The sequence below is a fragment of the Perissodus microlepis genome, chromosome 1 (genome assembly GCF_051167445.1).
Source record: "Perissodus microlepis isolate ML-2025 ecotype Zambia chromosome 1, ASM5116744v1, whole genome shotgun sequence".
In the NCBI taxonomy this organism is placed as follows: Eukaryota; Metazoa; Chordata; class Actinopteri; order Cichliformes; family Cichlidae; genus Perissodus; species Perissodus microlepis.
Genome location: NC_140461.1, coordinates 28,717,761 through 28,789,849, shown reverse-complemented (window position 1 = coordinate 28,789,849; position 72,089 = coordinate 28,717,761). Strand labels below are relative to the sequence as shown.

Genomic DNA, 72,089 nt, shown 5'->3' with positions numbered 1-72,089 from the left:
ACCTCCACAACCTCTATACTTAGGGAATCCCACAATAGACAAGGAGCAAAAAACATACACCAGTCCAGCATTATTAACGGCCTTGGTTCTTGCAAAAGTATCAGAACTACCCATTACCAGAGATATTTATTCTCTTCAGGTGCGGCCATTGCTCAGGAGGTAGTGCGGGTTGACTACCAGTCAGAAGGTTGGTGGCTAGACTGCCCCGGCTAACTGTGACTGTCAAGGATACTTTGACGGTTTCCTGTCAACCTCAAATTGCCCCTAATGCGACTGTGTGCATGAATGTGAGGCAAAGCCTGGGTACAGCAAAAAGTGCTAATATGATTAGGTGAATGAGGCTTGTAGTAAAAAGCATTGTGCAGCAAGTCCTATATACTCATCATCCTTCAGTCCTATTATTCAACACAGGGTACAAAAAGGAAAAACGTTCTTATACATTATTGAAAAAATAGTCCCGAAATTATTCATCCGTGCAAAGACAGACATTAGGTGCTGTCCAGAAAATATACGCTTAAGTCATATAAAGTTTGTGTAAACATCCATTTATAGCTCAAAATGAGTAAATACAGACTCTGAATCTGGGAATGATGGATTTCCATATTGTGCAATTCCACCACTGACAGCAGAATGGCAGTGCATCTTCAGTCAAATTTATTAGAGTCGAGTGTCTTAATTCTTTTAAAATGGTTTAAGCTTAACAAGGCCTTTGCAGCGCTTATGAAATTCTGCTGGTGTGTAGGGAGGGAGGGGAGAATAAAGAAGTCTTAATGCATTTGCATTTACTACCCAGACAACACAGCCGCATGCACTCTCACGCAGACACAAACTGCAGCCGCACACGTCTTCTATTAAAGCGCCCCGTTCGCTCCTGCAGCTCTTGATAAGAAAGCTAAGTCTGGGATTTAGAGCTTTAGCTTATCGTCATCTTCATGAAGCTTTCTCTGCAAAGTGCAGTAAGCATGGGCCAGCAATCTGCATAGAATTTACAGGGCATGATGGGAGAGGGGGAGAGGAGGGAGGTGATTAGGAGGAGGGAGGTGGTTGGGGGAGAATGGCGACAATAAACACATTCATCTGAAAACCAGTCTGTTCGGAAACAGGTGGATTTACATTCCTCAGAAATCAAAGCTGTCTTGGTGGGTAAAACCTGGCCTACTGCTGTGGTATTTATGAACTAGTGAGCACAGCGTGTGTGTGTGTGTGTGTGTGTGCGTGTGTGTGCGTGCATTGAAAGAGTCAGAGAAAGGGAATACAGATTCATACTGCACACAATACACGGTTAATTCCTCAACTCACATTCAGAGAGAGAGAGAGAAGGAGAGAGAGAGCTCAGTTCTGTAACAGGCGACTTTTCATTTACTCCGAGGAGGAAAAAAACGCAAAAAGATGAGATTATGGAGAGAAAGCTCATTTCCTGCTAAACTTGGACTCTGGTTTCCCAAATAAAATTGCTTTTATTCTTCACAACATGTGTTCCCAGAGATTAAGGCCCTGTAATCTTGCAAGGGCTTAATAAGACTCAGTATGCGGAGTGCAGGCTAAAACAGAAAATGTGGAACGAGCCTCGCTTAGCTCTGTTCTACCCAATGACTTTAATCCTGTTTATTAAATTATAAAGAACCTTAAAGGATAAAGATAAAGAATATTGAGTCGTGGATTTAAATGATTCGGGGTTATTTTCTTCCCCTCCTGTCTTAGCGCGAGTTATTTGATAGCACTGGATCATGTTTAAAGATGGCAGCAGGCGAGAGCTGTGGCAGACTTTGTTTTTACAAATGGAGCTCTCTCTCTCTCTCTCCTAAGTGCAAACCTGCATTAAGTACGGACTCAGCCTCGGCCGGGCTCTGATTCTTGGGTATTAATGTGTAAAGCGTTTCCCACATGGTAGTAATCCTGAGTGTCACTGATCCCTGAGACAACTTTCAAATGGTGACATGAGGAAAAAATTAAATTTAGAGCGCGAGCTGAGGGGGTTTTGTGCTCCCGCTCATCCAGCAAGCACCAGTCCAGATCCTTAAAATCCTGCAATCTAGAACAACACGGTGTCCACCGACTCCTTTTACTCAGCATGCAAGTGGACGTGTTTACAGTATCACTCCAGGATGTATGTAAAAACTGTCAGAGCCAGATATAAGGAGATTACCAATAAGCTCTGAGAGTTAATGGCCAAGAGAGGGAGTCTGTGCGAGCTATGTGGACTTGTGAACTTGTCACTGAGAAGTTCTGCTGAGCTATTGGGCTAAGAGGATTGCAGGCCACTAATCCAAATCAAAAGACATACCATGTGAATTATTACATTCTGAGACAGATTATTTTACCCCCAGATTAAGCGCTGATGCCCGCCAAATCTTCTCGTCTTGCCTGATGAGGAATGGAATACGCACATTTTGGAAAATCAGCCTCCGTTTCTAAGTGTTTTTGTTGGTTTATATGAGGACGTCACATCTAGAGCGATTGCTTTGATCCCGGTAATATCTCCGTGATACAACTTATCCACGTCATGGGAGGAATGTTGCACTTCAGTATCTTTCTGCATATGAACAAAGTCTGTAAGCAGTGGACAGGATTTTTTTTCAGTCTTTTTTTTCTTTAGTATGGCAAGTTGCCTGCCCGTTACCTTGACCAATCAGGTTTGAACAGGATTTGGTTGCATGTAGGTAAACAGTCCACGTAGGGTGATCGCAGTGGAGGAAATGCAATATCAAAACAACTGGCTATTGTCTGAGGATGATTTAGCACTATTTTTCAGGCTACAGTCCCAAACTTTTATTCATGATTGTTCCTTGTGTCGTTTCATTGTTGTCTTTGAGAGATTCTACTGTGAGGCTGAATCAGTCGAGTACAGTGTAACGGCTTTTGGAAGGCAAAAGGCTCTTTGCAACTATAAATTTCAGAAATCTTTTAACATTCCTTTCAATGTTTGCAACAATAGTGTTTATGAGTGAAAGAAAATGATGTACCATTGGTGTATGTATGTAGCACTTCGGTCAAATAAAACCAGCTGTGGCCGTTCACAAGCAGTTCTCTGCTACGCAGCCATTTAATCCTCTACTTGATGAAGTGAATAATGCTTTGTGTGAAGCTAAAAAATTAAGCTGCTCTTTTCTGCCTCTAAAAACTTTGGAAATGTGAGATATCCCTCCCCCCTCCCCAGCGGCGACGGCATCTAGTTATATGGATGATGCAGCATACAAAAGAGTGAAAGAGAGTGACTGCATGTGAAAGATGGTATTTTTGGCACTCTGTGGAGAGGGAAGTAATCCCCTGGATGATTCACTCTGTCTCTCACTTTGTAGACAAGAGGAGTCGGCTGGAGATTGAAAAAACACAGTGGAGGGGGGGGAAAAGACAGAAGCAGGCAGACGGAGGCAGAGTGTTCTCGCCAAATAGTCGGGTATTTTCTGTCGAGTACGACTGTGCCATACAGAGCTGGCTAACTAGATCCCGTCCTTTTGTTCCCAGGCAACCCCTTGTCAGTAGCATCCTACAATGTGGATGAGAGCGCCTACAGACAAGCACTCTGTGAGCGATTAGCTGCTGAGAGGATTTACTGTACTTTAGCTGCACAGTGTAAGGTCCTCTGTGTGTGTACCTTCCATAATCCAGCCTCTATTTACAGGATATCAGGTCAACTACTTGGTGATGTCTGTTCATTTGCTTTCGATCAGAGAGCACTGCAGAAGCATATTTCATGCCACACATTTAGCCACAAACACACACAGAGCTCTCTGCTGCAAAGAGGTGGAAATTGAGTGGCAGTTCAATTCTTTTCCTTTTTCCTCACCCTGAGCCATCATACTTAATTTAACAAGATCAGCAAGAAGAAAAAAAGTGGGGGGGATTTTTGAAGATGCCAAAAGGGAATTAGAGGAAAGTATGATTCCTGACCCAAGACTTGAGTAATACAGCCTGATAAATGAATGTCATATTGAACGTGATCTTTTTGTATATCTAATCCATGAGATGCGAAGGGAGGCTGTGTTATTGTGGCTTTAAGCAAAGTGGTTTTAGCATACCATTGTCATCTCTAGGGCAAAGTTGTGCACACAGCTGGGTAAACTAAACCTATCAAATCATTTCCTGTGCTTTGTGGCTTGGTTACAAGAAGAAAATCAAAAACACATAAAATGCACTACCACTGGGAACTTAAACCAAAGTAAGATAAAAGGCTCTTAAAGGAGCCCGCTATTAAATGACTAACTTGGTAATAACTGGACATCTTTTGCTGAAATGCATCATAAAGTCTAATGAATATTCAAAGACCAACTCCTTGCTTATTTTAACTGCTTTAACGCCTGCTTTTTGGAAAATAATGTGGGTTATATACCCACATTTTTTTAAAGCTTATCTTATTCAGAGATTTTACTATAAAACATCCATAGCACATTCCTCCTGCCCTCAGTATGTGCACCTAAACAGAGACTGCCCCAGTTTTTATTATCTTTGAAAGATATATGCCTTCTTCTGATACTCTCTTCTGATAAAAACTGGTTTTACTCTTCACGTCTTTCATTATAATGCTGTCACAGCTAAACCACGGACCACAGTTTCATGATGACGCTAAATTACCACATTATCAACTAAACTTGTCTCAGCATCAGAGAGACTGAAGATACAGTTTTATCGTAGGACTGCTGTAGTGGAATTCAGTTCATTGTATTAGGTGTGTCCAATAAACCAAGATCTACAAAGACTACAAACAGCAACTATTGCAAACATCTGGTGTTGCAGAGTTTTCCTAACATCATTTGCATCCTCTGTTTCAGCACTGGCAGTTAGATCAGGTAAAGCAGTCCCGCTTATATAAACACACACATGCACACACGCCCTCTCATCGACATGCAAAGACTTGCTTGATAAAATATCTATTGCAGTTTTTTCTTCTGTAAGAGGAACCTGCAACGTTCTTGCCTTAATCTACTGAAGTGCTTGTAAGTGCACGTGTGCTGTGTAAGTGAAGGCCAGTGTTGTTTTCCAGACCCCAGTCCTATGGGATGTTCAGTTATGACGTCACACTTATTTGATCAGTGACAAATGCAAACACGGTGCTTTGAATGCAAAATGAAAAAGGTGGTGCTGGTCTCCTATTTGCATAGATAGCAGGTGACAGATGGCTGCTGGTAGATTCTCACATAAACGGCCACTAAATACAGCGGGATATAGCTGACACTGTTACAGGAACAGACGGGAAGTATTGCAAATAAACATTTCACAGCTACATGCTCTCTCTCTCACACACACACACACACACAGACATGAGCAAACAGTGGGAAACCCAGGCTTTGAAAGCACACTGAGAAGTGCAATGTCTCCAACAGTGTATGCAGACCACACAATAACCCCACTAACAGTCATTCGTGTCTGCCATTGCTGTTAGTGGTTCAATAATCTGTCTCTGGTTTCCATGGCTCCCACCCATGTTTGTCAATCATCTACCATTTCCTTAGTGGGAGCTAGCTGGCACAATTTCATCCTGACAGACAGCTCAGTGTGTGTGTCTGTGTGTGTGTGTGTGTGCTTGTATTTAGTGTGTGGGTGAGCACACAGAGGTGAAAGATAAGTTTGTTTTTTCAGACAGGATTTTGACTTCAAACTTACAGAAGAAAATTTCCATATCCAAATGGGAATTTTATAAACATATTGGGGGAAAAGAGAGAGTGTTCACACTGAATCTTACTAAATAATTAAGGTGTTTCGGTATCATAATTAGTGCATTTCCTAGAAAGAGATGCGCCATTTAATAAATAGCTTTAATTCTCATGGAGATAAGACTGAGTGTAGTAGTGAGCATATGCTGTCATCGTGAAATCATGAAGAGTAAAAGCTTTCTAAAGTGACAGGAAACATATATTTAGCAAAATACAGTAGTACGCTCACTTCCTTAACTGTTAGACCATGAATATCTAACCAGCCAATCACATGGCAGCAACTCAACATGTTAAAGCATGTAGGCGTGTTCAGTGTGAGCTGCTGAAGTTCAAACTGGGCATCAGAAAAATGAAGAAACAAGAAAACGACTTTGAACATGACAGGGTTGTTGGTGCCAGACAGACCAGTGTAAGTAATTCAGAAACTACTACCTACTGATTTACTGATCTATTACACAACCATCTCAAAGATTTTCAGAGAAAACAAACTAGGTCCACAATTTGGACGTCCAACCATGACCCAACCTGGACGTCATAATGAAGTTGAACATTTGGACTTCGGATTGGGTAATTTTTTTTAGACGAAATGTGGACATCTATGACAGGTCCAGGAAATTTACACGATTAATAAACGTAGGACTGCTGCACGGTGCCTTTTTTTATTTACAAATATCAACATTGTTGTTATCAACATGATACCTGTGAATACAGATTATTTATAAACAAACATGATTTATTATGTGTTAGTCTGATTTATTCAGTACATGAGGGTGTCCAGGAACAGACGGGAAGTATGTTTTAGAGCCCACAACATCTTGGAGATGTCCACTGATCACTCTGCATTCCTTCACACATAACTGTTATCATCTAATCCCATTTCAGAGGGTGGCATACTGTTCCAGATCATGTTCCAATCACTTAATCTGATTGTCAGATGATAACTGGACACGCATACAAAGGTGTAAACAAAGCTGTGGTCTATAGAAAACATGTCATCGAACCCTCTGGAAACATGGGACTACTGAACCGTATAAAAACGAAGTCTAAAATGAGTCTTAGGTTGACATTGAGAAGACGTCCACAAGGACCACATTTGGACTACAAATAGCCCGTAAACGGAGGTATGGATGTCAACACTAGACGTTCAGTAGACGTTGAAAAAAAGACGTTGCTAGGCGTTACAAAACAGCCCCTTCAGTGGACCAAAACTGTTGACCAAAAATAACACATGAAAGACATCACTCCGATGTCACTGCCCGGTTTGTGAAAGAGAAAATACAGAGTGAGCGAAGGGCTCTTTGGGTCAAAATACATTGTTGATGAGGGAGGTCATGGGCAGGCTGATGGGAAGGCAACAATAAATTAAATAAAAATTAATTACTGTTTATCCAAAAGAGCATCTCTGAACACACAGCACATTGAACCTTGAAGCAGAATGGCTACAGCAGCAGCAGACCGAACTGGGTGTCTGCCTGTCTGCTAAGAACAGGAAACTGAGACTGATTTACTCAGGTTTACCAAAACTGGACTGGATCAGTTGATTTCTCTTGTAACTTAATGAAAGCATGGATCCATCCTGCCTTGTATCAACACTTCAGGCTGCTGCTGGTGTAATGGTGTAGGGGATATTTTCTTGGCACACTTTGGGCCCCTTAGAAATGACTGAGCATCGTTTAACCTCCACAGCCTATCATAGTGTTGTTGCTGACCATGTCTGTCTACAGCCACACTGTTTGAGCCTCATAGAATTCAGGCACTGCTTATAAAAATAAATAGTGTAATTCAGCAGCAGTCGTATATTTTTGTTCACCCTCTGGAATTAAATCTGAAAATCTCCAACGTAATCCCTTGCACATCGTGTTGCTATGTTATAACTGTATATATTTTTGTACACACTGGTGCCGGCATCCAAGAATATTTGGATCCATCTGTACAGTATGAAGTTTTAAACTGCGTTTATCTGACCGCGCTAGTCCCATTTTACACAGTTCAGTTCAGCAGAAGTTATTTTCCTGCTTCCAGATGGAAGTCACAATCTGGTTCAGCATCACATAAATACGTTGACTGACTGCAAAAGTAAAACATTTGGGACTTGGCGAACATTATAGTGTTTTTAGGCCAGACTCCCTGTGGGAGCGGAGTGAAGGCAAATCACCAAGTTCTGACTTCACCTTCGTCTCGTGTTAATCTCGTACTGTGTATCAGCGATGTTAGAGCCATCATTTTTTAAATATAATAATAAATATTAATAGCACAACATCAATTTCACATTAATAAAGATAAAGACCCATCCCCCCAACAAAAAAAACAATATGAGCTTTGATTGCTTATTGAATCTGACCTTTGTGCTTAATCTCAAGCTACCGCCCCTCACTGAATGAATATATCATATATATATTGCATTTCTGTCAGTCCTAGTAACTGTAATCTGCTCTTTGAAGGAGAGTCTGATCGAATAAAAAACCGCAGTGATGTCTTTGTGTGGTGGCGCTGCCTCGGCCTTCAGTGTCACTTAGTTTAATCACGGTGCCTGTCTGTGCTGCTTAATTACCAGGACCAGCTTGGTGTCCACAAGGTGAAATCAGCATGGAGCAGTGGACCACAGCCAGGCACAGGGATTTGGCCATGGCACTTTCTCTGTTTCATCCCAAAGTCTTTGTTTATGTAAAAACAGTAGTGAGCCTTTTACCCCCAGATTACTCCCTGCTGGGAGGATAAAGATACACACACACACAGCCTGGGAGCGGGCCCTGGGCCAGAGGTGGCTCAGTCCAGGGATAAAGAGATTGAGGCACAGAGACAAGAGGCTTGACTACAAACCTTCTACCCTTTGCCACAAGATTTGCACTTATTTGCACTCTATTTGAGTACTCTGGAATCAAATGTGCGTGCTACGAAACGCTTACTGATAACCAGTTTTGGGTAAGTTACTTTAAATTAGTAACTTAGTTACATTACTAGTTACTTCTATCAAAAGTAACTCAGTTACTTAAAGTTACTCGTTACTTTCAGAGTAACTAGTTACTAGGGAAAGTAACTTTGGTTTTACTCAGAATTCTCTTGTTAATGTGTTGCTTCCGTAACTGGATACCCAGCAAGATTGCCAGTCTTCTAGCTTGCTTACTTGCCACAAGTGCACTGTGCCACCTACCAATAGAAAGGAAAAAATAATGTGCACATTTCCACGAGAGAAATCCCACGCCTGATTCTATCCTAGCCTGCTTTTTACATCCAACACAAAAACTGCAGTCGTGGTGCTTTCGATTGTACTCAGAACTCGGAAATTCTGCCTTCTGAATAGGAAGATGTAGGTAACACCAGACTGAAGATGAGCTGCATACAGAGCTGGACTGGGACAAAAAAATCGTCCCGGGCATTTTGACTAGAGACCGGCCCACCATTATAGGAAAAATCATAAAGCCTTTGAATGAAAATAAACACTGTTGTGACAGTGATGTTCACTGTTCTGATGGTATATATGTATCAATCTATCCATTGTTTGTTGCAAGACTCAGATAATTATTTTTTTTCAAAGTGAGACATTTTAAATGAGAATAAGAAAGTATTTCCTTGTGCCCCCCTTTCCCTTTTAATGCCCTACATGGACCCCTGGCAACACTTTGCTAGACCCGCCCCTGCACAGTTACCAGCTATCAGCTACTTAGAAAAGGATCCTGGTGTTATTTGTCTCTCAGAAACAGTTCATAACTTCCCTTCAACTCATTCATGTTAACTAAAAGGTAAACCTGTTTCTCCATCACAGCTCTGATGATTCAGTAAGGACATCTCCTGGTTTCATCTTCATGTTTCCCTCTCATCACATAACCAAACCGATATCATGACCAGCAGGTTTACAGCTGTGGCTCCAGCCAACATCAGCTGATACTAGAAATTAATATTAAATAAATTCTAACAACAGCTGATCAAGCTTAAACGTGCTGCTGTTGTTTAACGCGACATCCGGTGGTTTCCTCTTTCTGGCACAAAGTGGGCGATAAATAAACAAGAGGGAAAAGCCGATCAGCTGATCATTGATCAGTTTCATGATTGAAGTAGAAACAGGAGAGGGAGGGTGAGAGGATGAGAGAAGAAGAGGCAGCTGTGCAGCGTAAACACAGAATAACTCCAGCTTTGTGTCTTTTTCATTGTAGCTGAAGTCCGGGACAAACTGTGCTCCCTTTCACCTCAATACGAAACGCGTAATATTTTCTCTGAATACGAGATGATTCCGTTTTTTACGGGACGGTTGGCAACTCTAATAATTAACCTTATGAACAAAATAAAGTTCAACATCAGTAACATAGCACCCACCCAGCTGTATAGAAACTCCGTCTCTTTATGGTAGCCTTAAGAAACTGTTTATATCGAAACAAACGATGACAAAGTAAACACAAGTTTTACTCCTTCGTTGGTACTGACAGTAGTCAATACTGTACTGTCAGTCTGTGTGTTAAGGAAGATATTCTTATGGAGAGTTTTGGAGCCATTCAGGTCATGTTTGACTTTAGAGGCATAATTCGTTAAACTGCAGGAATGTCTTAAAGACATAAAGACCTGGATGGCCGCTAACTTTCTGCTTCTTAATTCAGATAAAACTGAGGTTATTGTACTCTGCCCTGAAAATCTTAGAAATATGGTATCTAACCAGATTCATACTCTGGATGGCATTACCTTGGCCTCCAGTAACGCTGTGAGGAACCTTGGAGTCATTTTTGACCAGGGCATGTCCTTCAACGCACATATTAAACAAATATGTAAGACTGCTTTCTTCCATTTGCGCAACATCTCTAAAATTAGAAATATCCTGTCTCAGAGTGACGCTGAAAAACTAGTTCATGCATTTATTACTTCCAGGCTGGACTACTGTAATTCATTATTATCAGGATGTCCAAAAAACTCACTGAAAAGCCTTCAGTTAATCCAAAATGCTGCAGCAAGAGTACTGACAGGGACTAGAAAGAGAGAGCATATTTCTCCTGTTTTGGCTTCCCTTCATTGGCTTCCTGTTAAGTCCAGAATTGAATTCAAAATCCTGCTCCTCACATACAAGGTCTTAAATAATCAGGCCCCATCTTATCTTAATGACCTTGTAGTACCATATCACCCTATTAGAGCACTTCGCTCTCGCTCTGCAGGCCTACTTGTTGTTCCTAGAGTATTTAAAAGTAGAATGGGAGGCAGAGCCTTCAGTTTTCAGGCCCCTCTTCTGTGGAACCAGCTTCCAGTTTGGATTCGGGAGACAGAAACTATCTCTACTTTTAAGATTAGGCTTAAAACTTTCCTTTTTGCTAAAGCATATAGTTAGGGCTGGACCAGGTGACCCTGAATCCTCCCTTAGTTATGCTGCAATAGACGTAGGCTGCCGGGGGATTCCCAAGATGCATTGAGTTTTTCCTTTCCAGTCACCTTTCTCACTCACTATGTATCAATAGACCTCTCTGCATTGAATCATATCTGTTATTAACCTCTGTCTCTCTTCCACAGCATGTCTTTTATCCTGTCTTCCTTCTCTCACCCCAACCGGTCGCAGCAGATGGCCGCCCCTCCCTGAGCCTGGTTCTGCCGGAGGTTTCTTCCTGTTAAAAGGGAGTTTTTCCTTCCCACTGTCGCCAAAGTGCTTGCTCATAGGGGGTCATATGATTGTTGGGTTTTTCTCTGTATCTATGAAGCGCCTTGAGGCGACTTTTGTTGCGATTTGGCGCTATATAAATAAAATTGAATTGAATTGAATTGATTCCTGAGAGAGACAGTGCATGTGCTCTTTCACACTCACAATGCCAATGTTGCTGAAGGCTTTTCTTTAGCAGGAGGACCTCATTCAGCACCATGGACAGTACCCCTTTTTGCTGGTGCAGAAAGTGCACGCTCTGGGCCCCCCTTTGTCCATTTTGTAGAAAACCAGTTCAAACACAAGTGCTTAACTTCTTCCCACAGTTTTAAACATTTGAAATGTCTAACCAAGCCATAGACTACAAAAACTGGTTTTCTCTCTACATGTAGCCGAGCTGTCTGAAACAAACTGCTGTTTGCTAACCAGCGTCAGGGTTTTTCTAAGGAACGGTATGGACTACAACAAGCTGAAGGATTTATATGCTAAAGTCTTTTTCAGAATGGTACCATGGACATTGTTTGGTCTGTATGCTTTGTAACGTAGCATCAGCTGTGACCGTGTGAAGTGACTTGTTTACCCACAGACAGGCAAAATTATGTCTGCAGGTCTGATGGCTTAAGTCACAATTGTCACAACCGCTCATACAGCTGCTGCACTTTCAATAATTTAAAGAAAAGAAGATGTAAATGATGGTGGGGCAAATTAAAGGTAAAATGTAGAGGAAGACGATTTGACTTTGTCTTCTGTTCGCTTGTATCATTCTGACAGTTAAGCAGAGAAACAAATGATCTGTCTTAGCAGCTCGTAGGAGTTGAATTAATTGATGTGAATTTCCAGAACCTTCTGTGAACAATAAACAACAATCTACTCCATCTCACTTTTGCTGAGCTTTTGCATCAAAGCGTGCAGTGTATGTATCACAGAAAGAGTCAGAGTCAGCGGCTACGCTGCTGCTGCTGTCGCCGCAGATAAATCACGTTTAAGCAGCGGTAATGCCTAATAGAAATATCAGATAACTTAAGAAGACATTTATATATTTTTTACAGAAAACAGCCAATATTCTTACTTTGGTGGATTTACATGATTTTTTTTTTACAAACTTTAAGTGTGTCGTGCACCTGGATATTTCAGATTTAGCCATGTTAAATCCACTGTCATCTAGATAAAAGGTGGGCAATTCATTTTCCTGCCCACATCTGAGGTTAAAATGCTCTGTGTGTGTTTTCCTATAAGTTCAGTTTGTGTGATATTAGCATGGTATGACACATGTCACGACAAGGCAGCAAATACAGTTGCCAGGTGAAGATTGTGTGTCATGATCTAGTTACTAAGTGTCAGAAATAAAAATAAAGAGCTTTTCAGTGAGCTACCTAAATCTCCAGGCTTTACTGGATAGAAGGAGAGAGCATATTTCTCCTGTTTTGGCTTCCCTTCATTGGCTTCCTGTTAAATCCAGAATTGAATTCAAAATCCTGCTCCTCACATACAAGGTCTTAAATAATCAGGCCCCATCTTATCTTAATGACCTTGTAGTACCATATCACCCTATTAGAGCACTTCGCTCTCGCTCTGCAGGCCTACTTGTTGTTCCTAGAGTATTTAAAAGTAGAATGGGAGGCAGAGCCTTCAGTTTTCAGGCCCCTCTTCTGTGGAACCAGCTTCCAGTTTGGATTCGGGAGACAGACACTATCTCTACTTTTAAGATTAGGCTTAAAACTTTCCTTTTTGCTAAAGCATATAGTTAGGGCTGGACCAGGTGACCCTGAATCCTCCCTTAGTTATGCTGCAATAGACGTAGGCTGCCGGGGGATTCCCATGATGCATTGAGTTTTTCCTTTCCAGTCACCTTTCTCACTCACTATGTATTAATAGACCTCTCTGCATTGAATCATATCTGTTATTAACCTCTGTCTCTCTTCCACAGCATGTCTTTTATCCTGTCTTCCTTCTCTCACCCCAACCGGTCGCAGCAGATGGCCGCCCCTCCCTGAGCCTGGTTCTGCCGGAGGTTTCTTCCTGTTAAAAGGGAGTTTTTCCTTCCCACTGTCGCCAAAGTGCTTGCTCATAGGGGGTCATATGATTGTTGGGTTTTTCTCTGTATCTATGAAGCGCCTTGAGGCGACTTTTGTTGTGATTTGGCGCTATATAAATAAAATTGAATTGAATTGAATTGAACTTAATAAGTTGAAGATGGTATCAGTCACTCTGGTCTTACACTAACAGAAAACATTGTAAACATTTAGCATGTTTTTCAGCATGTGGTTGAACCAATTCAATTCAATTCAATTCAATTTTAACATGTTAATAAACTGGGAATTAGCAAGAAATTCGTAAAACATCTTAAATTTAAGTCTCAGGAGGTCAGATTGTTACTGTATTTGAAGCCTCGTCTAAAAGTGCTTTGTTTCTAAACAGTGTCCCTTTATAACCTCATCTATCTGGATTTACCTTTGCAGCAGTCCTCTGTATAGATTTCAAATAGGACTTGTGTCTTGGCAGCATCAGATTCCTGTCTCCCTCTCTTCACTTCTTCATCTCCTACCCTGCTACTCTACACCCAGCTAATCTACAGCCGACCGCTTAACCCTCTCCACTCCTCCAGCTACGAGCACGTCGTTCAATACCTGAGGGATGTGCAGTTCGACTCTAGCTCACCCACATCTCTGATAAGCTAGTCCATTTGGCCTCCGCTCTACCTTTTAATCCACCTATATAATTACAAATACCCCTCCTCTCACAGCAAATACAGGCTGCAGGTTAGATTAGAATTCCTCTCAGCTCATCAAGTTTTCCGTAGCGGAGGCTAAACAGACTTAAACTATGCAAAGACTAAAAGGGAACACACACATACACACACACTAGTGCAGTCTTTCTCCTGGGAAGATACACAGACACAGGCTACGAAGAGCTACACAGAGGATGAAGGAGTTAAACTTGTAAATAATTCTCTGGCCTCTGATGGTTTAATGATGATTGTCAGTGGCGCTGATTGTCCGATAAATGTATGCAAATCAAAACCTTTCTCTGACTACGTTATAAATTGCTGTTTATCTCTCCCATTGGGCTGGAGCGACAGAAAGAGGGTTACCAGTCACCCACCCATCCATGCTTGAAGCCTCTGGAGGAAAGAGGAAAAAAAGAGAAGGAGCCTAAAGTAAACAGAAGAGAACAAATGAGCTCTGTGACGGCTCAGCAAGCACTGCCTCCCTCCTTGCCTGTCTGAATGCCCATTCTTTGTTGATAGCTGAATAGGGGGCTAAATATCCCTTGAAATCAGATCCAGAGCTACCTCTCTGGATGATATATTCTGAGGCTGAAGCTATTCATATGCAAAAAGCAGCTGGGTTAGGATTGGTTCTATACCCTAGTGGGTCGGCGTGCTATAATGGACATCGCATTTAAGATTAGAGGATGAGTAATGGGGCAAAATCTAAGCTTCTCATCCTCAGTTAGCCTGTGGAGCCTTAGATTCTCCTTTTCAGGTTTTAGCATTGTGTGCTTACTCACGCTGGTTTGACAAGATCTCGTTTCTTCTTGGTGGGAGGAGACCAGATGGTGTCCCATGAACTGGTGTTTAGCGTTGCAGCAGGAAAAAGGGTTTGTGGTGAGAGTAATGCTTAGTTACAGTTCACTGAAGGATTAGCGTGTTTGTGTGCGAGAGTGTGTTTGATGAGGACACAGCTATGTGTGTGTGTGAGCTGTGGCAACTCATTCATTAAGGCGTAAATCACCAACTAATGCCCTCTATATTCCCAAGTGGGTTGCATGCTCAGAGCACAGGCATACTATCTGTGGTGACTTTGGTGTGAAGTGGAAAGCCACCAGACGGTTCTGCTCTCTCAAGGCTATAGTTACCAAAAGCTCAGCCTCCCAAACAGCCATTTTATTCTGAGTTTACACATTAAGGTGGATCAATCCGGAAAATACTGTTTACATGTGAAAATGATTTCCATCCAAACCAGCATTTCCAGGTTGTTTTCATCAAGCGTTCTGGCCACAAGAGTCAACAAAATGGCTCATCTCCTTTTTCATTTTGGCAAAGAAATTGTAATCATCCAGTGCAACGCTTTGACGTCAATGTGAGCCCTGTCAAAAATTAGGCAAAAAATCATCATTTGGCCGTTTCAGAAAGAGAAAGGGGGGGGGGGGGGGGGTTCTGTCTATGAAATAGCAGCAGACTACCGAATGGAAAACTCATAATATCCTCAGATTGGTAGTTGTCATGGAAAAAAAAGAGCCATGCCATTTTCTCCAGCCTTGAAGCCTTCTTGAATGACACTCGACAGTTTGCATAAGAGCAGTCAGAACATTGGCTTTTGTCTGCAGCAGAAATGAGGGCAATTACCTGTGCCTCTTATAATGCTCTCCATCTTCTGTAATCTTGCTGTGGAGAGGCTGAAAGGAAAATATGAAGGGTTACTTAAGCACATCCAAACTCCATCACGACATGAAGCAGTTTTCTGTTTGGTCGCGGCAGATTAATGGAGATCAAGGTGATCCTCAGCTGAGGATCTAAACATTGATGTGTCCCTTTCTTTCCTCTTTGGCTGCCTGCGGAAATTGTTTCATAGGCTGGTGTTGTTAAAGCACTGACCTGTAGTAATTTGTATAGGATACGGTTGTGTAGCTGCTGCAAACGGTAAATGTGCAAAAGTGTTTGCAGTCCAAAACAATCCTTCACAGGATTTGCTAGCAGTCATTGATAGTTTTGAAAAAGTGCTTCACAATCTGAGCGCTGTAAATATTAGTCTTTGTACTGCATGCATGCTGCAATTACAGTGGGGCAGTGCTATTAGCTTATGTACATGGAACATCTGAAACAAAAGCCTTCCTTGTACAGCAGGTTTGTCCTCCATCCATCAACTCCTCCAAACAATAACACATATACAAAACATGCCTGAGACCAGACAATGTGTCATTCAGCCTGCACAGAAACTGAAATCAGTTGATTGTAGCAGTGTAAAAGCTTTTGTTTGATGTTTTCTTTCTTTCTACCTGCCTGCTGTACAGATAACATCAGAAGATAAAGAACCTTTGTAATGCAAGTAACAACATAACTGTAGCTGTGATGTAACTGCTGAATTTAGTAAAGAAGAATGTCATGTGTAACGGGTTATGCCCAACCCTGCTAACGGAGCATGAACTGTGCAAACATCTGCTCAGACAGCATGCTAGCACCAAGCTAGCAAAGAACCCAGAGAGATGTTACGGGTGAGTGCATGCTGACCCTGGCCCTGCAGCCAGAGCCTTTTTTTAACCGCTAAACAAGACAGTATGAGGAGTCGTGCTTGTAAGGTTGTAGCCTTGTTTTTTACCTTTACAGCAGAATCACAGTAGTGAGCTTCGACGCCTCTTTGGAACAATTTGAACTTTGCTTTGTGTTGTTTCCTTTATGAACACTAAAACAGCCTATTATTTATGTCCTCATTAGGATTAGTGCCACTGTGGGACTGTAGCCTAAGGTTTATATAGTCAATTGGTAATTATACTATTAAACATAAAAGTAATGCATCAAGTAGTGTGACAACTTACTTTGTCTGGAGCATAATTAAATAACATAATGCGTTACTTTTTAAATAAGTCACGTGTAATACATGACTTTTTGAGCATGGACTCCAACACTGTCTCTCATATTAAAGTCAGAAGTTTTACTGACAAGTCCATCCACTCTAACCTCCTCTGTCTCCCGACTTTCACTCCATATTATATCACTTGGCCTTTGCTCCTGTCATACTACTACACAGGGCTCTGTCACTAGAATAAAAACACACAGTAGCTTACAAAAGCTTTATGCACTAAACACAAAGCAACAACTAAACAACAAAGGGCCAATAAGTTGCCATTTGTAGTCACCACACTTTTCCTTCGAAACAGCACCAGTTCATCTGTGTATGCGTGTTTTTCATGGTACTTTGATGCCAAGTTTTTTCTCTGAGAACTTGCTACAGTACTTCCACTGATTTAGTCTCTCCCACTGGCTCTACATGTATTCCCAGAATGACTCCATGGTCTTCATATCCGGACTCTGTGGGGGCCACGGGGCTGCTTATTCTTTGTTTTGCTAAAAAAAAAAATGCTTTATGATTTTGGTCTCACGTGTAAAGTTACTGAATGACCCAAATTCTTTCTGCAGTATTTCTGGTGGAACTGCAGGATGAACAAGAATCTGAATATCTTCAGCTTTGAGAAAGTACCCTGTGTTTTTTGGAGGGGGTACTTCTTGAGAAGTCTTGTGATGAAACTTGATCATATCCCTTTTTTGCATTGTGACTAGGTACAGCAACACATTGCTGGCACAACAGTTATTCACCTGCCTTATAGGGAATGTGCTTCTAAAAATCCAACTTCAGCAGTAGAGATTGACCATGAAATGAAACATGACAGCAACTGTCTGGGCAGGCAGTGTGTTTGAGAACTTCTGCTACTAAAGAATAATGGAGGCCAAAATTGCAGTTGGAATAAAGTTTGTTTGCTAATCATTGATATCTTCAGTAGCAATAACCCAATATTGCTTCTTATTTCTTCTGCCACTGAAGTCACGACCTCTAGACCTGTGTGCTATCAGTTTCGAAGTTGGTCGCATTGATTCAGGAGTTCTAGATGTCTGCACCTCAAGCACTCTACCACCACTCATGGGATAAAGTTGGAACTGAGTGAAGGCTCTTAACTTAAAAATTAACCCATGCCCATGAAACAGCTGCTTTTTCAGCTCTAATAAAGTAGGACTGGGGGCACCTATGCCAACAGGAAGAACCGATTACCTTTGATTTAATTATAAGGTATCATAATCCTTGAGCATACAACCACAGTAAACACAATATAGGTCTTTAACTATATTGTGCTGCCAAGCTGTTTGGGGATTATCCTTTTTGTCTTAACACTAAACAAAGTCTGTCATAAATCTAAAGTCCACTGTCTTTTTGTATGAGAGGAAAGATTATTAATCAAGTTTCTGCTGGATAAATGACAAACTGTAAGAACCTGAGCCACATTTGAGACAAATCAACAGTGAATCCGGACTTATCCATGCAGTCGAAAGAAGCTTGTGAAAAACCAGAAGCCTGCAGATCATGAGGTGCTTGATGTCCTGTCGTGTAGTTTAGTAACGAGTGAATTATTGAGGGTAAATTCCAGGAAGATGTGTCGACAAGGGACGTGCCATCTCATTAAAAATCCACTTATTTGATTCATCGCTGTGAAAGTCATAGAGAAAGGCTTAGAGATTTGTCGAGTAGAGAGCCACCCTAACACACACACACGAACACACAGCACGTACACACATACATGAATTGCTTTATTTGGTGGCGCACACACAGCTACTCCCTCATGCTTTGCTTCTCCGTGACACACACAGACACACAAAACCCTTTTTCACTCTTCCTGAGGACAATAGCTGTGCAGCGAGGTGAGACTGCAAGAGGAAAAGCATTTATCCTAGCGGAGTAGTGCTGATGACCCTCCCTGCTGGCTCGTCTCCTGCTCTCTCTTGCTCTCTTTCTCCCTCCGGGCTTACACAGGAAGCTTTTGTGTCAGCTGGATAGAGTCGGGGTTGGTGGTGGTGGGGATGCGGGGCTTGCAGCGGGCGGACCGCTGTCACACCACACACAGCTTTTTCAGGACATAGGCTGTACTTTTGACATGTGTCTACTGACATTACCCATGATGCTGCCCCTCCTCTCCCTCCACCCCGCGGCTAGGTTGTCTCCTCGCCTCACAGGGGTAATGGTGTGTGAGACAGGTCGAGAGAGGGAGAGGGAATATGCTGTGTCTGTGAGTGTGTGTGTGACAGGGATAAACTCAGGCTCAGAAACATGGCAGAGAGTGGATGTGCTTGTGTTTCTGCTGTTCCTGAAATTGCCAGTTTGCATGTTAGCATGTGGCAGTTTCTTTCACGAGCACAGCTAATAGCGTGTTTTAGTGCTTACTTGAACGCTTAGAAATGCCCAGATTTTTCCAAGAATCTTTGTGAATTCTTTTGCTTTTAAGTCGCAGCAGCATTTCCTTCATTTCTGAAAATGGTTGAGGAGATATAACAGGCGCACTTGTTACCTAAACAGCTAGCTCCATTGCCGAGACGCTAGCTGTAAGCTTCTCGGCCCACAAGCAGAGTAAAACTGGCTCATATTTTCTCCTGCAATCTCATCATCACGTCACCATAGAGATAAAGATTTTTCTCTTTGATGACTACAAATTCAGTTATATGTTAAACATGCTGGACGTGGTCAATAAAGCCCTGCTTTCAAATCCAGATTTTTGAATTTTCTCAGGAATTGTGGTGGTTTTAACACTCGCTGGAAGATAAGCATTCAACGCAACAGCATCCAACCTTGCCAGGCTTGGTTATCAGCACCAGAGTTGGCTGATTATGTGATTGATCTCACAGATTAAACCGAGTTTTCAAAGTAGCAATGCATTCAGTGTGGTCCTGCGTCCGCTGCTTTGGATTGGTGTCGGTCGCAGCCTCCCTCCCTCCACTCTGCCGCCCCACTGACAGCCACACTGAATGGGTAGTTTCCCCTTTCGCTTCTCACTTTGCATAAAGCCCATAGAAATCCCAGGAACAGGCTCCCAGTCATTTGCCTGTCACATTAACTTGGCACCTCACTTTCCTCTGGCTCTTTAACCACTGTGACCCACCCAAACAAATGACCTGTTCATTCTGCACAAAGCCCCCTCCCCTCCCCGTCAGCCTTCCGGCCTCAATTCGCTTCTCTTCTAACCTCTTGTAACCTTCCCTCGAGCCTTCGTTTCCCTTGTTCTCTTCTAGCAGTTACTTCAGTACTTAAAAGTAATTAATTATGTTTTTTTTCGCATAGATTTTATGACAGCTAACTCACTTTATTTTTAAACTCCAGTCCAGTGCAGTGAAAGGTGGTAAATAAATCCCATTCACCTGAAGAACACACGCAAACTCCATATAAATCAAAGATCAAAGCATAGTTTTAAAGATGTTCCTGCACTTTTTGTCATTTTCTTTCAAAAATGTCCTTTTTAACAACTTATATGCAAAAAAGCTCGGAGAAGTTTTCTAACCAGTTACACCAGAATGATACCATGTATAACTACTACAAAGGCAGATATATTTACCACCTTCCAGTAAATACACAAAGCTTACTGGGTTTAATGAGAGGCCGACACGGCACGCAACAGCTACTGCTGTTTGGAGAAACGACGAGTGCAGGTGCAGGGCGGACTGAGGAAGCTTGTGTGTGTTCGCACCGCGTTCACTTTATTTACTTGGAATGCAATGAGTGAGTGTGTTTGTCAGTTGTGCGTTAAGGTCGAGCTTTTCTGATATATCAGTGGTCACACAGGCCAAGTAAACACCGAGGACAGACGGCCACTGTGCTCAGTCGCAGCTCATTCACTCTCTCACACACACAGACACACCGCTGTAGTGATTAATTGTAGTGATTATGGAGGGTCGAGGTGTATACATGGAGGCAGTGGGGCAGCTCCCTATCTGTTGGATCACACAGTTGCTGTTGCCACGAAGAAAAAGTCCATTAGAGGGACAAATGCGGTCTGTTTCACACGTAATCAAGGTCGCCGTCGTCATCTTCAAGCGACATGAACACACACTGTAACACCTGTGTCTGACTCCTCCCTCATCATAAGCTTTTACCTTCATTTATGTTGGAGGATACTTTAAGGGCCGGCTCACTGTCGAGGAGAGATCAACCTTTTGTTCTTTTGTGTGCATCTGTTAAAATGTGATCTTTTTGTTTTATATAAGTAAGTTGTTACTGATCACAAAAATCCATCACTTCATCAGACATGTTCCCTCTCGAAGAGACTTCAGCAGCTCATTTCTCATTATGCTTAATGAACCATCTCATTTAGTTTTGGATGAATGTGATTAAAATAATTTTAACTATTTACAATAACAGCTGGCAGTGAAGATTGAGACCAGATGTGTCAAACATAAGGCCCCAGGGCCACAATTTTTGGACTTTTATCTGTGTTTTCATGGGTTTTACAGCTTTTCCTGCTCATAAAGACTCTCCAGCATGCTCATTCATACTACACCAATTAATTAATTAATAGACAAACAATAAATAAATGACAATAAACAATAATGACAGAAAAGTTCCTGTTTTTCAGCATCCACCCCTCGATGTAAAATGAGTTGGGCATCCCTGATTTAGACATATGCAGTCAGTTTCCAGTAATCAATGTGTCATCTTCTACAGGGAGTGCAGAATTATTAGGCAAGTTGTATTTTTGAGGAATAATTTTATTATTGAACAACAACCATGTTCTCAATGAACCCAAAAAACTCATTAATATCAAAGCTGAATGTCTTTGGAAGTAGTTTTTAGCTTGTTTTTAGTTTTAGCTATTTTAGGGGGATATCTGTGTGTGCAGGTGACTATTACTGTGCATAATTATTAGGCAACTTAACAAAAAACAAATATATACCCATTTCAATTATTTATTTTTACCAGTGAAACCAATATAACATCTCCACATTCACAAATATACATTTCTGACATTCAAAAACAAAACAAAAACAAATCAGCGACCAATATAGCCACCTTTCTTTGCAAGGACACTCAAAAGCCTGCCATCCATGGATTCTGTCAGTGTTTTGATCTGTTCACCATCAACATTGCGTGCAGCAGCAACCACAGCCTCCCAGACACTGTTCAGAGAGGTGTACTGTTTTCCCTCCTTGTAAATCTCACATTTGATGATGGACCACAGGTTCTCAATGGGGTTCAGATCAGGTGAACAAGGAGGCCATGTCATTAGTTTTTCTTCTTTTATACCCTTTCTTGCCAGCCACGCTGTGGAGTACTTGGACGCGTGTGATGGAGCATTGTCCTGCATGAAAATCATGTTTTTCTTGAAGGATGCAGACTTCTTCCTGTACCACTGCTTGAAGAAGGTGTCTTCCAGAAACTGGCAGTAGGACTGGGAGTTGAGCTTGACTCCATCCTCAACCCGAAAAGGCCCCACAAGCTCATCTTTGATGATACCAGCCCAAACCAGTACTCCACCTCCACCTTGCTGGCGTCTGAGTCGGACTGGAGCTCTCTGCCCTTTACCAATCCAGCCACGGGCCCATCCATCTGGCCCATCAAGACTCACTCTCATTTCATCAGTCCATAAAACCTTAGAAAAACCAGTCTTGAGATATTTCTTGGCCCAGTCTTGACGTTTCAGCTTGTGTGTCTTGTTCAGTGATGGTCGTCTTTCAGCCTTTCTTACCTTGGCCATGTCTCTGAGTATTGCACACCTTGTGCTTTTGGGCACTCCAGTGATGTTGCAGCTCTGAAATATGGCCAAACTGGTGGCAAGTGGCATCTTGGCAGCTGCACGCTTGACTTTTCTCAGTTCATGGGCAGTTATTTTGCGCCTTGGTTTTTCCACACGCTTCTTGCGACCCTGTTGACTATTTTGAATGAAACGCTTGATTGTTCGATGATCACGCTTCAGAAGCTTTGCAATTTTGAGACTGCTGCATCCCTCTGCAAGATATCTCACTATTTTTGACTTTTCTGAGCCTGTCAAGTCCTTCTTTTGACCCATTTTGCCAAAGGAAAGGACGTTGCCTAATAATTATGCACACCTGATATAGGGTGTTGATGTCATTAGACCACACCCCTTCTCATTACAGAGATGCACATCACCTAATATGCTTAATTGGTAGTAGGCTTTCGAGCCTATACAGCTTGGAGTAAGACAACATGCATGAAGAGGATGATGTGGACAAAATACTCATTTGCCTAATAATTCTGCACTCCCTGTAGTTTGCCAAGTGCGTACAGTCATGCATGTGTGTTTGACAGAACTGTGAAGGACTGTGAAAAACATGATTGTAGCTCGTAGAGCCACCTTCAGCAGCAGTAACTTGCACTAATTCTTTCCTATGTGATTTTATCAGTGTCTCACATCAGTGTCACACTTTTCTTTACAACATTGTTTTAGTCCATTGAGGTTTGTGGGCATTTGTTTATGCATAGTTCTCTTAAGGTCGCTCCACAGCTTTTCAATCAGTCTGAGATCTACACTTTAACTGGGTCACTGGAACATCTCGATTCTTATCTTTTTCCACTTGTAATAGAAAAGTTGTTTTGCTCAGGATCATTGTCCTGTTACATAACCTAGTTTCGGGCCACATTTCATCATTTGACACGTGGCCTGACATTTGACTCGAGAATACTTTGTTACACAGAGGAGTTCATGGTCGACTCAATGACTCCAGGGTATCCAGGTCTTGTGACTGCAAAACGACCCCAAATCATTACCCATCCACCACCGTGCTGGAAATGCTTGTGTGAACTGTGCAGGCGCCGTGCATTATGATCAGACATTGGCCTCAACTGCCCAGAGGACATTGTTCCAGAAGTCTTGTAGTTTGTTCACATGCAACTGCACACCTAAGCCATGCTCACATGTTCATTTATAGAGAAGACGCTTTCTCCTAGTAACCCATACTTGTTTAACCTTTTTCTAATTGTATTTTCAAAAGCCAAACATGCGAACTGAGGCCTGTAGAGTCTGAGATGTTTTTTGCAGTTTCTCTGAACATTATGTGATCTGACCTTGGAGTGAATATGAAGGAATGTCCACACCTAAACACACACCTAAATGGCAGAAAACTGCCAAAACTTGTGATTTTACTGAAGTGCTCAAACTTGCTTATAATGAGCTAATTAACGGGATCTGATTAGCAGCACCAGGCTGCTACTTACCCCCTTAATTTCTATGGAAGTTGTTCAAAGGACTGCAGAGAGTCATGTGAAAACTTTTTTTTCCACATGACTGTACATTTAGACATATAAGTAGTGACTATGAAAGACTACAATGTTGATCTTGTGGCATACAGACGAGTTTTGTTGAGCTGAGCTCTGGCTGGGACTGTGAACTCTACTGCAGGTGAATTAAGTTGTCTCAGCTAATCCAGTTTATTAAATGTAATATATTAGCTACATTAAAATTTGGTGTTTTCTTTAAATACGTATGGTTGACAGAAATAAGAGTTATATACACACACAGGTAGAGCTGTTTCTTGTGTAAACTAGAGCTGAAACGATAATTAGCCGACTGGCAGAAAATTAATTGGGTGCTGTTTTAATAAATGGCTGATTTCAGTCATTTTTTTCCAGTAAGCATGCCAAATATTTACAGCTTGCACCCCATTAATGTTGATATTTTCTAGTCCAGTCAATCAACAGAGAGAAAATTGGCAGATATAATGTTTAGTTGCTGCTGTGGACATAAAGAAACATGTTTATGTGACGGATGTTGTGTTTCAGGCTCCCGATCAGTGTGAGCTCCTGTTTTGGTCTCCTCCTGCTGCTGTAATAACTACTGAATTAATATTCACCGGTGTGCATCATGAACCGGTGCTGTAGGGAAAGAGCAGCCTGTGCTTTCAGTGCTGAGGCTGAACAACAAACACAAAAGTGATACAAAGCTGCAATTTTGCAGGTTGTTTGCAAATGGATTTCTCTGCAGCCCTTTCACAAAACACCGAGTAATTTGATCAAGTGTTAATATGAAAAATATTGCTCGTGATAATGTGAACCCAACAGTTATTTGTAGTAAAGTGTTCTTGTTGTATTTTTTTTTTTTTTTTTTTACGGTAATGAGGAGTCTCCCTCTGAGTTTCTCTTAAGTGGCACTTTTGCCCTGTGATCCTAATTATCTCTGAGGACCTCCTTATTAGGAGGAAAGAAGTTTATAATCATGTTCAATTAGTGCTCCTTCACATTTTATCTGAGCCCTTCCACTGCGCTAATGACTTATTTGTACCAATTATTTGCTTTGCTGAGCTTGTTAACCCCCCCATTCACCTTGGCAGTTAAAGCGATTGCTATGAGGAGTGCTTTAGCGTTTCCCTTTTACAGGCCTTATGAAATGAAAAACTGAGTCCTCTGTGGGTCTGTGAGCTGCTTTTTTCTTACCGTAGGTCACAAAATGCACGACAAACCACAAAGTACTTCAGACCTCATAACTTAACGATCTGTCACAGTTGCGTGTCAGCTGAGACACTGGTTTGAGCTCCGATCTGGTTGAAGCCAGGTTGTTTTCCCATCCTGGAAAAAGGTCCTGGAAATAGTATGGATAAAAAGTTTAATGGACATTTTAATGCAGTGTAGTGAAGTTTTCAATATGTTAAATCAGTTTATTACAGCAGACGAGTGAAGGTCGTCTCATATCTGAAGTATAGCCTGGTTTATATGTTATTGTTGTTGATTTTAAAGGCACGTGCCTTAGTTTTTAAGCACAATATTCAGCATATAAAAAGGGTGAGAGGATTCACGGTGGATTTCTTATTTTTTGCACTGTAGGTCAGATGTAAACTGAGAGGTTTTGAAAAAGCAGTGAGTCTATAGCCTCAGCTGAAAGATATTGAGCTATCGAGTCATTATTTCATGCTTTTGGGTGTCAGTCATACATTATGAAATGCATCTCTCCATCTCTCTCACACCCGTGCAAGCACACATTATTTTTTTCTCGTTCTTCACTCATATTAATAGAGATTGGTGTGCAAGAACTAATCAACACCCCCCAAAACAACGGTCTGAGCTGCCGTTATTAAGAAAAATGGTGTCCGGCAGACAGGGACAGATGACAGAAACCCAAAGTTAATGACTAATTAATTATCACACAAAATGTGATTAACTATCAGTATGTCAAACTTGAACAGAAGACAGCATTCACTTCAAGATGGTTCCACAAAGTGGGTACACTTAGTAGACTCATTAAAGTCAGCGTTGTATCCAAGGGGCTAAGTGGTCTCAGCAGAACATGTAACAGAAACCACGTAAAACTAAGAACTAAACTAAACTCAGTGTGCTCAAGTTTAATAAGCGGGGATGGACGGATGGATGGATTTATTTATTATATGTACTCTGTGCATGTCTGAAAATCAGAGAAGAAAGAAGAAAAGTTTTCTCAAAGTTATGGAAACCCATTGGCCAAATAAATTAACCAGCATCCTCTCTGGTTCAGAAGTCAAACAAATAAACAAAGAACAGAACATGCCCTTCATCTTTGTTTTTTCACCTCCTCATAATGAGAGGGTGGAGTGTGGAGGGTTACTCATGTTTGAGTTAAAAGTCAAGTTTTGCTTTGTGTGCTTTATGAAGCCTTCTGTTGAACCTCCTGTTGAATCATTGTTGAAGAAATATTGTTTCTGAAGTAATTACCAAAAGTGACTAAATGTGCCGCATGTTAATTTGTGGATGCTGGTGCGTCTCACTTTTTCCACTGAAGGGGAAAGAAAGATGAAGTGCCGCTTCAATGAACATGACAAAAATAGACCAGAATCTGTTAAATGAAATTGAAAAAGCAGCCTTGGATTTATCAAGAATGACATATTCATACCAGATAGGTTGAGGCCCGGGTTAACAACAGCCGCCACCCTGTTGACCAGTGGAAAGTGTGTTAAATGGACTAGTTCTTTTCTGTTCTAATTGAGCACTCAAAGTGCTTCAACGTGTATCCAGGGATCAAACCACTAACCTTCCAATTAGTAGATGACCTGCTCTACCTCCTGAGCTACAGGCATATATACCTGCTATCCCCAGGCAGTTTCATATCCGAGTACTAACAGGCCTGACCCTGCTTAGCTTCCAAAATCAGACAATAGTGGGTGTGCTTGGGTTGGTGAGGTTGATCATAAGCCAAGTTTACAGTACCTGGTATTCACAGGCGGCCTCCCATGCAAGTATTAAACCAGGCCCAACCCTGTTATGCTTCCGAGATCAGACCCCAATCAGCTGCTATTGGGCGAAGACAGAGGAGGAGGAGAGGGGAAAGGCACGTTTAAAGGCAGTAAGACAGAAGTACATGTATGAGTGTGGAGGTGACTGCAGGGGCTCACTGGTAACAGGAGACCAGAGAGAAGATTCATGGAAGTATTGAAGAAGCAGAAGGTTGGCGTTACAAGGAAACAGAAACTGAACACGAGCATCATTGCAAAGATCTGTTGAATTTCATTACGTTGTGACATGTTTTTGGGGGGCAGGGGGGTTGCCTGCCCGTGTATAAAGTCTGGCTGCTGTTAGCTTGCTGCAGGACGGCCTCTTCAACTGTTTTGTTTTCTATTTGCCTGAAAAGCTTTCAAAGCCTCCTCCAGTCCCTCCCGGGCAAAGAAAATTTTGGAAAATCCAGTTTGAGTACTGCTCTCGCTAGTCTCTGTGATCAAAGATCAAGGGAAAGGCTTCTATAACAGTAAAAGCATTGAATTATACATAACAATATGAAAACTCAATGCACGCACACACACAAAGCCCTCCTCTAATTTGAGGCGCTGATCCTGAGTGGGCTCTTGTGTCCTGCAGAGACTGATGAAAGCTTCTCATCTTAAGGACAGGTCAGAAGATGGAGCGAGGGCTGAATGCTTTCAAAGGGACTCAAATGACCTCTGAGAGCTGAAGCACCAGCGCTCTCTGCCTCTACACAACCTCGCTTTAATCTCACTCTGCTCTCTGCCAGCACTTGGTTATCCCAGTGAGTGAAAGAGAAAAGAGAGAGCCTCTTGTTTTTATCTGTTGTCTCATACGCCGAGTTTTTCTTCAGGCTACTTGGTTCAGCCCAATCGATGTGCTCATAGGAGCTGCCATCGCAGGAGAGCAGACGTGAAGATAGAGAAAAGAGAGCCGTGCAGGCATGTAACTGCTGAAGAGATAGGATGGGGGGGAAAGGAGGTGGTGGAAGTGGTAGATGAAAACATAAAAGGCTGTCTCTGTGAGGAAGGAGAGATGGAAAGGAGAGAAAAGGGCTCATCATTTTGCTCTCCATTTCATCTCACGGTGCTATAAAAGAGAGATGAAATCAGAAGGCTGTCAGGTAAAGAGGAGTAAAACCTTTGCCTCCCGCTGAAATGGACCGAGGAGAGAAATGGGGAGGAGAGAGGCAGAGCAACCTGCATCAGTTCTCCTTCACAGGAAAAGCTCTCGACTGTCAAGAGAACAAAACACCTTGCATCAGGCAGAGCCTTTCAGAGTGGTTAGAAGCCTTTACTGGCGCACAGTCAGCTTTTAGCACAGATTGAAGGGAAGTCTTTTTTATGAATTGAGAGAAAAAGTCTTTAATGGATTTTTTTTTTTAGGTAAGATATCGAAATTTATGCCGACAACAAAATGTAAAGAAAAACAGAAATATGAAATGACATCCAGGCTGTTCTCATTTCTCATACATCTCTGAAATAAAACAGCTAATGAAATCACACTAGGATGGATGTCGAGGTTAAAAAAATATCTAAGTGAAGGTTGACTGGACCTGTGTGTGGATACATTATGTGGATACTAGACCCCGATCATGAGAATTTATTTCTATTTGATTCAGTGTGCCTCTCTTTACATTTGGTGCAGAACAGGCCGCTAATCGAAGATCATGGGCAGGAAGGAGGGTTAGTGAGCATCCTTCTGCAAACTCATTCTCATCAAAAATCAAATCAGTAACAGCAAATCTGAAACTTTAGATCAAGGCTCGGGAGTTAATTTTCTTAAGGGGTCACATGGCAAACTGGGACTGTTGTGGAGTGCCATGCCAATAAGCTTATGCGGCCCTCCTCAACAGTCCTAGTTTGCCATATGACCCCTTGCGAAAATAAATTGCCCATCCATGCTTTGGACATGGAGGATCTTATACTCTCACAGCTTGTTGCACTGCTTTTCTGTGTCAGTATAAGAGCAAGAAATCCTTTAATAATAATAATGGATTGCATTTATATAGCGCTTTTCGGGGCCCTCAAAGCACTGTACAATTCCACTATTCATTCACTCTCACATTCACACACTGGTGGAGGCAAGCTACAGTTGTAGCCCCAGCTGCCCTGGGGCAGACTGACAGAAGCGAGGCTGCCATATCACGCCATCGGCCCCTCTGGCCATCACCAGTAGGCGGTAGGTGAAGTGTCTTGCCCAAGGACACAACGACCGAGACTGTCCGACCTTCCAGTTACAGGACGAACTGCCAACTCTTTGAGCCACGATCGCCCATATTTAGTTTTAAATATAGACAGTAATCACATCGTCTTAATTAAAGCTGTTCCTTTACTTTTTAATTGCGTAGTAGTGTGGTTAATTTCTCAATTGCAACAAACTGATTTTAGTTGTCAGTCAATTTCAGTTCTCCGTGGTGTACCCCAAGGCTGCATTCTAGGCCCCATTCTCTTCCCTCTAGTCATTCTATGCTGATGATATGTGGCTGTAGATATGCTTAAAATATGTGATGTGCACACATTTAAATCAGCTCTGTAAATACTCATCTTGACCTTTAAGTTGTCTATCACAATTTTTTTTGTTTGTTTTGTCTTTTGTTTGTTTTATTTTTAGGGGGAATTTCACTTGCCTTAAATGATCTGCTTTTTGGACATTTATGCTTATGTGTAGGAGTCAGAGCTCTTTCTAGAAATGAAAATTAAATGTTTGAGAGTGTGTGAGCAGTTTTTTAATTGTGAGGGGTTTTATCAGTCACTTCAGCCTAACTGAGCAGCCTAACTGAGCTTCATATTTCCATTGGTGAGCAAGCGGGATCCTTTTATTGTGAAAAACTAACAGGAAATATGTTTACCTTTCATGATATTAACTCCACTAGCTTGATGATAAACCTTGCTTAGAGAAAGACTTTCACTGAACATCACTCACAGTGGAGCAATAGATTTTCACTAATTGCAGCCATTTGTGGCAAAATTACCGCTACACCCTCAACTGCAGGAAAACCCTCCAGTTACCACAACTAAACCACAAAAGAGATGCTGAATGTACAAACCGGATTCCAAAAAAGTTGGGACACTAAACAAATTGTGAATAAAAACTGAATGCAACGATGTGGAGATGGCAAATGTCAATATTTTATTCAGAATAGAACATAAATCACGGAACAAAAGTTGAAACTGAGAAAATGTATCATTTTAAGGGAAAAATATGGTGATTCAAAATGTCATGGTGTCAACAAATCCAAAAAAAGTTGGGACAAGGCCATTTTCACCACTGTGTGGCATCTCAAGAGACGTCTGGGGACAGAGGACACCAGTTTCTCAAGTTTAGAAATAGGAATGCTCTCCCATTCTTGTCTAATACAGGCCTCTAACTGTTCAATCGTCTTGGGCCTTCTTTGTCGCACCTTCCTCTTTATGATGCGCCAAATGTTCTCTATAGGTGAAAGATCTGGACTGCAGACTGGCCATTTCAGTACCCGGATCCTTCTCCTACGCAGCCATGATGCTGTGATTGATGCAGAATATGGTCTGGCATTATCTTGTTGAAAAATACAGGGTCTTCCCTGAAAGAGATGACGTCTGGATGGGAGCATATGTTGTTCTAGAACCTGAATATATTTTTCCGCATTGATGGTGCCTTTCCAGACATGCAAGCTGCCCATGCCACACGCACTCATGCAACCCCATACCATCAGAGATGCAGGCTTCTGAACTGAGCGTTGATAACAACTTGGGTTGTCCTTGTCCTCTTTGGTCCGGATGACATGGCGTCCCACATTTCCAAAAAGAACTTTGAATCGTGACTCGTCTGACCACAGAACAGTCTTCCATTTTGCCACACTCCGTTTTAAATGATCCCTGGCCCAGTGAAAACGCCTGAGCTTGTGGATCTTGCTTAGAAATGGCTTCTTCTTTGCACTGTAGAGTTTCAGCTGGCAACGGCGGATGGCACGGTGGATTGTGTTCACTGACAATGGTTTCTGGAAGTATTCCTGAGCCCATTCTGTGATTTCCTTTACAGTAGCATTCCTGTTTGTGGTGCAGTGTCGTTTAAGGGCCCGGAGATCACGGGCATCCAGTATGGGTTTACGCCCTTGACCCTTACGCACAGAGATTGTTCCAGATTCTCTGAATCTTCGGATGATGTTATGCACAGTTGATGATGATAACTGCAAAGTCTTTGCAATTTTTCGCTGGGTAACACCTTTCTGATATTGCTCCACTATCTTTCTGCGCAACATTGTGGGAATTGTTGATCCTCTACCCATCATGGCTTCTGAGAGACACTGCCACTCTGAGAAGCTCTTTTTATACCCAATGTTGTTGCCAATTAACCTAATTAGTGTTAATTGGTCTTCCAGCTCTTCGTTATGCTCAAATTTACTTTTTCCAGCCTCTTATTGCTACTTGTCCCAACTTTTTTGGGATTTGTTGACACCGTGTAATTTTGAATCAACATATTTTTCCTTTGAAATGATACATTTTCTCGGATTAAACTTCTGATTTTTCATCTACGTTTTATTCTGAATAAAATATTGACATTTGCCATCTCCACATCATTGCATTCAGTTTTTATTCACAATTTGTTTAGTGTCCCAACTTTTTTGCAATCCGGTTTGTAAATGATGTTGCCAGCTACAGTCATGACAGTCCACAATCCTCACCAACTACCTCCCAGCATGTGTGTGTTACACCCAGCAATTAATGTAACATTTACAGATTGCACAAAATACTGCCAAAGACAGTCACTTTTCATATTATGCAGAAGGTTACGCGAGGTTAGCTTCAGGTCCTTGAGCTGGTAATTGATGTGGAAGTATCTGTACAAAATATGTCCATGTATGCATGAGCTCAGCCATATGCACAGCGCCTTCAGCCCACACGAGCAGCTAAAATCACCCCATATTGCATCCCTAAGCACCCCGTCTCCCCCTTCTCTCACATGCACAGTCAGAAATCACAGCCTTACAGCCAGCACCCCCACAAAAGTGAAAATGAATGTACTCGCCACCTGTGGTGGGAGCAGAACAAGAGAGTGGGAGAGGAAGAAAGAGAGGAGAAAAAGAAAAGACATGGCAAGTGTTCATGGCAGTGAGTCAGTACAACAGGATTCAGACGCTGACATTAATAGTATGTATCATGAATCATCTCCTGTGGCCTGTACTTGACAAAAATGTGTAATGAAAAAAAAAGAGAAAAGTTGCAGTTTGACAGTCTATATAGCTGTTGGTGTTTGCGTGATATTCATTTGTGAAACATTTTATCCAGAAATGCTGCCCAACAATCATTTCAGATATCAGCACAAAGCCACAAATTCCCAGAGTAGCTTGTCTTTTTCTTAGGTGTGTGTGTGTGTGGGAGTGTGTGAAATGCGAGTGTGACTGAATGTGTCTCTGCTGGCTGTGTGATTCATGTGAAGCCACCGAGTAGTCACTCTCTAGCCGTGCGTGTACGTGCATGTCTGTGCATGTGTGTGGTTTGGTGAGCCACACTGATCCAAAGCTCCATGTCTCATCCCTCCCACCATTACTCCTGTCAGCAGGCCCGAAACCACAAACCATCCTGTCTGGAAACAAAGCCATTAAGTCACAACAACCGTCTCTGTCTCTCCCACGCCCTTTGCTTCAGTTCACAAGTCCTCGCTCCACCGCACTCCACCGTTTCATATCAAAGTGTGCGCCGACAATCATATTCAAAGGAACAACGGACACTGAACTGTTTCTGTGAGCAAAAATTACACCTGCAGTAATCACTGCACATCTCTATAAACTTATGTACTTCTGATTTTTTCTTTGCACAGCGCGGAAGAAGAAGAACCGAGCTGTTTCTATTAGCCGATGATTAATGAGCAACGTCAACTGTTTTTCCTGACAGCAAAGGAAAAATTGAGGTGTTTCTTTATCCTTTGCCTTAAAGTAAAAAATCATAATAATATATAACAAGTGGTATATTTTAAAATCAGGAAAGCATTGCAGAATTTCAGATGGCAACTGAATCTTTAAAAAAAACAAAAACAGATAACTGATGTGATATGAAAGCTGTCCTGTATCTGTCGTCATGGCTGCACAGCTCCATCAGTGTGTTAGAGAAGGTGCTCTGCTGCCTGTCCAGTAAGCGGTGCAGAGGATTATCTGCTTGTTTAGTGACCTCCTCTCCATCACTGCTTCAAAAGTATCCAGTGTGCAGCCAATCACAGAGCCAGCCTTCCCGATCAGTTTATCCCATTTGCTGGGTGTCACCAGCTCCCATGCTGCCCTCCCAGCAGACTGCAGCAAAGCACCCCCCATCATTTTGATGCACGTTGAACGGTTTCAGCATCCTTAGGAAGTATGAAATGCTCTTCCCCTTCTAGTATACAGCCTCGTTGCTGGGCTTCCAGTTCAGCCTGTTGTTGATGTTGGTGCTCCTAGACTTGTGCTTCTCCGCCACATCAACATCCTGACCATGCAGCTGTCCTCTTACATCTAAAGTTGATCGTCATCTAACTGGTCTCATTTACATTCAAACATAGATGATTGTTTCCAGAGCACTCCACAAAATCATCCGCTGGTGCAGTGTCCTCCTCCAGCCCCACACCAATACATCCAACCACTGCAGAACCGTGTCAGTATTTCTGTAGGTGGCATGAGCTTGTGCTGTGCTGAAGGTTTGTCTCATTTGTTTCAGTGCAGAATATCAAAAAAGCATTTTTGTTTCTACTGACAGAGTGTTCAAAGAAGAAACATATAGCATAACATGTAGTCTTTTCAAGTTTGGATTTTGCAGTAATCAGATTAAATAACATTTTTTGTTATACTTTAGATTATGTTGCTAGCTGCTATATCATTTGCATTCAGTAAGTCAATATGCCCCTTTATTATTTATACTTCTAACTACCTTAGTCTGAATGTTAAAAAAAAATAGGGCAGTAACAGCAGTTTCAGCTGAATCAAATGAAAACTGGGTTTGAAACATTAAGCCTCTCCAGGCAGACGTTGCAGATTTGCAACAGTTAAGAACTAACAACCTGATTACCCCACATACATATTTTATGAGTTTTTTTTACTCAGAAGTACCACTGCAGGACTTGGTTGTGCATTAGCAACAAAAAACTTAATTTGGGCCTAAGAGGGTTAACATATTTTGTGATTTTCATCTATTCACGTCAGGTTTGATGCCTAAGGAGTAGATTTTTGAACATGAAAAAGGGAAGCAGTATTCTCATTATCCACTTCCATGATTTGAACTTGTGGTTGGACTGTATCATTAGAATTACTATTAGACAAGCGTTAACTTTCTAATGCCTGAGCTTAAAGATGCTAGAATATAATAATTATAATGACGGCTCAGTAGTCCGTTTCCATTATGTTAGAAATACAGCGGACGCTACATACTGACAGGGAAAAAAGGTCTAGAAAAAAAAAAAAGATCCCAAAAGTAGCCAACTATTATTTTACCAAATCTAAAACTTTAGAAATCAGTTTAAAAAAAATTTTTTTCTTAAATGTAAAAATAACATGCTAGTGTTTTCTGGAAGGATCATTTTCGGCTGAACACAACTTTAAAAGCTAATAAGACTCCACAAAGTCCCAGTGAGAAAAGTAACCTTCAGCCCACAGACCTCCATGAAAACCACAATCCACGCGAGTTGTTCTTAAACTTGGCCTTTTGTACAGGTAAAGCAAACAAAGCGTACCGAGTTACCTTTGATCAGAGCTACGCCGTTTCCCTGTTTACACTCAGTTTGCTAAGCTAACAGTCTGCGGGTTGTAACATATTTATATAAGAGTGCTGTCAGGAAGCAGAATTCCCCAAAATGTCAAAGCATTCCTTTAAAGTTCCATCCCCGCGATGTTGGCTTGCGTGTCAGAGCAGTCCTTCACAATGCACAGGTGCTTGTCGGGAACACCTGATGAACACAGTTGGGTCAAACAATATGAAATGGGCCAGTCTAGAAAAACAGTTTTATTGATTTTATTAACAACTGTACATTTCTTTTCAGTGCCGACAGCATTTGCTACATACTTTGGTGTTACTCAGAGGGGACTGGTGCATTTCACCCCATTCATACTTTCTTGTGGGAAATGCTGACAAGAACCAGGAGCACAGTTTGAATTTTACACCACCTTGATTCACTAACTTGAGTTTTTCTGTTTATATTTAAGTGCCATTACCACCTCCTCATTCTTCTTCTTTTTATTATTAACAAGCATCTACAGGCATCGAGCACGTCTGTAGAGACGGACCGATCCGCGCAGTCAGTCGGGTCAAATGTCTGCCTGTCTCCCCGTCACGGCCAAACAAACACGTTCCAGGAATATTGATAAGATACAAAGGGCAGAGTAATTCCAATAGCACAGATTGGACTGTTTGCGTTTGGTCTGTAGCCAGGAAATCAATGGAGCAATTCAACATCCACATTACGTCAAGTTAGCAAAAAGCACATTGTCATTCAGTTTGTGCCCGTCGCTGTGCTTCTGCTGCCAACTGAGGTCCAAGGGTTAGGCTAAGCTTAAATGTTTCCCCATCTCCCTTAAACTAACAAGGTAAAACAAACAGGGGAGAGATAGCACAGACAGAGCAGTACACTTAGTACACTTTAAAAAGAATTTCTATATATATGAATGAAATTTACATCCATGTCTTTTCACGAATCATAGTGCACCGTTCGATCCCACAGTAGTCCAAAGCAGCCGAAGCTCCATCTCACACAGAAACAGTGATTTTTTGTCCGGTAAGAGCACTGTGACAAAAAGGCCATTTTTAAAAAAAATCTACAAGTTTGGTGCTCCTCTGATTTCCAAAAAAAGATCAGCCTGCAGAATGTGCTTTAAGAAAAACAAAGCGCAAAACTGTTAAAAAGTTCTCATGTCCCACTCAAATATCAAACAGAGTGGGAGGGGGAGAAAAAAAAAATCACCACAAGTACACCCAGGACATGAAAATATATATATTTTTATAATATATATAAAATGTCTTATTTATTCCAATATGTACACTTTGCACAAGATGTCTGGGGAAGGAGTTTCTCACAATGAAGCGCTGCTTCACCAGGTTACATCCAAATATTCTTGAGGAAAGAAAAAAAAAAAAAAAAAGTGCAACCCAAAAATAAACCCAAAGACAAAAGGACGAAAAAAAAAAAAAAAAAAAAGTTCATTTCTTTCCAGTACAAGCATCCTCAGGCCGACAGCGCCTCTGATTTCCACGAGTACACTTTGAGAAATCTGCAGCCCGCAGACGGTTGGTCAGGGAGAAAACTTTAATCTCAGTAGAAGTGCTGAAGCAGAGTGAGAGCCTCTTTCTCTCTAGTAGATGACCTCGTAGACGGTGGCCTTCTTGTCACCGGATCCTGTCACGATGTATTTGTCATCTGCTGAGATGTCGCAGCTCAGGACGGAGGACGACTCCTTCGACTGTGGAAAGAAAAGAAAACAGAATTACCACTGAATATTCCAAGTCATCATTTCTTTTGTGTCGGTTTTCAGGTTCTCAGTCTTGGACTCAATATTTTAACCACAAGGAGAGAAAACTATGTGATTTGTTCAGCACCATGTGGGTACACAGCTGTTTAATTCAGTCAGATTACTCATGAATTAGCTGCCCAACTGTCCTTCAGGTAGAATCTGCTGATGTCACATTAGCTCAAGGACAAAATATAAACCAGAAATCTGAACTGGAAAAGCCTCGGCTTGCATTTTAAAATTAAGAAACAAAACTAATGAGTTGTATACAAGTGCAGTGTGAGATTAAAACAATCTGAATTTAGCCATTTTTCCAGCCAAAATTATTCTAGGACCCATCGGCCTCTCTTTGCACTGCAGCTCCAGTTAAAAAGTTTGGACTTCATGTCCAAACCTTCGACTGGAGCTGTGTATTCGTAGTTATCCAGTTACCTGGAATATGCTGGCACCATAAGGAGTCCTCCATGCATTCAGCAGGTTGTCCTTTCCTGTGCTCACAAACCATTTACCTGCAAACACAGATCACACCTCTTTAGAGTACAATCCAATGTGTGTGTGCTGAGAGAGAGACACACACACAAACATGGTCACTGCTGTCCTTCAGTCCTGCAATAGAGCTGTGCAGAACACAGCCAACACGTGACTGTAATAACATCATCAATGGCCATAAAAACCTGAAGGGGAAAAATTGCCACTACACCAGCAATCATAAAATGCCCATAATGAAGGAGACTCGCACCACTTCCTCTTAGATAATTATTTTAATCACCCTCTGATTAATTATCCAATTGACTATTTGGCTAATGATTTAATTAGTGACAGCGCGAGCTCTGAAGCAGTGAGCTTTATTTGAATGAACTAGTTCTGTGGCGGTGGAGATATGAGACGGTGCTGTGGGGGGTCTTCGGAGACTAAATGAATATGGACATTTCTAGGAGAAGTGCAGCAGTAAAACCTCATTTGTCTCAGCCTCAAACTGGAAACCAGCTGGTCTGCCTAACAGGCACAGTGATCCTCGCTAAAAAGCATTAACAAATTTCCCTAATGATCCTGTTTGTAAAGTAACTTCTCCCATGTTCACGCGTACAGTCCTCAGCCCCTGAAATTCAGACTCAGTCATGTGAGCTGCATAAGTGTCACATTTCAATTTTTCACAAATAAGCTGCACTCATTAAGAGTTCATAAAAATATTCTGAAAAGCAAACAAACAGCACTTTAATCACATTCAGTCATTTCTGGATTTACACAAATGGTGGTCCTGTTTGTTTTTATAGTACAGAGACTTTAAGTAGTAACCAGCTGCACAGAGACTGCAAAATCCTGGCCGGGCAGTGTGTAAAGATGTGGTTTCGAGCCCAAGTGGCTGTCGAGACAAGTTAAAGATCCGGAAAAATCCATGTTCACCGCATTTAACAGGCGGCCAGTAAGTGGGATGTTAGGTCAGGAGTCCAAATTCTCTCACCAGTACCCCCCAAAAAAACCTATAGAGTAGCAGACTAACCACCAAGCGTCTCTAAATATTTCACATTTTATGCATTTGTTTAACTTTTCAGTTATGTTTTCTTAGCATTGCTAACACATGCTAAAGCAAGCATTCCCAAGTTGACTTTTTTTTTAATATAATTCTGGTTGTTGGTACCAAGACCCCGTTATCAGCAATGGTTGCTCATTGTGCAGAATCAATCTAGACCACATCTTCTCATTGACAGGTATGTGATACCTGCCACACACACAAAATTTACAATAGCTTAACATATTTTTGTACAAAAAGAGAAAGGATGGAGAGCGCAGCTCACTGGTATTACTCATCCTCTCTGCTGCTATGACAACACTTGCTGCTCTACAGGTACTTATGTTAGAGAGTACACGTCCACTATAAGCCAAGACAAGTATAGTCACCGCATGATTAGCTTTTGTTTGTAGCACAATCATAACATTTCACTATCATCATGTCTGTTTGCCCTGCTTGCAGGTTCTGTTACACGTAGTGAAGAATTGTTGTCATCAGCTCGAGTAACACACAACTTCATGTACATCCCTCATTTGGTCGTGCCGTCCTTCGTGTGGGAGTATAGGATTCATGCCAAAATCTGGCACCACTCAAACATTAAACACTATAATTGCCAGATAAAAGTGAAATGAAACTTTCTTGCTCACAGGTCTGTAATATATAAACGCAGTTCTTCCTCTGGTACTTACCACAGTAGGCGAACTTGAGTGAAAGAACGCAGCTTTCGTGCAGGTGCAGCTGGTACTTGTCAGGCTTGGTGTGGTGGAGCACCTCCACATTGCTGCTCTCCATACCCACGGCCAGCCATTCCCCAGTGGGACAGTAGCCCAATGAGAAGATCTGCAACAAGCACAGAGCAGGATCAGCAACAACATCAAAGCAGCCAAGAATCCCCTAACCAGAATCATTAAAACAACCCTTAACTGCTACTTCTAAACTGAATGCCTAAGACATGTCAGAAAGGTTACTCAGTACTATAACTGGATGAACAGAAAGGGTTTTTTCCCCACTTTTTGTTACCTGTGAGGTAAAGTCATGCTGCTGGAGCTGTCGCCCTTCCCTCAAATCCCAGGAGCGGACCGTGTTATCGAGTCCTCCGGTCCACAGTTTGGTCCCGTCGTGGGAGATGTCGATACAGCTGGCTCCATCCGTGTGGCCCTGGAACTGCCTGGAACAACAAGATGCCAAAAATTAGACCAGGAACAAAGAAAGTTCTCCATGCAGGTGTCTTATGTTGACGTTTGGCCGTTTTGTTAAATGCAGTGTTTAAAACAAATCCCCTGCTCCAAAGTACTGACCTGACCAGGGTCTGGTTATGGAGGTCCCACACAGCGATGTTTCCATCGGAGCAGCAGGAAAAGCAGACCTTGGCGTCAGGGCTGATAGCCAGTGCGTAGCAAGCTGGGGCAGAGGAAGTGAGCTCAGCCTTTATGCGGGGCGTCTGTGAGGCCAGGTCCCAGATGGTCAGTGTGCTGGCCTCGCCACCCACTATTAGGGTGCGGCCATCAGGCAACAGCTTGCAGGAGCGGATGTAATTGTCTCTGTTCTGGAGCATAAACAAAGACAGGGTATCGCCCCAATCTTAATGACTGGATATAATCTGTGTGTTGTGTTTTTTTTCCCTACATGTGAAATATCTGCATAATTAGGGATTTGAAGGAGACACTGTTACATTTCTGCTGAAAAACAAAGACACACATCAGTGTATTAATTTAAGGCTTCCTTTTTTTAAACTCAAAAGCAGCTTTTCTTTGACAAGTTTTCACACTGTAGCCGACTCTTGTTTCTGATACAGCGAATATGTGGATGTCAGGGTTAACAAGAGATACAGAAAGAACGTGTGGGGCTGCAGCTGTTGGCCAGGCTCCGAGAAAGCAAGAAGACAGATCAATAGGACCGTGGGAGCTCTTGGTGGAATTAAAACAGCACCCTGATGACTTTATAAGACCCGATTGCACTCTGGACGAACCTTAAGGGTGTTGGAGGCCAGACGAGTGTAACTGCATGAAGCCACAGTATCAAAATGAGAAACGGGAGGCAGTTGGGAGGAAGTAATGAGCTGGGTAATGGCAGACAGGGTTGGCCAATCAGAACATCATTACTCAGCAGGCTTTTTTTCCCCTCCCCCTCCGCTTACCAAGGATTATTTCAGCACAGCAGTGAGACACTATGCTGAATTATTCACATCTGTGTCTGCTGGGATCAGGAGGAAAGCTACTGGGGGATGTGGGGTCAGGCTACATTTGATGCTTAAGAAAACTCTTAATGAAGTGACCAATCACACAGACTTCATGAAACATGAATGCATTATGTCTGTGCTCTGGTTGGAAGCCTTACAACAGCTAGTCTAATGGCACGCATCTAAATCACATTTCACACTTTCTCCTCCTGAGACTTCTAACGAAATAACAAAGTTACCAGGCAGTCGAGTTGGGACACTGGGCTCTTGCTGCCTGGCTGGCTGATGTCCCAGATCTTGACACAACCCTTGCCGCCGGTGTAGACGTGACGTGTGGGATTGCTGATGGTGACGGCGCACACCACTTCCCCGTGGCTGAGTGTGTTGATCTGGCGAGCGTGCCGTGGGATGCCTGGTCCTATCAGTGCATCTGGAGGGAAGGGCACGGGCTGCATCTGACCATCTGCACTTACGTGAAAAGAATAGGCTCTGCAGAACAGAAAGGAATGGAAAAGCTCATCAGAAGTTCAAGCAATCCATTAAATGCAAATCTAGTTTAAACACAAAACCTTTGGGTTGTAAGTAAGAAAGAAAAATTAAATACTCACGGTTTTCCTCCAGAAATGGAAGTGAGGCTGGCTGGCAGCCCAGAGGCTCTCATGTGAGGATGTGGGTCGAAGCCCGCCTGCATGAGCAAAACGGCGGAACAGTTAGCAAACAACCTGCAAAGATAAATCAGGCTAAGCTAACATTCGGATTGCAGCCTTGCTTTAGGTGCTTACGCCTCGGGGAACCCTTGTACCATTGTTTCCAGGCAAATCCCTTGAAAGGCACAGACTGAGCTTCACTGCATACAGCGGAGCTTTGCACAAGGCTATAACATCCCACATGCTAATGCTAATGAAGGCCTGAGAGATTTTCAAACATGGAGATGCATTTGAGGCCAAGATTTATTTATTTTTCTCTAGTCTTTAGAATGCTAACTAGCCAACATCAAAGTAAAGGAGCTGGGCCGTCTTTCTACTTTCTCATTATGTACACACAACAAGCTGCAGCCAGCCAAGCAGAAATATTCACAATGAGTTATGGAAATGCAGAAGGAATGCTCAAGTTTCTCAAAGTCATTTTGCAAACACAACCTACTGTAGCGGCGGATAATAAATACAGCTGTTCGCGAGGGCTGCCGTTATCTAACGGGCAAATCATTATTTATTCAGATGTGTGTGATAAATCCTCATTTTCACTAATAAATGCTTTATAGAAGCTGGAATAGTTACAATTGGCGAGCGTCCGTAGGCGGCGGCGGCTGCAGCGCTCATCTGTGGGGAAATGAGACCCGGATACACGCCAGGACTCGTCAGGGATCCGTTCATCTCGTGATGACCCATCATGGCAAAGGGAGTGGCATAAGAACCGGCGATGGACAGGGGGGTACGCAGGGCTGGTGCGGCTGACGGAGAGAAAAAAACCAAACAAACAAAACAAAAAAAAAACAAAACAGATTTATAAAAACCTCATAGAAGAAAGAATCATTCATTCTGTTAGGCATCAAACAATGATTTGTTACAGTGAGTGCAGGGTTGCATTGAAAATTGCATTACATGGTTAGGAGGTTAGGAATTGGGAGCAGCTTTGGGTGAGGTGTTTTTGTCAAATTTTAAAATGAACTTTAAATGTGAAGGAGATTTTTTTTTCCCCTTGGTCCAATAAGACCCCAGTCAAATTCAGTTGAAATTCAAATTCTTAGTTGTGATGGTGGTTGGTGCTGGGAACTACACATTTTTCCTAACAACCAGTCGGTGCTGACTTGTCTGTGGGCCTGTATGCCTGAATGTGACATTTGGATGATTTGATTACAGAAAAACAACGCCCCCCCAGAAAGCAAACAAACAAACAAACAAAAAACAAAACAAAAAAAACAGTATCTTGCAGATACTCACCCAATGCCTCCATCATGCCGGACGGTTTGCCCATAGTTAGAGGCCGTAGTCCTGGAGTGGTGCTTGTTCCAGGTGTCGGCGCCTCGTTCCTCGGTGTAGGCGTGTTTGACTTCAAGCTTGGCGTAGATGACTTGTCATTCTAAAAAACAGAGATAGTCTTCAACTTTTAACCTCAGTGTGATTTGGATCCTATTACTGAAAGTTGTAAGTTCACATGTGCGTGCACGTACACATGGGCACACAAACAGCATCCATACCAGAGTTCAAAATCCCCTACAGAGTCAAAAATACCCTCACTGGCAGGAAAATCCAGAGTGACAATCTGAGTGGACGGCTTGAGGTAATCCAATCTAACACTGACACTTCCATTACAGCCATGGTGTGTGTTTGTGTGTTTGGGGGTACGGGTATAAACCTTTGCTTAGAAGTCAAGCTTATTAGGAGTGGCTAGACATTCAAGATGATGTCCCAAACACCTCTTATAATTAATCCAAATCCTTCAATGTTTGGCAAATGGGAGGCTGAAGAAGTGGGGGTTTAGCCTAGTGACATTATAGGTGGAGAGAGATGATGTGGATTAAAAAGCTATCCTAATCCTTAGCTTTACAAAAAACATTTCACTAACATAGCCGTGTCAGTGAACACTTCAGTATTAGAGAAAGTGGGAGTTGGAAGGAGAGAAGATGAGTTGCAGCATAAAAAGACAGAGACAGCAGTTCCCCCGCTGCTGTGTCTCTGGGTTATTTACAGCCTGAGGCCGAGGGAGAAATGACCATTTATTGGGTAAGCCATAAAGGAGATTGAGAGGGCTGAGCCATAGGGTTTGATTTCCTGAGAGTGCATCTACCCTCTGCCCTCGCAAGCCCCGCATAGCAGCTAACTGCTAAGCCTGCGTATTAGTCTTTCACACAGACATCCACTTCACTTGACAAATGCTCTTTAGTGTGTCAGTTCAGCCTCCCCTGCCCTTCCGCTGTAACCTCCTTATTTCAGCTTCTCTCTAGTCTTGCAGCATGTCCCTGACACTCACATGGGTGTGGTCCTTAGCTTTAGAGGACGGCGTGCTGCCCGAAGAGGCGACAGAGGCGGGGCTGTTGGGGGCAGCATCTTTCTTCAGGACTCGTGATTTATCCAGCCCGTTTTCAGGAGGGGAGTGAGCGGGGCTAACTCGAGGGGTGGCCGGATCCTACAGAGTTAAATGAGACAGACAGAGAGCGAGACTGAGCAAACAGACTGGAGGAAAGCCACTGGCATGTACATGTAGGTCAAACAAACTGGGGCCTCATGTGCAAACACAGATAAATATACTCATGCACGTTCACATTCTCCTTCTCACACACACATGCACGCACTTCTCATTCACCTGTCACCCCCTTTTTCTTTGTATTCTTTGTCGCACTTTCTGCATGAGTGGCAAAAGAAATACAGCAAGTAAACACACACTCATCGCACACAACCAATATTTTGACAGACTTTTTGGCAATGTGGAAAGGTGTTGAGGCTTCGGCAGACAAAAGAGAGCTGTGTTTAGTTTTGTGTGCAGCCTTCACACTGAAAAATGTGACTGAGCAGCTCAGTTTAATTGCAGTCTTACCTCATTGGATACATCCACCACCAAGTCATCACTTTTGTCTCCATCACTGTCCTGAAATGACGGAGTAACGGGTTAGCTCACTATGATGGCTAAAATTACAGCATAAACCAAAGCAGTCCACATTTTTGACCAGACCAGATGTGAAGACTGAGAATGAATGAGCTACAGGATTATTTGCTGCACAGAGAGAAAAGTTCAAAATGCTAAATGTAACACTTTGCCACAGTTTCTAATATTTACATTTTCAATGAAGTGTCTTTGGGAGAACTTTGCAACCTGGCATTAATTTTAACTAATATGAAGATAAGTCTGTGGCTAGAAACAGTATGCACATAATAAACTTTGCATTTAGCGTTAAGTAAGTTTCATTACTAAGCTAACTGAATAAACTCAGGTATACCCTTCCAGGAAAACAGCAATTAGCAATTGAAAGGTGAATTTTGAAACGAAACAGGCTACAAACATCATTATTTTTTTTATTATTTGGATGGAAAGTAAACAAACACTCACATATCTGCTCATGCTGTCTTTGTCGTCCACTTTGCGTTTCTTGGACTCGAGACCATAGTCTGATGAGCTGCGGTGCTTCTCGCTTGCTGCCCGCAGGCTGTCTGATGGCGAAACTGAGTTATTCTGCCAACAAGAACATGCAGACAGACCACATCAGTCTCCAGTTCCCTTTTAGTCTCTTTAAAACAATAAATATCCTGAACTATATGTGTTTAGAGAGCTATGAGGACATTACGGTGTGTTGCATTATGTAGAATTGCATTTTAACAAATCTCTGAAACAAACTCATCTTGCAGCACTTTAAGCTGCTGTCTTGGCAACCCAATATTGCAAATGAATGGAGTTATCGGTTGAGTGGAGCCTGTGATGTAGAGCAAACTCTTTTCTGCCAGATTGTGCCCTTCAGCAAAGTCACTGTTTTGTAGTTTAAATGCAGCAGGTGACAAACCTTGATGAGAGGCGCATGCTACCGAGCAGTGCGTTTTCACCCAGAGAGGATTCTATTGCCCTTTCCTTTGTCAGACCAGTAACACTATTGGGTGCAAAGCTAACTGGACAACAATCCTAGACTGAGGAAACAGCTAGCGCATAAAAACAGAGAACACCAATGGGAGAGTGGTACACAAGGTGATGAAAGACGATTGAGCAGAGGCAAAGAGGAAAAAAAATTGAAGCATGCACACACACAAGAAAGCCAGAAACACGCTACCAACTCAAACTCAACAAGCCACATTCATAACAGTACTGCCTAACAGTAAGTACATGCAAATAAAAACAAAACTGACCACAAAAACCAAGTCTAAGGCTGCTGCTCCTGTATGTGTGCTTATCTCTGTAATGTGACAGGTCACAGTGAAAAAACACTGACTGTAAAGTTCATGAAAATGAACTAATGTTTTTAAAAAAAGAGGAAGCAAAGAGGCCACTAAGGGAACCTGGACCAGAGAGCAAAGTGAGCAAAGGGTGCTGCCAGCAGAGAAAAGAGCCATGAAAGAGAGAGTGAGAAAATGAAGGGGGAAAGGAAGAAAAAAAAAAAAACAGAAAAGAAAAGAAAATGAAGGCAGACAAGAGAGCAAAACAGGAAAGGAACTTGGCAAGCAATGAGAGCATAGCAGTGTGGCAATGAGTCCTCCCCACTAGTGGGAATGCTCGGACAGGCTGGCACTCTCTCAGAAGCTGCAAACGGGGTTTTTGTAGTCTGGGCGCTGGTGTGGTGGGGTGGCACTGCCAAACAGGCCGAAAGGCAGGGGGGAGAAGGAGGGAGGAAGTGTAGGCGAGCACACCCTGAGGATAGCCCACACTGTTAGGTAGCTCAACAAATCCCTGCCTTCATCAGAGACAGAAAGGCCTGGTGAAAGAGGCAGTAGGGGGGTTTCTGACATATTGGCTGACTCAAAAAGAAAGAACAGCATAGAAAGGTAACAGCTTGAAAACTTAGTGAGATAAAAACCTCCTAAATTGAGGAGAGTGTGAGGAAAAAAAGTGTGCTGGAGGAGTTAATAACATAAACTTCCACTACAGCTGCCCAACCATTTACGCTAACCAAGCAGCTTTTGGCCTCCTCCTCAGGTTCAGCTGCTGTTGTGGAAGAGTTTTTATCTGGTTTGGTGCAAAGATAGACCGATAAAAATCTACTGCAGCCTGTCTGTGTATCTGAGTCTGAAGCCTTTCAAGGATTGCTTAGACTCAATAACCCTGCACTTGCCTCCAACTCCAGTATCAGATGACCTGACACAAAAGGACAGGAAGACTGTGTGCGCAAACTGGAAAAGAGAGGGAGAAGACTGTGGCGGGGAGATCAGGTAAGGTGGCGTTGGCAGCCGCTCGTCACCACATGAGAAGAGGGACGAGTTTGGGTTCCCTTCAGACATGAGTGGGTCCATTCAGGATGGTCAGTCAATGGGAACTCAATCTGGCCAAGCAGATCCAACAGAGCGTTGCACTCTGGCTAACTGAGAGCTTTAAGCTAGCCCAATAAACAAGGACCTTAACATGAGAAGGAAGAGAGACGGTGACGGCGAGAGACTGGAGGGTGAATCAAAAAAGCGCTGGAAAGGAATGAATGACTAAGATAAGAATACAGAGCAGAAAAATAATAGAATTAGCAAAAGAAAAGGAGACAGGTAGATAAGAGGGGATGTAAAGAGCCAGGTAGGGGACACATGCAACCAGTAAATCCTTTAAGGTGGTTAGGGATGAAGAGAAGGAGAGTCAAAGTCGCTTTTAATTGTGCTGAAATTAAAGGAGGTTGCTGACTACTAATCCTTGCCCAGTGATTGGAGTCATTTTCCACCTGGATTAGATGGCACTGGCTTATTTGGCCAGACGTAATTATTTGATTCAGTCAGCTTATACCCCTGTGACTACAGCAGTGTGTGTGTGTGTGCCCGCACATGAGTTTCTATTGAACAAAGGGCTGTCGTCTATGTAAAGACACCTAATCACCAAACACAGTAAGCAAGAGAGCGACACACAGGAGACGGAGAGTCAACGTACCGTGCTCGACTCGCGTTCTTTCAGAGGAATGGCCAGGGGCGAGTGAAAAGATGAGGGGCCAGGAGAGAGAAAAGCAAAACACAAATTAGTATGGGTGTCACCAGGATTACTCATATCAGCAACTCAGCAGTATTGATTTTGATACCACTTGGAAGACACGTTTAATTTTCATATTTAAGATCAACAATTATTAACCTGATACCTCAATTGCTGATATGTTAATGGATTTTAAAGCCTTAATACTAATGGTAAAGGAATGATTACAACTTATGTTGTCTTGTGTCAGAATAAACTATTTTCATGCTGACATAATCAAGGGATTGACAAGAAAAACATCTAAAATTAATATAAAAAAATTTTGTCACACAAGCATTTGGTACAAAAACATTTAAAAACCTATATTGATGTGTTTCACTGATTAATATATTTGGCTGGAGAAAGCAGTGCTTGGCAGCTACAGTTAGCCATCATCCCTAAAATGCCATAGGCAGCGTGTTTGTGTGTGGCAGGCTTTGCTCCTCACCTCGGTGCTCCAGGTCGTGGTGGTTCTTCTCATCCTTCACAGGCAGGTGGGCTTGGCTGCCAAGAGCGCCTAGAGCCAGCAGGCCGGAGCCAGCGCCCGTCACGGGGGGGATGCCGGGCGGCTGCAGGCCTGAAGGGTGAGGGGGAAGTTGGACCGGGGGACCGTGGGCAGCGTGAGAGAGGTGCTGAGCCTGAAGCTGCTGCTGCTGCAAACAAACGCAGAGAGACGGGAGACACGACAGAGGACAAGTGGGTCGGCTGGGAAGTGGATCCATGAATGAACACACTCTGCTGCATTAGAGCTGGCTTTGACGACATTCAGTTGAAAGCCAAACAGTTTATGCGTAATAGCTGCCTGCAAGTCTCCGCCAACATGTGGATCCAGCTCCACCAGGAAATAGTGTGAAATACCAATCACTACTTCCCAGAAAAACTGACAGGTGTTTGAGTATAAAGATATTCAATTTAAATTCCTATTAAAGAAAGCAAATCAGAACAAGGAGGAGCTGCAGCCACATGATATTTACCATTTGAGGTTTGAGCAACACTTGAATTACAAACTGCCCCAAAAAGGCTGTTTCACCAGCGATGTAAAAGTTAGCAAACCCGTGCAGAGTTTGCACACAGATGACTCATAATGTTCCTCCTCTGAAAGGACCCCGACCCCACGTTTGTTCTACACGTCTGGTTCTCTTTTTAAAAATCACGCTCGGCACTCATTACCACACTGATACGCTTATCACTGCAAGCTTTACAAATTGCTCATTGTTTGATGGTACGTGACCTTTATCTGACAACTGTGTTTGACTCAATAACGCGTCACCTGTGGTCGCCAAAAACGATACAACGCTTTTGTTCACTCCCAAACCGCTGTGCTTCAATCATAGCTGGGACAGTTTAAAAAAAAAAAAAAAAAAAAAAAATCAATAGGTCTACACTTGAAAACCTCAAAACCTTTCAACACTCTGGAAAACCAAGCAAGCATGCACTCCTTCAGCAAAATGCTGTTAAGCAGAGACGACGGAGAACACACACGCCTCCCATGACGCCCTGAATGTGTCTGTGAGTGAGGCAACCAGAGAGGAGAGAGTAGATAGACAGGAGTTAAATAGCCACTCAGGCAAGAGGGAAGCAAGTGCTTTAAAACAAGGTTAAATAACACTTAGCACATCCATCAACTGCCTCTCCAAAAAGGGAAAAAAAAAACATGATTGCTATTCTGCTTGCTAGACAGAACTTCAATAAGCTCATCCATACATTCATTACATAAAATGGAGAAACTAGACAAGGGTATATCTAGTGACTTCCCACATTTAAAGGCTTATTTAGCAGTTGGCCATTATTCAGTCAGCTCATTATGCCGAGCTGGACCTGAAATCGTACAATGGATATAAGCAACTGAGGGGTGGCATTGTTAATCGATATTGTACTGCTTTGCCGAGCAGCCTATTTGTTGTGAAAAAAGGGAAAAAGTGAGAAGGGGGAAAAGAAAAAACGAGAGAGAGAGGAAGGGGCAGCCAGAACAAGAAAAGGAGGGAGAGGCAGAATCAGAAAATAACAAGAGAATGAAAGAGAGTGAGCGAGGGATTGAGGCAGGGACGTCCCTATTGAGTGTGCCTAATGAGGAAAAGCGTGCAGGGATCATTATCAAGAAGCCTCATTAGCGAGCTATGGCTGAGGAGGAGGAGGAGAGACGAGGGAAGGGAGTCGTGAGGTGCAGAGAGCGAGAGAAAAGAGAGAAAAAAAAAAAGAGGGGGAAAAAATTTCAGAAAATAAATTGCCTCCAATTCAATATTCATGGATAAAGAGCTGGCTTCCTTTCACACTTATCTTTTTTCATTATGTGTAAATGCCGCAGCAGCTCAGGCAACTTCCACAGGAAACAGGCAATTAAAGTTAACTAGGCGAAGCTGGCTCCCTGCAGAACAGTACTGTCAGGTGGAACAAGCATCAACAGCACCAGCACAAACCAGCTGGCACCCTGGCTTAATAAGTCTGGCAATGATCGCCACATTACCCACTTATTCTGTGCCTTACAACAGTTTCGAGCTCATCGTATCTTCTTCGGTCGTCACAACAAAGACTCTAAGATTTGGATTACAACCTATGTTTGAAGCAGAATACAGCAGTGGAAGAACGGGGGTAACATTTTTGAGGTTAGTCGTCGAATAAAGAGATAACGTTCTGTCAAATGCACAACACCAGAGTCGGGCAGAGTAGAGGCCAAAAATAACCCGACACGCCCCAAGCTGTCCTTTGTCTCCAAAAGGCATCATTTCCCTTCACAAAAAACAGACATTTCATTGCAAGCTAATCATTCAAAACCCTCCTCTCAACACTGACCGTGAAGGCTGGGTAGACGCCACGAGGCGGGTGCAGGTGCTGGGTCAGAGGAGAGAGCAGAGATTCAGAGGTAGGGCTGCACCTGATGGCTATTTTTAATACAATCATTTATTTTTCCTCCTTAAATCGACAAAAAGCCCCAAGTGATGAATTCAAATCGGATAAAGACATCACCGGCTTTTATGAGATGTTAAGTCAAAGCATGTGTAAATTTGGACACTGTAGTCACACTATGTAAATGTAGACACTCTTACTCTGTAATAAAAGACATACGCATAGCCAAATAAAACATGCAAAGGAGAGGAGATCGCTGTTACTGGAGTGACAACAGCAAAACTTGACGCTGTGAAGGTTTATGTCGTGTTCCGCGGATTAGCATTTACATGATACGTGATAAGGAGCACACCGGCTGTAACTGACTTGTTAACCATTATCCCAACTACAATCTCGCCCTTCATGGAGATGAGGGTAGGAACATGGAAATGAGTCTGCACCTCTGACACTTGTCAAATCAGACTCAATCATACGCTGCTTCTGGCCAAAAACTCATGCAAAACAGGGGAGAGACCAGTAAAGACCAGCCTTATGATGCTGTAAAAATTATGCTAATCTAATTATTTTTAGCCCTTTTATTTAGAAACAACTTTTAATAAACTACACTACCAAACCAGCTAGAAAATTGACCGATCAGCTTTGCTAAGGCATAATGTTACCGAACAGATTTGTTTTTATGAGTGAGGCCCACATTGAAAGAAAAACTGTTTTTGGCCTCAGTCACTAACAGCTATTAAGAGAGGGTGGGGTGGTTCTGTTACGTACTCCATACAGTATGTGTGTATGGATTCTTTACAGTCAGGTTGTCTTTACATGACAACCTGACAGTACAGCAGGTGGTGCCTGCAGGGCAAACCGCTAACTTATGCATGTCTCAAATGCACTTTCTGATCCAACTGAGGTGAAGACTCCCTGAGTTTGATGCTCCGAGTGTCTCTGAGGCTCTAATGTTGAGACACTAGACCATCACTGCCTCACCCACCCTGTGGGGACATGGAGATTGATCACCTGCCATCTTTTCAACCCTATAATTAAGCCTGTTTTCCTGAGTGTATTATTGTGTGTGTGTGTGTGTGTGTGTGTGTGTGTGTGTGTGTGTGTGTGTGTGTGTGTGTGTGTGTGTGTGTTTCAGGCTAGCCCTGCCTATCTTTAATGAAGGCAGGGTCAACTCCTGTTGTGGAAAGGACTTCGTTGGGAAAAATAAAAAAACAGAAGCGAAAATAGTGGGTAATTACCCTCGGCTCCTGGCTCATTGAGCTAAACCGAATTTTAAAATCTGCTGCTCAGTCGACAGCCTCCTATCACTATGTAACCTGACTATCAAAACCAAATACGCGTGTATGTTTTTAAGTAAAGCAAATGCAAGATCCGGGCAGTGCACAGGCTATATTTCGGAGTGGATTTTTTTGGGGAAAGAGTTTCCCTGTACTGTCTGCTAGATTTAAACATCTGGGATTTTTATTTGATTTTTTTTAAAGAAATAAGCTCCAACTGTTAAGTTAACCAATGTGATTTATTCGCCTACTGTTCATATTAACAGCTTTACAAATAAACAATTTAGTTCTGCTTACGTTTTTAAAGAATTAAAAGCAAAACATTGTTGCAGCTTGTTCCAATCATTTGCTCCATTAAATATTGGATTGTAACAAATAACGCCTGAAATGAAAACTTTGAATTACGATGACAATAAACAAACAAACAAACAAACAAACAAACTTGTTGCACTTTTTACCCATAGCAACAACAGAAATAGCTAACTTAAGCTTGTTAAATGACATGACTTAATTATAGAAGCCGTGGCAACCATCAGGGAACAATGTCGTAAACAGTAGGGAGGAAAAAAAGATGTTCCTGTTCTCCCTATTCTTCCACAACTGCCCAAATCTTTTATCCACTACACCTTTCAAATGCTTAGTACCTGCTAAGTTCATGCTACTGTAATCTCTGTTGTAATCACAATGGCTTGTCCTGACCTGACCACTCTTAATTCCTCGAGCTATTGGGTCAGAGGTAGGGGTAAGCCTGTTGGCTGGGTCCTTTTATCTAATTAAAGTGCAGCCAAAGTGAAATCTGAGAAACACCATGATCTGATCTCCCAGTCTGGACTGTGTTACTATATATCAGATGTTCTTTGACTCTGGCTGAGAGGAGGAAAATCAGAGCGGAGCTGCAACCTGGGTGCTGACGGGTCATGGTTAACCAACAATCAGAAATTACAGCAAAAAAAAAAAAAAAAACTGACAGCACATTGCAAACATTGTCAACTCAAATAAAAACATAATAAACCACTTGAGACCAGGGCAAGTCTGCACAAGTGAAGAGGACATGGTGTTACTAGTTTGTATTCAGTCTAAAAACTCAAATGCCACAGACGGGTGAAAGAAAATTGCTGCAGATTAATACGCTAAGCTACTTTTATCCCCTTTTCACCCCCATTTCCCCTGTGAATCTATTGCCCTTTTCCCCGGTTATTCTTGACATGCGACACTTCGGCCAAAGCTTAGAAAGGTCAAATACACCCGTGAGCGAAATGTAGCACGCTTCAATAATCTACATATCTCTATCTGAATGCTGGTCCTCCTTCACGTATGCAGTTTTGCCTCTGGTCTCGGGTCAAATGAAGGAAGAAGAGGGGATATACACACAGTCAGAGGCAGATTGGGAAGTCCACGTACCCCGATGATAGCATTCAGCTCAGTCATTGTCACCTGCTTGGCCCGTTCAACAGCCTGAGCCACCTGCTGTTGATGCTGCAGGACACATAAACAAAGATTAGATCACTGATGGAAAAGAATATTTCCCCGCCTGATGGTTCATCTAGACAAGTAGACACTTAAGCTTGGGGGGCCTCCATAATGCACGATAGTCATTTAATGGCACTTATCGTCAATAAAACAACACATCAATGTACTACATAGCACTCAACATAATAGGAGAATCTTCTATTAGGTAAAACAAGACATAAAAAAAATACTCTGTATTATATGTGTTTTATGTATTATAGAAATGCAGGTCAGAGTGAATCAAAGGAACACTGAAACTGAAATCTATTGTCTGGAGGTTTGCCGCTTGAGGCGTTTGAAGGTTTGCTTTCATTTCATTTCCTTGCGCATTAATTCTCATCTCAGTTTTCCAGGAAAGCCAGTTCCTTCAGAAGAACTGATTTATGTGTTTATGTTTGACTATTTGTTCAATGTTGACAGGATGAGCTCGAAAAGGGGCTATATTTTTAGAAGTGGTCAGTAGTTGTTTGAAGTTTGAGTCAAATACATTATTTAGTGGGCTAAAACTGTCAATTTAAAAAAAGAAGGGGAAAAAAAAAGGTTTCCTCATTGTTATGTGCAGTGAATCATCTGTTGTTCCCCAGAGATTATCTGCACAATAGTCATCGTCACAACTACAGTAACAGCAGAATGTGAAACAAATGAGTCTCAGTCTCATCCCTGAAATGCTGCTGGCTGGGTTGACACTCACCTCTTGTGACAAGAATGGCATGATCTGAGCCAGAATTGCATTGAGGCGCTTGGCAATCTCAGTCTGTAGGAGAAGAGACAGAAATGATTAGAATGACATCCTTCCAGCATACTGCATGCCTCAGACAACAGAATAGCAAATAAGATAGCACTAAATGTTGCAGTGTCCATCCGGACACGCCATGTATTTCTTAACTAAACTGGGACCGCCTTAGAACAAATTTGCTTCCCCCTTTCTCCTGCCTCCATTAGGCTCAGGCCTTATTTCATTAAGGCCTGAAATATGCTAATACCATCTGGCTGGAGAAAGCCTAATGAGGTCCATACTTCATAATTACGGCCCATACAGAGGGGGGTAGGGCGTGCTGAAGCAGACAGGTTAACTCTGGCCCTATCTATCAGAGGCATCTTTGGTATCGACCATAGAATATTAGCTGGCAGAGTAAGCTGATACCGGAGGGCTCGCCATACATGGAGCACTTTACAGTGCTGCATTTGGTCAAATGGATATGCTGTGCTGCCCGCCTACCGCACTTGAAGGTCCCTAGACATTTTGCCCAAGCCCATTTCCTTTTTTTTTTTTGAATCTGCACTTTCCATAGAAAGAGATGAGGAAGATGCATAGGAGAGGAACACAAAAGTAGAAAGCAGAATAAAAGAGAAGTGGTGGGGTATGTGTGGGGGTGATGAATGGTGAAGTGAAACCCTCTGATGTGACACTAAGGTAATGTGGTTTGACTGGACCGGGGGAGGTGAACTAATTGATTCTGAGAGATTAGGGGTGGAGGCCCAGCAGGTGTGTGTGGGCTGAAGAGGTCCTTCCCGCCGTTTTATACGATGCTGCACTTCACTCATTTTCTCCCTTAACCTTGTTTGACTGTGAAAGGGGGGGAGGGAGGAGGTGCCAGTAGCTTTCTGCACAGCCTCTGAGTCACTCTTTTCATTCTGGAGGAGGGGGGAGAAACGGGAAAAGAGGGAGAGAAGAGGAGGAGAGAGACCTTTGCTGGCCTGTCAGGAATTATCTCACAACCCCCGTCTGACCTCAGACGCACTGTGCTTTCTCCCCTCCTTCCTCCTCCAAACGCTTCTTTGCACCCCTTCACGCTAATCTCCACTACTCTCTCTGCCCTCCCTCCTTCCTCTTCCTCTCATCTCCCCCCTCTTCTGTTGCTGGGGCAACACTATCTGGCACGGCTGATCGTTATGTAAATTGGGCTGGGGCTCTGACCAGAACAGCCTGTAAAATCATATTAGGCGTAGCACAGAGGCAGGTCATTAAATTGAATTTTCGGCCTGTCGATCTGATCAGCACGGGAAATTAATGAGGGATAACTGGGAGACTGGAAATGGGGGTGGTGATGGTGGTGGGGTTCTTCGGAGACTCATAAACCATCATCATTAGCGGAGGCTGGATACAATGACACATGGGTAGGGTGAGAGTGTTTCAGTATCACACCACTTCTCTGGAAATGGCTGCAAGGGGAGCAACATGGGGCCTGTAGAAACGACGGTGTGCTGATACACTCGGCTATTAGAGCAACCACCATACAAACCCTCCCTCACACAGAAAGGCATCCATTTGTTCGGTGCAAATCACCACTTCAGAGCCACCACTTTTAAGCCAAAAAATAAATAAATAAAATTCACTGAATTCAGGTGCACCTTTTCTTTTTTTGAGTTGTTTAGTACTGTGCTAAAAAACACAGATTTCTCTCAACAATTCATTCTGAAACATGAGCTGAAGCACCAGGTGCTTTGAGAGCTGAGCTACTTAAATATTCCAAAAACCCATGGCTTCCTCTGAAATACACCCCCACCCCTCCTCGACTTTAAATATTACTTTGGAGCCAGGAAATAAAACAATGGAGCAGACTTCCTTTGCATCAATTTCTGTTGTACTTTCTGGGCCCAATTTATTGCAGTATCACACAGGAGCGTCGATTTAAGAGATCATGAGGGCAAACACGGCTCACGTGTCAACCTGTGACTGTAAACCCCTCAACCGAATCGCTGATGCTGTCAGCTACATCTCGTCCTTCCGTGTCGTATTTAGTCACTCAGCTCTGTTCAGACAGAGTTCATGCGTTAAGGAGAGCAAAACAGGCACATGGCATATCTGCACGTCTTTGTGACAGCCAGCCATTCTAAAGGGTTAAAATAAAAAACAACAACAACAAAAAAAAAAAAAAAAAAAAAAAAAAAAAAAAAAAACCCTGCACACATTGATAACAAATCCAATGACTTGCAGCGCTCGTAACGACTCCCACTTTACTTTGCAGGCACTATTTTCCACAGTGCTTTTAGTGGCAGAGACGGGCACTGGAAAGAGTTTACTGTCACTTAAAGCCACTGAAAACAGAAGCCTTTGAGCCGGCAGAAGCTTTTCACTGCAGCTCCACAATTACAGGTACTCAGGGTTGTCTAGTAGCACCAGAGTTTGGAGAGGCTCTCACTCTCTCTACCTCCCTCTCTCTCTCTCTCTCTCCATTGCCTGCCCCCCCCCCCCCCCCCTCCCCCGTCAATGGTGCGTTGAAAGCCATTTGGCTGTTTGTCGCTCCAGGCATTAGCCCCCGAGTGGAGAGCTGAGTCTCTGACGAGGATTCAATTGGCGAGGAAAACAAGTGGCATATGATGGTGGGGGGTGGGGGGCACAGAGATGGCTGTTTGGGAATTATCTTCTCAGCCAGAGCAGAGAAAGAAAGAGGCACTTAGAGGTATCTTGTTCATTACAAATGCATGAAGAATATTTTGCATGTGCATGTCATTCTATTTTGAGCTCTCACACACACACACACACACACACACACACACACACAGTGACATCCTTTTCTGCAGGGGGAGCATATGGAAACAGGTTGTTTTCCAACAGATTACATCTGATTTTGTTAACGCTCAAATCATCAAACACACAACATTTTTTTTATGCTTCTTATTTCTGAATTATGTAGTTTACATGTACACACATATTCATGACAGGCCTGTCATCAGCTGGTTGCGAGCGCGCACACACTCATTGTGTAATACTGTTCTTCCAGTCCTTCTAGCCTGGCTATCAAAATAAAGCAGGTCTCTCAGCCTCCGGTAACCTCATCAAGCTCCCTTGAGACACACACAAACACACACACACACACACACACACACACACACACACACACACACACACACACACACACACAGTGTGTGTGTTCTCATAGTCAGTTTGTTTTGGCTTTGAGAAAGATCGGCCATCATCACCTTGGCAAACAATTCCAGGAATCCTGTATAAATTATTCATTTGCACAAGCTCTCCCGTCTCCCTCCCTCTGCTCCTCCTTTCACCCTCTTCCTCCAGGAAACGGACTTCACTCTCCTTGACAAAGCACTTTCTCTGTTTCCCTCATTCATTCAACAAGTGGGGAAATGGATATGTGGAGCAAATTCACAAAATGGCTACCCAAGGTGCAACTAAGTTAAGCAGCACAGTAGAAAAATAGAGGAATTTATTTATCAGGCTTTCTATTCGTGTGGCACTCACTTTGCCAAAGAGAGAGCATTTCAGAGAGGAAAAAAAAAAGAATAAAAAAAATCAAAATGTAGGCAAGCGTACGAGAGATAAACAGGGACCACAACAGAGAACAGAGGGAGCGAAAAAAAACACAAAGCATCCCCCACCACAAAGTCAGCAGGGCACGATGCTGAGGCAGCCTAATGAGCTGCGCTAATTAAAATCACTTATTGACAGCAAGCGAGGGTGATTACCTCCACCCTGCACTCTTTGCCATCATAAGAGACACTGTCAAAACAAATTACCCCCCGGCAGCCGCACAGATCCCTTTCATAGCAACTATTCAGCTCGGCAGCAGCAGTAGGGGAAACTGTATCTGCGGGAACTTGAATTGCAGTGTTTGTGTGTAAAGACACAACTGGTGCTACCATCTAAGGGATGGGGAGTAGATATTTATGTGCGCCCCGTGTTTATACCTATTCCCCCTCTCTTTTCAATCGCGCTCTTAGTTTATCATTTCTTTGCCACACTGCAATAAATCTTCAGCACAAGCGAAGTAATATGCCTGCCTGCATCCAATAATCCAGCCTCCCTCCGGTCGCACCAATAACAGGGACAGCTGAGGGGCGTCTGTTTACCACTCGCTGATGTCACCACAGACACTCGTTCACCAGGGATGGGAGAGTGTGTGTGTGTGTGTGTGTGTGTGTGTGTGTGTGTGTGTGTGTGTGTGTGTGTGTGTGTGTGTGTGTGAGAGAGAGAGAGTGTGTGTGTTGGGGGGGGTCATGCATTATTCAGAGATCTCAGTCGTCTCCACCGGGCTTATTGATAAACAAAGGAGACGCACAGGAGAGGACAAGTCGATTAACCCATTTACCCTGAAGGCCCTCACTTCTTTCCTGTCTCCACCCCTTACCCCACCACCACACCCCTTTTTTTACCCACTTGTTTTGTCCACCGCCACCATCATCTAACCACAACAACCAGCTCCACCCCCACCCTGCATCACTACAATCTCCTTGTTGCTTTACAGAGAAACGCTCAGCAACGTGAAGGAAGGGGGGTGGGCAGCTCCACGATAAACTGTAAACACACCTAGTAAGCGCGCATGCACACACACACACAGAGACACACACACACCACGTGCCTACAGAAAATGTCTACGCTTGATGAATTGCGCAGTGTGCTGCTGTTCCAACTGGGCTACCCTCCCACTGATGCCATTAACCTTCTGGATCTGAGGGCCATGAAGCCTCCACCCCACCCTCTCCATCTCTCTCTCTCCCCCTCTGACAGACTCCCACTCTCATACATCATATCACACAGCTAATGACACAAGGACCATCATTCACATCACATCGTTGGGGCGGTGGGGGCAGAAAAGGGAGGAGGGCGCAATGAAAAGACATAAGGGCGCCAAGAGGAGGTGGAGAAGGAGAATTAGGGAGGCAAAAGCGACTGAAGGAAACAGAAAGCAAGTGTGAATCAGAGAAAATGGAAATGTAAGTGCAGGAAGATAAAAAAGGGGGCAGTCTGGAGATTATGTTCATCTTTTGTTCTTCTCCTTTTAAAGTAAACAGAATAAAAACATTATGCTGATGTGATTTCACACAGCTGACTACAGCCTCGGGTCACATCGTTAGCTAAACGGAGCGGTTTTGCTGTGCTGTCTTCAGGTGCAATCTGACTTTTACAGAGGGTTGATTCTTTATTTGGGCCTCTGGTGACTACAGTATGTGTGTGATTACGATATCTTACTCTAACTATTCCAAAAGTTCTCTGGCATACAGTCCAGATCAACCTGTGCATGCATCAAAACTCATCAGGTGAGATTTCTCAGAACAAGTACAGACATCTTGCAGGTAGAAGTCACAACTTACAGCTATTTTTATTCTCTGGATTCGTGTTTAAAAAAAAAACAAAAACCTAGAGCCCAAACTAACATCCTGAGGGAATAAATTGTGTCCAATAGCCAGTCCAAAACACCCCAACCGCACTGAAAACATTATTCATGTTAATTTTCTAGATTTTCAACTCTATAGTATTATAGATTTAAAAAAACAAACAAACAAAAAACAGGCCATCAAAGCACTGCTGGAGTTACTCAACTTTTTGTTTCTTGCTAGAGGACTGTTCAGTAAGTCAATTCACTATTGACTACTTCACTACTATCCCACTATTGGGACGGTTTCCACAAAACAAAACAGAAAAGCAGAAAAAACCAAAAAAAAACCCAACCTGCTTCAAACAGTCTGGACATGACAGACCAAAGATCAACTGGAAGTACACCAACAAATGTGGCCAGCGCTTCTAAACCTAACTCGACGGTAACGTGACATGGAGTGAACTGTGGACATTTTTGATGCAGCATGATGCCCAGTACTGGGTGGCAGCTGAACTAATGAGCTTTTAGCTCAAATGGCACTTGGGAGGCTTGGAGAATAAAGCAGGCAACGTATGTGCTCACTCACACACTCAGAAAGGCAAACCGCACACACGCACACAGACGCACCATCTTCTCAGAATTTGCGCCAAATACTTCACTTTAATCTTATCAAACCATCCACATCAGACAGCGTGCCCTTCGTGTTGTTTAGCCTGTCAGCGTTTTCACTACAGGAAGCCAGTATGTGTACGCTCCCAGACGCATTTAGGGATGAGGGTAGAAACTAAGATCAGGTCTGTGTTTATATTCTTAATCACTAGGAAGGGATGGGGGAGGGGGGTGTTTTGGCTGTACACAAAGCATCTCTGATATGGCTACATACCTGTTTGTGCATCTCAATGTTAAGCCCGTAGGACATCTCATAGTACTGTAAAAGAACAGAGAGAGAGCAGAAAAAGACATTATAAACTTAAATGAATTCATATGTTGAATTAATTAGAGACAGATGTTTATCCATAATGACACCATTCTTAATTGAGCAAAATGCAAGACAGTCCAAACTGCTCTCGACTTTTCTCTGAACGCACAGAGAACTCGTGCAACAAGACAAACAGTGGTTAACTGGTGTGACATCTTATCGGTCCCCTCAAGCACCCAAACAAGAATAAAAGAAGTCAATCACATGTAGAATAACAACTGAAGCGCGGGCGAACTGACATTAGCTGACGAGGCTGACATCTCAACGCGCATTTTTCAGCCGCGGCAGACGCTCGCCTGGCTGCAGCGCCTGTTTACTTCTACTTGGCACGGCCTCGTCTTTGAGCGCAAACCCCGTCCAGACAGCAAGGAGAAAGCCAATACTATTATTGAAAACAACATTATCTGCTGCTGATTGCCAAAAAAGCTTGCGAGCCCACCAACAGATACAAACTAAAGCCTAGTAGTTTGTCTGCCTTGTTTATCAAACACACAGCAAACAGCTTCCATTTATTGTAGCTACTCCCACCACCTTCTGGTTCCTCACAGGGAAAATAATATTTAACAAACGTACTGCTGCGTTTGGTTAAAGTCATTCCTTTCATGTACAAACAAGATAAGCACGCACATACACAAGTGTGAGGTCTAAGTTACACAACTTGTCAGATAAAGATTGTTCTTTTTTTCTCCTTTTTTTCTTGCCATGCACACAATGAAGCCTTTCCTGTATTAGCAAGAAGCTTTGAGCTGGCTTGTCTTTACAGAGGCACAGATTTCTTTGTCTCCCATTTGATCATCAGAGAGCTCTGAATTGACTATAATAAGATTTAACTGCACTATTGGAACTGTTTTACATTTAACCCTTTGCAGCACTTTGATAAGCATCAAGTATTATCTCACTTCTCAAGTGTGGTTTCCATTAAAAGGTGAAAGCTCTGACACATGCAGTGCACAAAGCAAGCAAAATGACATGCAGCAAGTACGCAGGGTCAGATTTTAAAACTTCCTGCTCTCTGACTTCGATCGTGATTTAAGCTGCGACTAAAAGCTACTCATCTAGTAAATGCCCCTGGGTGTTTTTGGTGATGTGAAACCCTTACAGACACATTTTGAAGTTGCATGCTTTTGAGTTCATAATCAGAAACAATACAGAAACATGAGAACATTTCTCATCTGACAAACTGTGATCGGCACATCTTTAACATTTTTGAATGAAGGGGGAAAAAAGACAAATCCATTACTTACTTTGATTATCAAATGTAAGTTTTTTCCATTTTCCATCCATTTTTTTTACTAATAGAGAGATAGATTTTTACTGATATATTTCAATAACAAGTAATTATCCAACAAGTAGTTCATTATCGTTGCAGCTGGGAGGAAAAACACACACAAAGTCTCCCAATATGTGAGAAATCTCTGGGTGTGACCACATGGCTCACTCTGGGAGAGTTAAGATTTAAAACTTTCTCTCACACACACACACACACACACACACACACACACACACACACACACAGGAAGCTGTCTGATTCTCACACACACACACAGCCAGCAGACCAGTCATTAACCCCCAGTGGGCCATGCTGGTTGTGTTAGGGAGGGGCGGTGGAGGGTCATAAAGAGGACCCCAGAGCCACTGAGGGGAGGGGTAGGGGGGGTGGTCACACCCCACAATCAATAGTTGGACGTTTGACCTCAGCTAGAGTTTCACCCCCCCCCTCCCTTCTTATCCCATGAAAACTCAGACGTGAGTCAACAGTCTTAACACAGGCTCTACAAAAACAACCAGGTTCTTTTCAGCACCTGTGACTGTTCACCACCTGAGGCGAAAGGGAGGAAACGCCATTCAAATCCTGTTCTCGGCTTAATAGCTGTAGTACTCACCATGACGTAGTGACGCTGCATCTCCGTCTTTTCGTTGGCCAGTTTGTCGTATTCTACTTTAAGGCTGAGTGGAGAAGAAAAAGCATTGCGTTTGTAAAAAGGATCGGTATACCGATGCAAAACGTTTGGTTTTTGTGCGCCACGTTATGATTGCACAAAGCTACAGTAAGGGAACAAAACATCAACGGCTTCTGCTTCACGTTTCCAGGAAGCCGTTGGTTTTTACAGTAGTAGTCTAGTCATTACCTGTGGTACTGGGCCTGCAGGAACTGAAATTCATCTTTGATCCTATCGCAGGACTCTGCTACTGTGAACTTGAAGCCAGGCTGCCCTGGCTGGTGAGGAGCCTGAAAAGTGTGAGATTGGAGATACCACAGGTGTAAATAACATCATCACATAGCTGAGCTCTCTCTCTCTTGCCACCTCCTCCTCTCCTTTATTTTATTTTATTTTTTTGATAACACCCCCCCAGTCCTTTTTTAATGGTTTGTCTTCTCATTTCCCTTGAGTCTTGGACTGGCAGAGGGAGCTGCTTTCACTCAACTTGTGCAGTGACAGAGGTGTGACTTTATCCGTTTGCCATGTAGAGTCTCTAAATCACACAGTGCTGTTTTTTACTGCACAATTAACTTTCAGGACTGTAAAAAGAAAAAAAAACTGATGATCTACTTTACCGAGTTCAACACAATCTCAGATCTTGTTTCCAATAAACACCACCTCTCGGTGCCTCTCCTTGCCACAGTGAAGCCCTCAGCAGCACTGATGCAGACCATAAATAGTAAGGTGTGGATCAGCAGCTCCACTCTGACGAGCTAATTAGGCCATTTTGAAGGGCAGCGCTTCTGCATCAATTTACAAACAGCGACTAAAGACGGGGGACTTACCGGATGCCGGCCTTGTGGATACATGTCGAGTCTTTTTTCCACACGGGAGTCGGTGTGTTGTTTTTCTCGTGCTTTCTTTCCGTAATCCCAGCGAAGGTGCGGTAAATCCCCGCCACCCCCTCCCCGATATGCGCAGGATGGCGGCGGACAAAGCCTCGTTCTCGGCTGCGAGGCGCACACTCAGAGCCAGCCCAGCGGATGGATCAGCTCCTTTCTTTTGTACCTAAACAAACAGAAAACAGCTGGATCACGTTCACAGCGCCTGAAAGCAACACCAACGTAGAGCTTTATGAACTCTCCGATACACCTTGTGCAAAATGCAGAATAAAGTAGTTTTGGTTTTTTTTACCCACTAATTCTCTGAACGTGTGTACCACAAAACATGAATCTGTCGTCTAGATGTGCAAAAGAAAAGAAAGGGAAAAAGAAAAAACCAAGAGTGGCAGCAAAATGCGTTTGATGCCACGGATCAAATAAATCCCAAAGTTTACACTTTTGATCACACCCGCAACGACACGATGCGCTTTTTTTTGGCTTTTTCCTCGTAAATCTAACGAGTCGTCTTCCACTAGAGGGTAAAGAAAACACGCAACTGTTGTTTTTGGTGGTCCTGGAAGATCAGAAAACAAGGAGCTGCTGCTTTCAAAGTCGGCTGCCATAAAGCCACCGCCACCACTACTACCACCCGTCTTGTTAGCGGCTCTCTTCATGTAACCCCCCTCTTTTTTTTTTTTTTACCTTTGTCTCGACTGATTCCTGTCCTCCTCTCCTCTGCACAGGTAAGAAGAATATATATGGAAAAAAATATTATCCACACGCAGCTTAATATCCGGTAATCTGTAACGTTCACCGCAGATTTGATAAGAGGGCGGACAATTGTCCGTCGTCGTTTCTTTTTTTCATACACTTATTTGCTCTTCTTTGCCCCCTTGAGAGTCCTTTAAAAGCCCCGGTGATTCCCGAGACTGAGAGCGTCGCTCAGTCCGCTCGGACGCTGGAAACCCCTCGACTGGGACGAGTTTTTGACCGCAGACAACTTCAAAGAAAGCCTCTGTTAGATCCAGTAGCAGCTCGAAACTCTTCCAGTAAGTCCAGGGATTATTATTTTGCGACTCAAGCGGTTATTTTTTTTTTCTTGTTTAAAATGTCGGCCGTTGTGAAACGCACCGCCAGCCTGCAGTTGGGTACCCAGTTCCTCTGCCGCGCGCTGTACCACACACAGACTGTGCACTGACACGAGGACCCGACTGCCGAGAGAGGGGCCTCGTGCTAACCAATTGGGTTCTCCGGAGGAGTTTAGCGCCGAAGACCAATCACGGCGCGTCAGTCCCACGTGGGGTACACAGCACTGTCGCGTTCTGATTGGGCCACGATATGTGACCTCGCATGTTCGCCATTTTGGATTTGAAGTGACATTCGGTGCGTTCAACAACTTGTTCAAAACAAAGGTAATAATTTATATGTCCGTGCACTGCAGCGGGTGCCCGAGTGTTTCACAATACTACACGGTATGTACCAACGAGCTGTACAATTTAAAACGAGTCTCGTTCTCAAATAGAGAAAATAACCCACCCCGAAAATAGAAGGGATCATTTTAATAAAAGCTTTCGCCTTCAAAATCTGCTCACTATATGAGCAATTATAACTGAAGCTGGTGTGACCCTGAAAAAAAAGGTTATAGTTTGAAGCTTGACTATTTCACTGCGCTCTCGGTTGAAAAAGAGAGCTAGAGATGCCAAGAAAAAGAAATACGTCTATTTCTGTGCCAAGAATAATACGAGCTCATAGAATTTCATTCAAGACTCGAAGTGCGCAGATGTGAATACCCCTTCATCTACAGCAGAGTGTCCTTTGAGTGACTTGAATTGATCGACCTATTTCTAACGAGACCTCAAGCATCTACAAGCTTTCCTATCAGCAGCACTAGGTAGGCTACAACACGTCTGCGCCTCAGCCTATCACGTGTTTCTCACTATGCCCTGCCCCACGTGGGTCCCCTCTTTCCCTCCACCCCCTCTCCCTCCACTTTACCGCCTTTCATCCAATGATCTCGCAGCTGTCTTCCTGCGCGGCTCACCATTGGCTAGGGGCTAGAAAAGCTGTCAGTCAGGAGTCCTAGTTGTCAATTAAACCCACGTTGGGTACGGCGCTGACAAATGCCTGTGCTAGTCTCCCTCCTGCCTGCGAACAGTGCCTGGAATGGCTGCTTAATTAGCTTCGAATGGCTTTTCCTTTCAGCTCAAACAATCTGTCACTACCATGTGGTAAAAAGAGCCCTGCATAAAACAAAAGCAGGAGAAAAAAAGCCAGTAGGGGCTAAATATCAGTTTGATTCTTCCCCCCCCCCCCCCCCCCCCTCTCCTCTTCAACCCCTCCATGAAAACATTTGCTGCAAAACAAAGCTTTTACCTCGCTCAAACAGTGGATTCTCTCACTCATCTGCTTCTGCTCTCATTTTCTTCTAAAACTGGATTCATTTGTTTACCTGGGTGTCCATTTAGCCCCTGCATGTTTAAATTTAGGGACCAGATTTTTCTTTTTGCTTGTGGCCTGGCTTTACCTGACCCACATGACATTTATGCTTTGACTGATATATTAGCATGCTGTGAAATGTCTTCCCCACTGTTTCATTTCACCTAGATTTAGTAGTCATATATATATATATATATATATATATATACACACACACACACACACACACACACACACACACATATACATACATATGTGTGTGTGTGTGTGTATGTATATATTACACTTTAAATTAATGCATCCTAGCATTAATAATGGTGATAGCATGTATGACACTTAACCACATGTCGAGAGCAAATTTAAGAGGAAACTGCTGTGACAACAAATGAGAAAGGGGGGAAAATGTGAACTGTTTCAGAATAATACTTTGCGGTGACCACAGTGAGAAATACTCTATGTTATTTGTAGCATAACTAAGTGCCAAAAGTCAAGAAGTATATCAAATTTGAACTGCAGCTAGCATGCTGAGAGCTTTAGCTGTTGCTAAGCAACAAATGTATCCCTCCTGCAGATGTGGTGACATCAGTTGGGATAATAACTCATGCACTGAGGGCATGTCAGTGAACAACACACTGGCAGACTTTAAAGAAGGCCCCTTTTTTTTCCCCTGCACAGAACTTTTCCTAATGATGAATTATCTGTAGTCCTCGCTGTAATCATGGCACTCTGAGTGGGAACGCACTTAAACTACATGCAAACTCTTTGCACTTCTCCAAATCTGAGCTTCCTGAGGGAACTGTTAGTTCTCAGCCAGGAACAACCGCTGTCTGGCTTTGTGTTTCTGACAGACACTTTGACTCGTAACCCATTAACAGGTAATACCAACGGCCTCCCATTATTCTATTTAAAAAGAAAGAAAAAGTCACTCTTGGAAAAGACCGTTTCTGTCATGTTTTCCAATCTGATTTAATAATTGTGCCAATTTCCTTGCAAGTTTTCAGGCCCTTTCATTTTGTTATGTTTCAAAGAATTTGACAACCACACAAATACAGAATATCAATCAAATGTGTAAAAAAAATAAAAAAATTCTGAATTGAGCTGTCATGCATCCTGTTTCTGTCAGTGGTCCTTAAGGCTGCCTCTAAAAATTCACCCGAGTCCACAGCTATCCGAGGGTCATCAATTTTCTAGCTTTCTGGTCTGAATTAGCCGACGAGCTTGTAAACTTGTAGCTTTTTCCTGTTGGTTTGGTTTCTTTTTGCACAGAGAACGCTCTAAGTGACCTCGAGGTGATCCAAAAGTCGTCACTACAAACCGCATAAGGACGTTCAGTCCACTTACTGGATGGATGTGTCTCGGTAACAAAAAGTAAAAACAGGAAGAAGGTGCTGTGTTCTGGACTAATAGATATTCTGTCGGCTGCTCCCTTTAGGGAATCATCTGTCTCCATCTCACCCTACCCTCTTCTATCATGCTAACCCCGCTGGATGTCCTCCTTCACTACATCCACGAACCTCTTCTGTGCTCAGCTTCTTTTCCTCATGCCTGTTACCTCTATCTTCAAGATCCTTTGTCCAATATATCCACTTATTCCTCCTCTGCACATGTCCGAACCACCTCAGCCTTGCTTCTCTAACTTTCTCTCCAAACTGCTCAACCTGTGCTGTCCCTCTGATGTACTCATTTCCTGTCCATCCTGATCACTCACTCAAAACCTGAGCATCTTCAGCTTGGCCTTCTATCATCTATTTATTTATCTACACATTTGTGGTACATCCCAGAATGCAAAGCATAGCCGGTTACAGGTAGGTGTTTAGCTGAGACACCTGTACACTTGGAAATTGGGTCATATCGAGGCTGGATAAAAAAAATAAGCTTTAAGCTCCACAGACCTGCGAGAAAGCATTGTGTCAGTGCACAGACCTGTGGGGGAACCATTTCTGCAGCGCTGAAAAGTACCAGCCTCATTAACTCCGTCCCTACAGTCAAACATGGTGGTGGCAGCATCAGACTGTGCATCATGCCTTTCAGCGACAGTCCCTAAAACAAGGGACTAATCAGGGCAGAGGGAAAGATGCATGCAGAGAAATATGAATCCATTCTAACTGAAAACCTTTTCCAGGAAGCTCAGGACCTCAGGCTTGGGTGAAGGTTTACATTTCAACAAGACAAAAACCCAAAGCACAATGTCAAGAAACCTCATCTGTCAACATCTGGAGCCAACAGAGAATCATTTCTGGAAGGACCTGAAAATGGCTGCAACCTGCTTGTGCTTAAATGTACCCAACCTTTAGGACCATTCACAAAAACACTGCACACAAAGGTACTTAAATTAAGTAGTTGTGAGGGGTGTCCTTCATAAAATAGATATTTCAGCCTTTTATTTTGACTAAATCATGAAAACATATTAAAAAAAAATGTTTTTAGCATGGTCATCATGTACTGAGTGTAGGCTGATGAGGAAAAACAAAAGTCTGAAACATACAATGTCTTACATTTTAAAAAGTGCTGCACATAATCACAAGAAAGCTTCCTAAAGTTTTGTTGAAAGAGCTTAAGTGACGTGATGGGTTCTAATCTTTAATCTGCTGGATGTGATTTAATAAAAAGCATTAAAAGTTCATTATTGAGTTATGGAAAAATTCTAATTATCAACTAATCTTTCTGCAAAAGAACAGAAAAAAACCCACTGGAGCAATTTCCTCTCTGCCTCTCCTCTCTTTTGACCTTTGACCTTAATCACACAAACTTGCGGGCTGTACCAGTGCATTCTGCATGTTTCAGAACAAATGCATCCAGACAAGAGCAGATACACAAGTTCAGGTTTCATTTAGCCTCCAACTCTGAGTAAGCCCTGTTATTTATTTTAAAAGCGTGCCGGCACGAGTGGCTTCACCTCACAGGCTCTGTGTGTATTTGCACTGCTTACTGCAGTTTCTAAGTACATCCTAGAAACAAGCCAACCAGGTGTATTAGAGACTTACGCCCCCCTCCCCATAGGTAAGGCTGTTAAGGTAAATCTTAACGTGCTCTGCAAGAAAATACAAATTACTGTGACTCTTAAATTGATTAAATTACCCACTGTTATTATGTAGGATGTTAAAGCACAGTTTTCTCAAAAGTCTAAGTAAAGTGCTCAAGAAAATAAGTATTACTCTAATCCACTTCAGAAATAATAACAGCAAATTGATGTGTAAGTTGCCTCCCAAAGGCACCGTTTGCGCCTCATCATTTTCATCAAGTCTACATTAAAAACAGGAGCGTGACAGTTTGGGTAAGTTTGTTTCACGTTCAGAAACTACTTTTCTGAGTAGCTTTTGCTATCAGATAAAGGGCTCACTGTGTTTCAGGTTTTACTCAAGACATTCCTTGTAGAAAAACTGTTTTATTACATTTTATCTACATGGTCTTATGTCCTATAATGCTTTTACAGTAGGTCTAAATAATAATAAAAAAAACTATAAAAATTTGATAATTTAGCAACAAAAAACCCAAGAAGAGTCAAATCCACAAGAAACAGAACCTAAGAGATGGTGTATGAACACCAACACAGGAAGCAGTTTCAGGTGCATTATTTTACATCAAAACTAATTTCTCTTCTGTGACTCTTACATACCAAATCACCGGGCAGTGTACTCCAACATGCTTTGGTATTTAACCCAGAATCCCCAAAAGCATTAACTACTGTCCAGTTGAATGCTAATTGCATTTAATTTAATATAGATGCGTCCCAGTTTTGATCCTGGGTCTGATCTCAGTATGAAGGAACTGAGTGGACCAAGTGTACGAGCTTTGCAGCAACAGCCAGAATTTTAAACAGTCCAAAACCAACTGCTAGCATATCTGCATCATCCCCTATTCATCATAGCTGTACTCAAGTGGGCATGTACTGTTGATTTAAGCAGAGCTGCTGGTCAGGCGTGCTGATATTTGTCAGTTTGCTCTGCGCTGAGCATCCTGGGATCGGTATGTGTAGGCCCGGTGTAAGGATGTGGGTTATCTGGGAACTGGCAAACACAGTGGTGGTCTCCACAGGCCCGGGACTCTGATTCAAGAACCACATACAAACAGACATTATCGTACAGCTTCATCTGACATATCAAGGACCCCGGACGTGTCTCTCTCACACACTCACAGTGACACACAAACACTCACACAAAGATTCACTTTTCATCCCGCTCAAGAGAGAGTGGCCTAGATTAAGCAGCAACAAAGGAGCAGGCTTCACCTCTGGGATATGGGGGGGAGTCCGCCCTTGTAGACCTCCGCACTGTTTATTTGCACTGGAAACCCAGACGCTGTGAAACTCCCACTCTGAGGCGCTGCACAAATATTGAGGCTATTTGCAGAGGTGGTTTTAATTCTTTACAGAGCAATGATTGGCTCTTTCCACTACCATCTCTGCAAGAGCTTCGCCAATGGATTCCTTAAGCCTTTACTGCAAACCCCCCCACCGGCCAACTCACACCAGCTCTAGAATAAATATCACAGATGTATATTTTTAATGGCTTTAGTGACCACTAAAGACTCAAATCCCAATTATTCTGCTTATGATATCAGATTCTCTGCTCAAACAAATACTCAGTACCAAAACCACAGTTTCTACAGAAAACCAATGCTTGGTTTCTGCTTCTGCCGTACACCAACACCCCGATACTTCCTGAGAGGACTAACTACGTTCAACTTGGCGTTCGGGGGTCTGGCGGGCGAAAACAAGGATGCTATTCTCAAGATACTTGGTGTGGTTGCGTGACATTATAAATGAATAAAGACTGCACACACGCTCAACGCTGATTAGTGCTTTTCTCCCTGCAAGAGTGGCCTCACCTTTGTGAAGCTGTGTATTTATCAGCATCCATCAGATTAATGACTTCATCCATTCAACTGCTCCCTCTTTGAACCACCCGGGTCTCTTTCCACTGGTAGAATGCAGAATTGCGGCCAATTTCTGCAGTGGGCTGGTTGGTGGGGTGGTCACGGCACTATTGTGAAGCACCCACTGACTCTGGATTATTGACATGCTTTCACAGGCGAGTTCAGGCCTTGAAAGGAGACATTCCTCAGAATAAAGGATCCAGTGTGTGTCGCGGGGGCTCTAAACATGAATAGGCCCCTAAGTGTATCGCTGTGACTCATCAGCTTGTAATCAACGCATATAAGATGAGAGGACACTAGAAAGAGAGGCAAACACAGACTTGAACAGTCCTACAAAAAAACAACGAAGGCTTTTTTCCCCCACCTTTATCTTGTTGGTATTCAATCTGATACAGACTGTGTTGAAAACATAGATGTAGGCACCGTAACGACATCCACAGGGTCAGGGTCCTCTTTCTATTTTGAAACTGCATGTACTGAGCACATGACATCACATGTGAGGCCCGTTCTAAATAATACCCCCCTTTGTGGTCCATTTTTAACTCTAACAGATCAATAAGTTATAAAATGAACATCATGTTGTATTAAATAATACATAAAAATAAGAATTCATCAGAGTTCACAGGTCAAGGGAGTTTCTTGTACGGTAGACTTCTATAAAAATCGCAACCACAGGAGTCGCCCCCTGCTGACCTCTAAAATGATTGCAGGTTTCAGGTATTTCAGCAGTGGCGTCTTGCATATGTCTACACACAAAAAAATGTCGAAAACAGTCAAAACATTTGCATTATACTTGCAGAAAACAGGTGTAAAATACTCTCCATAGTCTCTTCTATTCGTTGACAGAATAGAAGCTAAGTTAAACAAAGGCGAACTTCAAATACATAAAGCGGATCTTGAGGAATTCTTTTTTGTTTGTAAAATCCGATGTGGTGATTTGCTGCAACTGGCCCTTGAAAGCAGGCACAGAAAACTTGCAAAGGCTCCTGAAAACACAGCTGTCTATCAGAGCAATTTGTTGAGGTACTCAAGGTAAACACGGGTGAAGAAGTGAGGAAAGACGGGAGGCTCATCGTAGTGCCTTGACCAATTTCCTTTCGTTCTCGTCTTTCCAGGGAGCTTGGAGTTATTAAACACTCCGAGCTCCGAGACTGCTTGGGAAAAGTATTTTTCTAGTGAGGAGGAGTTCATGAATAATTGCTTTAAAAGCGCTGAAGTAATACTGTATATTAATCACAGCTTAACAGTGGTTTGCTTTAATAACTGAATTTGACTCGTTAATTGTCGAGTTTTGCAAATGCAAGTTAGCTGTAGCGCTGCTCTGTGGACCTACTGCCCTGGAATGTGATGTTAAGCGCTCGTGCAGTTGGAGTGTTTGCCGTACGCATGCAGTTTCAATTTGAAACGGGTTCACAGTTGTTGATAGTGAAAACATGATTGAGCCTTTTTTTCACACTCCTTTGCTGAGCATTAATGAATTCACAATGGCTCTGCCTCTGGTGCTGTCTGTGATTAATAAGCTCATTTAGACAGCACTCATTGTGACCGGGTCTACAGGCCAGCACCGTGTATGGCTCTTTAGTGGGTTGGTGTTATTTTTTGTGATTACCATCCAAGTGGCTGCTGTAAAAAGCAGGTCAACAAAGTGACCTTATCCTGTCCTTCAGCTGGAGAGTGAAAGAGAACCTAGTGATGACAGCGAGGCCTACTTTGCCTTTAGCAAGTGAATGAGCATGATTACGTGGAAATGAATAACATGGTTTTCATCGCGCTTTTAAGTATGCCATTTTTGTGTTGGTTTTGGCCATCATATGGCAATTTTAGTGACCTGGGTAAGCCCCTATCTCACTGTTGAGAAACTCAAATGTGGGAATGGGTGGACATTCATCTGTATGGATGGAATAAAATAACACAGCAAATATTCATGTCTTTTACCACTGTATGTTTTTAAGTCTTATGTCGCCTAATAATATATGAAACAAGTTTCACAGGGGGATACTTCTAAGGCAGCGTTCCCCAACCCCCGTGCCATGAATCGTTTGGTACCGGGCCGCGAGAGTTGAGGCTCGGGTGTGAAATGTATGGTTTTCAGGGTTTTTAGCGTTATTTTGTTATCGTTTTTTATCATTAACTCGGTTTTCCTGGGTCTTTTCACGTGTGTTATGAATAAATCTTCTTTTTTTCGGTACCGGTACTAGTTTTATTTTGTTGTATTTATCCGCAACACTTTAAAGGCCGGTCCGTGAAAATATTGTCGGGCATAAACCGGTCCGTGGCGCAAAAAAGGTTGGGGACCGCTGTTCTAAGGCACTGCCAACTTGTGCTGAAATGATGGTTCAGCAGTGGTAGCAAGCTGTCAATGGAGGCAGTGTACAAAGTATTTATTGCAACCAGTCTACGGGCTACTCTACTCCTGGTTGTGCTGTTATTGGACCACCAGACAGCTGTGGAGAAGAGTGAAGTTATAACATGGAAGTTAAGTTACAACAATGAAAAGTCTCCACTTTAGCCACGGGCTCTGCTTTCCATCCAGTGTGTTTTCTTCTTCTTTTTTTAATCTCTGACGCTGTCGGACCCTCCCTATTTCAGCCCACTTGTTAACCAGTCAGCATTTGC

At 42.8% G+C, this 72,089-nt stretch overlaps 1 protein-coding gene across 9 annotated transcripts; it reads right to left on the bottom strand.

Annotated features, from left to right (window-relative positions):
* Positions 1–34,876: 34,876 nt before the first annotated feature.
* On the bottom strand, positions 34,877–63,382 carry tle3b (TLE family member 3, transcriptional corepressor b). Of its 9 annotated transcripts, none has more exons than XM_084937350.1 (22): positions 62,865–63,382; positions 62,127–62,349; positions 61,489–61,589; positions 61,243–61,306; positions 59,264–59,308; positions 53,013–53,075; positions 52,184–52,288; positions 49,485–49,523; positions 47,144–47,347; positions 46,620–46,679; positions 44,124–44,246; positions 43,614–43,664; positions 43,050–43,205; positions 42,020–42,158; positions 41,357–41,529; positions 40,688–40,764; positions 40,319–40,568; positions 39,199–39,446; positions 38,921–39,068; positions 38,590–38,740; positions 36,823–36,899; positions 34,877–36,342 (listed from the first exon to the last, which is right to left on the bottom strand). In XM_084937350.1, the coding sequence occupies exons 2-22, from the start codon at positions 62,148–62,150 to the stop codon at positions 36,235–36,237; spliced, it is 2,406 nt and encodes an 801-aa protein (XP_084793476.1). In that variant the 5' UTR covers positions 62,151–62,349; positions 62,865–63,382; the 3' UTR covers positions 34,877–36,234. The 9 variants fall into 9 exon arrangements, with proteins under 9 accessions (XP_084793476.1, XP_084793550.1, XP_084793787.1 ...); XM_084937424.1 differs by having other exon boundaries at positions 52,214–52,288; XM_084937661.1 differs by having other exon boundaries at positions 46,620–46,636; positions 47,143–47,347; positions 62,865–63,381.
* Positions 63,383–72,089: the final 8,707 nt, after the last annotated feature.

What these genes read in the sequence shown, in the direction of transcription:
- tle3b (XM_084937350.1), bottom strand. Translation starts at nt 62,150, where the DNA reads ATGTATCCACAAGGCCGGCATCCG. An exon ending in AAGAACGCGAGTCGAGCACG is followed by an intron (nt 44,247 to 46,619) that starts GTACGTTGACTC and finishes TCTTGTTGGCAG; the next exon opens with AATAACTCAGTTTCGCCATC. An exon ending in AGCATGACTTTACCTCACAG is followed by an intron (nt 38,741 to 38,920) that starts GTAACAAAAAGT and finishes TGCTTGTTGCAG; the next exon opens with ATCTTCTCATTGGGCTACTG.